Genomic DNA, 69515 nt, shown 5'->3' on the forward strand with positions numbered 1-69515 from the left:
ATTACATTGAATGATTTATTTATTTTATTTTTGAAAAAAATAAAAAATGCTGTGATGACAGTGTTTAGGTGTTGGGATAGAATATGCTGTTCCAGTACAAAAATCATTATGGCTATGGTTATATTGATGACATTTTTACTTTAGGTCACTGTTAAACAAAATCATTACAGTAATCTTCTAAAAGATAAATAGATTATACAAATGTATTAAAACTTTAAAGATTTAATCTTTTCATTTTAAAAGATCATATTTAATAGTTTACGATTATGCTTTGAAATAAATTTAGTACGAACAAAACTTTGGCTCTGGAAAGGTGTTAGCCTGTGACTAACATTACATGATGCACAGAGGCTCATCTGCTCTGTCACCCTATATCCTGAAGCTAACATTACTGTCCAGTAACGTATTTCTCTGAAGATGTGCGAGGGTTCGGAAGGACATTATAAGCAGCCTATCAATAGGGGATTGGTCTGAGGCATCACAAATTCTAAAATATCTTCATTGTTGCTCTCTCTCTCTCTCTCTCTCTAAAGCAACCCGATTTTCTCACAGACACTAGGAATTATTGAACATTTCAGACAATGTGTGAGATGACTTGTGAGACCCATACATTTCAAAGTTCTTTACATGCAACCTGATAAATAAAAAATATACTTTAAGTTCAAGTCAAGTTTTTCCATAGACCATAGATGTAGAATATTTGTTTTTATTATTTCATTGAACTGAAACAATCTTTTTTATTTTTTAAAAGAGATCATTTAAACTTTTTATACTTGTACAATAAATTTAGCACTAACAAAATATTTCAAAAATGCTGATTGAATATTTTCATATAAATGAGATTCAAGACGACAGTACAGTTTTTCAACAATCTAAAGTTTTTAAAACAGACATTGCTTAATAACAATCATAATTTAGGGTCACCGTTAAACAAAACCATTACAGTAATCTGCTAAAAGTTAAATAGATTATACGAATGTATTAACTTTAAATATTTAATTTAAATTATATTTTCATTTTTAAAAAGATCATATTTAAACTTTTTATACTTATACAATAAATTTTGCACTAACAAAATATTTGCAATGTCTCGTTCTGATCGTTGAACACACACAAACAAACACACACACACACACACACACACACACACACACACACACACACACACACACACACACGCACACACACACAAACACACACACTACCCCTCTGACTCAAAGGCTGCACATACTCCCTCAGAGGCTGGCGTGAGAGAGAAACACTTCAGAAAACATGAAATAGGGATGTATGGATGGCTATATGTTCAACTTTCTAAACATGTAAGAGGATTTTTATCTAAGCCGGTTCAGTAGATTTTTAGTAAGATGTTTATTTTATATTTCATTCATATCATTTAAATGAATGTTTTTTCAAATTTAGTAAGATTTTTATTTATAAGCATTTCATTTGTATAGCTTTTAAATATATATGTTTTTTTATTATTATTTTTATGTAGAAACTCTTTCACAGTGCTGGAATGCGCGCGGGCCCATTTAGTGCTTTGACACACACACACACACACACACACACACACACACACACACACACACACACACACACACACACACACACAGACGCGCGCGGCTCCTTTACTGCTTTGACACACAGACATACATAGAGGCGCGCTCCCTATGTTTTGAGACAGTGAAATGAGCTTCAGGAATGACTATATGGATCCCGTAAAACAAGTTGTCTAAACAATATTTTAACCCATTCATAAGCTTGATCAACTCTCTAAAAAAGTAAGATGATTTTATTTTTATCTAGGCTGGCTCAGTAGATGTTTATTTTATATTTCATTTAGAATGCTGTTTTTCAACTTTAGTAAGATGTTCATTTATATTTCATTTAAAAATTTAGCAAGTTATTTTATAATCATTTCAACTTTTTGTGTGAGGTTTTAGTAAGATATGTATATTATTTATTTTATAGACATTTATATTCTTTAAAAAAAAATGGTTGTTCCACTTTTGTGTGAGACAGACTTTTTCTCAGTTTCACAGTACAGCACACACTCACTTACAGTGTGGGAGGGAGGGGGCCTGTGACATACATATACCGTTTTCTTCAAACGATCAAAAACCATTCATCAAAAATAATTAAAAGACCTTATCTCAAAACCAAAAAACACATATATTATACCCTAATTCAAAAAAAACCTAAACCTTATCTCAAAACCATTCGTCACAAATAATTAAAAGACCTTATCTCAAAACCATTCGTCACAAATAATTAAAAGACCTTATCTCAAAACCATTCGTCAAAAATACTTTAAAAACCTTATCTCAAAACCATTAGTCAAAAATAATTAAAAGAACTTCTGTCAAAAACCATGATCTATATTAGACAGGGCCACAAGGTCAAACTACATATCACTTGATCGATGGCTAGCCAGGTCGCCGGGTCAAACCAACTGTCCTATTTACATGATGGATTGATAGCGGGGCAGAGGTCAACCCTTTGATCTCCTATTCCGGAGCAAGCGGAAACCCCCCAAGGTCAAAGGTCAGCCTTTGATCCCACATACCGGAAGGGGGCGGGGTGGGAAACCCCCGGCTAAGGTCAAAGGTCAAAGCCATTAATCACTTTGACATAAGGTCCATCATAACACTACTAGCGTCAAGTAAATGCCTCGTCCCTTTGGGGAGATCCGCGCGCAGTCAGCGGAGGCTCGCACTGCGGTGCCCATGGCAGACGTGGCGACCGGCGGCACTGATAATGCGGTGGCTCTGAATCCACTTGTTGACAAGTAGGAAACAGCCACATGTGGAGATATTTTGGATTAGGCTATCACGTTGCCAGAAAGGGCCGTTCATAATAGCGCGTTTTTTGGCCGTGCAAATTCCATAGACTAAAAAATAGGCAAATTTGCTTTCCAGTCGCGCCTCGGTTAATGGTTGCATAGCAACGACAGATGCAACGAGAAAGCGGTGCAAACTGCGCTTTCTATGATGATGAGGAAGTATCAGCAAATAATTAATTAATTTTTAGCCCTTGCATTGCTTTACTACTAGATATTCATGGATATGAGAAATAAAAAGCCACCCTGGCCTGTATATGATCGATGCGCTGGTCACTTTATATGCCGCGCGACTGCATTTGAAATAAGCACGCGCACAAATGCGATATGTGAACGACCCCTAAAGTGGTATCGTGTGCGGTTGTATCTGGGTAGTTTAAAAGACCGTTAAAAATGTAATATGAACGTAGTTTTGGATTAAATAAAAGTACAGTCAAGTCAAATAAAGCACGTTTTATCTCCTGTAGTTTGGCAACACTACAATAGGCTACCATTCATTAACTTTACTTAATGCCTTATCTAACATCAATTGAGTGAACAGTACTTTTTTACAACATGAATTAATGTTTGTGAATGTTAATACAAACACTTGATTGTTCATGTTTGTTCACTTCATCCATTGTGCATTGATAATGAACAGATAACACTTTTGATTTAAAAAATGTATTAGTAGGCCTACTTTTTTAATTTACCCCTAGGTAAATAATTGCTACACTATTGTTTGTTGTTAGGACATTTTAGCTAATGTTATCTAACAAATGAAATCTTATTGTAAAGTGTTTTTAATTCTACAGTTTCCATCTCTAACCGTGATATACACTTTAATATATGTAAATTTAATTAAGCTTTGGTACCGAAATTGGTACCGAGAACTGTGGATTTTCACCGGTATTGGTACCGAATACTGAAATTTTGGTCCCGTGACAACACTAGTTGCATGGGATGCATTTCTAACAACATAGGGCTATTTAGATAAACAATCTGGCGAGCGTGTTTTAGGGTAATACTCCTCATTATACAGTATATAGCACAGCTAGACTCATACACTATCAGTAGATAGGCCATGCCAAATTTACCTTATGTACAAAAGAGACATAAGGTACATGCCCCCCCCCCCCCCCCAAACCCCTAAAAATGAATAATAGTTTTATGTTTTCGTTATTTTTTTACCATTTCATTGCTAACATCAGCTATCAGGTAATTTTCATGATTCTTTGATGAATAAAAAATTTAAAAGAAAAGCATTTATTTAAAAACGAAATATTTTGTAACATTACACATGTTTTAATGTCACCTTTGATAACTTTAATGCATCCTTACCTTACTGAAAAAAAATTCTGACTAACCAACACATTTTTGAATGGCAGTGTACATGAAGTAGGTTAGGCTATTATTTATTGCAATATAAACACTGTCAGAGTGATCAACAAGGTATCTCTTCATTTACCAGTCGAAGACGGAGCAACTTTCTGCTCTGATGTTTACTCCGTGCACTGTCAAGGTCTTCATCATATTTGTCGTGGTACCGGTCTTTGCAGCAATTATTTTACCGCAAATACTGCATCGCGCGCTGTTGGAATCGAGCCTGGAAAATGTACCCACAGTTTTGATCGATTTTTCCACATCTTTAAGGTATTATGTGTGTGTGCTCGCGTCTCATATGAATATGTGCGCGGAGAGTTTGTGTGTGTGTGTGCTCGCGTCTCATTTGTCTTGTTGATTTGCCTGTTGCGTTGCCGTCTTAATTCTCTTTTTCGCTTCGTTCGCGACTCTGATACATGTCCTCGAGAATAAGAGTGATCCTCCATCAGCAACAGACTTTCAAAAAGGCTTTCAGGTTTTTATATAGCAATCCCCCTCTTCACATTCAACACGCACCGTGGCACCCATCGAAAACGCGAAAGGCGAAGCTTGAATTAACGGATATGTCCCTCTTTGGCTAATGTACTTTCAAGATGGAGGGGCAACATGGCGACCGGCATTCGAACCCCTCACCCGTATGCATTTTCAATGGCATATTATACACTCACGATAATACTTTATTACTTGAACGAAGTAAATATACATTAATGAGCACATATATTTTTGAAAAAACTAAGTGTTTTTAGCTAAGAATAAACTAAAAAAGTTACACAGTGTAGCTTTAAAGGAACACTCCACTTTTTTTGGAAATAGGCTCATTTTCCAACTCAAGTTTCAAGTTTATTATTATTAGCCATTTCAACAAAGTTTATAGGAATTTGTTTTGGAATGCTCACATACAGCTTAATTGACATAATACACTGACATTACAGCGCATTCCACCCATACTTCCCAACAACAACAAATACACGGACATAAAAGCCTCATATTGCACACGAGATGAATTAGCCGAATGACCAGATGAAGGGTGCTTGGATAAACATTCTGGGAGTAAGCTGATGAGAAAGCATTCAGTATCCTAGCCTCAGACCATGTTTAGGTGACGTATGGCCTGAGGATAGGTACTGTCTCTGAAGCGTGATGTTCTGCTGGTAATGCTTCTATACCTCTTGCCTGATGGCAAAATGTTAAATAAATGATTTGCTGGGTGGGAGTCATTGGTGATTTTTCTTGCCTTCTTAATGATTCTAGTGTTGAAGAGTGAAGCTATGGAGGGCATACTACAGCCAATGATCTTAGATGCTCTGCTCACTACTTTCTCAAGCTGTTGCTTGCCTTGACTGGTTGCATTACCGTACCAGGACAGGATAGAGAAAGTTAGCACGCCTTCTATGGCGGCTCGGTAGAAGTGAGTCATGCATTTTAGGCTGACCCCAAATTTCCGTAACTGACGGAGGAAATAAAGTCTCTGACGGCTTTGTTTACGATGAGACTGATGCTCCCCAAGAGTTAAACAGTTTTACCGTTTTCGAATCCATTCAGCCGATCTCCGGGTCTGGCGGTAGCATTTTAGCATAGCTTAGCATAAATCATTGATTCTGATTAGACCGTTAGCATCCCTCTAAAAAAAATGACCAAAGAGACCAAATTGTGTAGCCCTACAAGTAGCCACAACAAACCTGGTGTTCTTTATCATTTTTTGAGAATAATAAATAGAAAATTACAATGTTAATCAGAAATATTGTAATTATATTTTTCCACTAAGTTGTGCAGCCCTAGTTTCTCCTGATATCAGAATGTTCACAGTTGTTTTTTTACAGGGACCAGATTAGTCAATGTATAAACAACCCGCACCTGACCAATGTTCTCAACTAACCCGCCCGCAACTCGGACCGCAAAAAAAAAGGAAAGAAAATATTGTACCCGACTCGCTTCCTGACCCGCATTTTTTTAAAGTAGCTAGTAAATGCTCATCGTAGCGTCATTGGGCCATAGACGTAGGAACTAGGGGTGCACATTTTTCTGAATGCTGTATGATATAGCCTAGTGTTATGTAATAAAGGCTTGATTTATTCATTTATTTCGTTTCATTTTCTTAACAATTAAGATGCTGCATGTGTTTATCCAGTCTAATCGAAGTGTGTGTCTCTCCCCCGACTTTCCCAACAAAAATGGTGACCGCAGGCACCCGCTCATTTTGGATCAACCCGCGCATCACTGACAGGAACTGTTTCAGGAATGCAGACTGGAATAATAACCACACCATGTTTCTTCATTTAGCCAGACTGGCCTCCTGATCATTTTTTTGACATTGTGTTATTTCACAGCAAGACATAAGTTTATCTAATATTGTGATTTTGAGGTGTTAAACTGAATTAAATATAAGAGGTTCTTCTAAACAACCTTAGGCATTAGAGGATGTCTCCCACAACCGCTGGATATTTGAAACTTTAGCAAAGGAGATGGTCAGGTATGGCCATGGGCGCTCACATACATGACAAAAGCAAATAAAAGCCTCAAGGCAACGTGACAGATGCAAATAAATGACATGGTGGAGTGTAGGAGCATCAACGGTTCAGACGAGTATCTGACATGGGACACATTTAATAAGTCATGTTAACAGTCAAACCTTTAGTTTGATTATTTTTTTAGCAGAAAGTCAGATTTGGCCCACATTAAGCTCAGGTGTGAACATAACCTTTATTAGACTCATATATACAAACTGTCTTGTGCCATTTTAAATGGTCAAGCCATTTAAAACTCCACACAAACAAAAATGGCCTCACATCTGCATGGTTTTTCACTTATCTGTGAGTGTGATGGCACTTGTATGATGGTGTGATTTTGTTGTATGAATATCTGAACATGCAATATATCAAAAGAAAGAACAGAGCATGTGCTTTTAAACAAACACTTTTTTTGTTGTTCTGTGCATTGTTTTTTACTTCAATAAAGCGTTGATAAAATAAAGTCTCATAAAAAAAAAGCAACATTTTGAGCAAAAAGCTGAGAAAATCACGTTTTTGTCAAAGACTACATCCAGATTGGTTTCAAAACGATGATCAAGACACAGATGGAGCAGATCGAGTCCATCAACACCCCTAAAGCTTCACACTCCTGTAGCTCATTTCATTTCATTCAGTAACATTACACAGTTTTGATTTATATGCTGTTGATCGTGTCATTTTACATAAGCACCTGCTTACATTTACTATGGCTGCGTCCTAATTCGCATACTATACGTCCTAAATAGTATTTGTAAGTAAAATTAGTACGTCTCAAATCGTAGTATGTTGAAATGAGTGGTCCAAAGACACCCGGATGGTCTACTATTTCTGGGTCAGAATCCGAAGTGCAGATTGATGCGCACGCTAACGGCTGATATTGCCCATAACCCATCGCGCGCTGGACGAGGATTCGGTTAGAACTACAAACAAAAGTGAAAAGTGTTAAAAACTACAGACATGGAGGACCAGACCTGCAAACTCCTCAGAGAAAAGGGTCATGTACCTTATGTCTCTTTTGTACATAAGGTAAATTTGGCATGGCCTATCTACTGATAGTGTATGAGTCTAGCTGTGCTATATACTGTATAATGAGGAGTATTACCCTAAAACACGCTCGCCAGATTGTTTATCTAAATAGCCCTATGTTGTTAGAAATGCATCCCATGCAACTAGTGTTGTCACGGGACCAAAATTTCAGTATTCGGTACCAATACCGGTGAAAATCCACAGTTCTCGGTACCAATTTCGGTACCAAAGCTTAATTAAATTTACATATATTAAAGTGTATATCACGGTTAGAGATGGAAACTGTAGAATTAAAAACACTTTACAATAAGATTTCATTTGTTAGATAACATTAGCTAAAATGTCCTAACAACAAACAATAGTGTAGCAATTATTTACCTAGGGGTAAATTAAAAAAGTAGGCCTACTAATACATTTTTTTAATCAAAAGTGTTATCTGTTCATTATCAATGCACAATGGATGAAGTGAACAAACATGAACAATCAAGTGTTTGTATTAACATTCACAAACATTAATTCATGTTGTAAAAAAGTACTGTTCACTCAATTGATGTTAGATAAGGCATTAAGTAAAGTTAATGAATGGTAGCCTATTGTAGTGTTGCCAAACTACAGGAGATAAAACGTGCTTTATTTGACTTGACTGTACTTTTATTTAATCCAAAACTACGTTCATATTACATTTTTAACGGTCTTTTAAACTACCCAGATACAACCGCACACGATACCACTTTAGGGGTCGTTCACATATCGCATTTGTGCGCGTGCTTATTTCAAATGCAGTCGCGCGGCATATAAAGTGACCAGCGCATCGATCATATACAGGCCAGGGTGGCTTTTTATTTCTCATATCCATGAATATCTAGTAGTAAAGCAATGCAAGGGCTAAAAATAAATTAATTATTTGCTGATACTTCCTCATCATCATAGAAAGCGCAGTTTGCACCGCTTTCTCGTTGCATCTGTCGTTGCTATGCAACCATTAACCGAGGCGCGACTGGAAAGCAAATTTGCCTATTTTTTAGTCTATGGAATTTGCACGCCCAAAAAACGCGCTATTATGAACGGCCCTTTCTAGCAACGTGATAGCCTAATCCAAAATATCTCCACATGTGGCTGTTTCCTCCGTTCTAGTCAACAAGTGGATTCAGAGCCACCGCATTATCAGTGCCGCCGGTCGCCACGTCTGCCATGGGCACCGCAGTGCGAGCCTCCGCTGACTGCGCGCGGATCTCCCCAAAGGGACGAGGCATTTACTTGACGCTACTGTTTTAGACTGAAAACCAGATCATACCACCGATTTACACGCGCAAACTGGTTGCCTGTGTGATTAGATGTACTAATATCCATCTGCTCTGGCAGATTCGGCTCAAAGTCGTGCATCTTCGGATGCGGAGGCGCGCGATGTGATTCAAGATTCTGACGCAAGTGCTAAGATACCGATTGGCCCAGAGAAATGTCAATTATAAGAATTACCCAATAAAGTTTCGCAATTCTAGCCTGCATGGCATGCAGATGAATGACAGCCTACACCCCCCCCCCTCCCCCTCCCCCTCCAAAACAAAAAACTCTCCGGTTCTACGCGATTCACGTAAATGACCTAATTGAGCAAGAAAACGGCGATTGTCGCCGAAAAGCGACAAGTTTGCAGGTATGAGGACGCTCCGGCGGTTATGTAGAGAGGTTTAGATAAAGGGGTTTGAGTGAATAAATAACATTTTCGTCAGGTTAGATACTGATAATTAATCAATGTTGAAAATGTATTTATTCAATGTTGTCTACATTATATTGCATCTGGAGCAGCTTGTGAACTTTTGTAAAGACACGTCTAGCCATTAACTTTTAAATGCATCATTACATTCAAATTCCAAACACACGAGGAGTCTCCGCAAGAAAGACCCGCGGCTGGCAGATGAACGTGCGACTACATTTCTCTCCGAAACGGTAGGAAATTAAATTAGATTGAATGGAGGATTTTAACTGTGACAAGATGATTGACAGGGCAGTTTACAGTGACAGGATGCACACTACAGATCTGTCTGTTAAAGATGAGGAAGTAGTATGTCCCAAAGCTTGCCTACTCTTTTGCTACACAGTCAAAAGCATGTACTTTTTCTTCACAAAAAGAGTACATACTTTTAGGGCGTAGTATAAGTAGGCGAATTGGGATGCAGCCTATCGCTTGTTTCTGCTTCTGCTTCGCCTGTGTTTTGATCAGGAGATGCAGTACTTGTTCAGAAGATGTCATAGCGCCCCCTACAGTATAACAGTGAAAACACGGAAGCTGGAAATTTTTTGCCAATGGCGGAGGAGTTAAATTGAGGAACACTCAATTCCAGAATGAGTTTGCAAATGACGCTTCAGGTCCCTATGATATGTGAAACACACTTCACACTGAAGACACGTGTAAGGCCGCTCTCCGGTGTGAACTCTTATATGCGTCTGAAGGTTTCCTTTAAATCTGAAGCTCTTCCCACACTGAGGGCAGGTGTAAGGCTTCTCTCCGGTGTGAACTCTCATGTGGACCTCAAGGTTTGCTTTGTTTGAGAAAGTCTTCCCACAGTGATGGCACATGTAAGGCTTCTCTCCGGTGTGCGTTATTATGTGCGCCGTAAGAAGATTTCCATCTGTGAAACTCATTCCACACTGATGACATATACAACGGTCTTCTCTTGAGTGAGTCCTCAGGTGCCTTTTAAGAGTTACTTTGTGACTGAAACTCTTTGCACACTGTTCACATGTGAACGGCTTCTCTCCAGTGTGACTGTTCATGTGATACCTTAAGTTTAGTTCTGTTGTGTAACTCCTATCACACAGTTTGCAGATGTAAAGCTTGTCTCCAGTGTGAATCCTCATGTGTCTGTTAAAGCTTCCTTTTTGTGTGAAACAGTTTCCACACTGAGGACAGGTGAAAGGCTTCTCTTTGGTGTGAACCCTCATGTGGCCTTTAAGGATTCCTTTCGTAGTGAAACTCTTCCCACACTGTTGGCAGGAGTAGGGCTTCTCTCCCGTGTGAATGTTCATGTGGGCTTTAAGGCTTCCTTTTTTAGGGAAACTCTTTCCACAATGAGGGCAGATGAAATAACTTAAAGTTTCTGTCTGTTGAGCTCTTTTTTGTGAGGAGGATTTCTCAGTCTGTGAGCAACTAAACCGTTTTTGTCCAGTTGTGGAATCATGTTTCTCATATTGATCTCTCTCCTCCACTTCATTCAGCACTTCCCCATCCTCTTTCAGCGGCATCATGTCTAAGGAGAAAACAGACAAATACAAGTCAACACCAGTTTAATGACACAACGCAACAGACATCAAAACCTTTAGACATGCTGAATCCCACACCCACTAAGCAACTGAAAGAGTTGTTACCTGTAATCTCAGAACCTCTTGCCAATATTTCTTATTTTTGTATTTGTTTAGGACACATCCCAAATACTTTCAAGCTGGCAGACCCCTTACCAAAAACCCAGTTTTACCAAGAACTGTTTAATTATAGACAGGCCTCAAACCGACAATTATGTCTAAAATAGAAAAACAAATATTGGCTTCTCTGCCATGTTCAGTTTTGCAGAGAAAGGGTATTTCTTAACAAAATCAGAGATGCTTGCATAATACAATTGTGAACAATATCAGTCAGGATTTAAGACATTCTGTCTCATTGTTTGTTTCAAAGTTATAAACAAATAACCTGTTTTTGGCATCTAGTCATGGCTTCTAGTCATCTTCCTTCAATTGCTATTAGATCTTTCTGCAACAAAGACTACCACTTTCTTTTAGATTGCTTAATAATTATGTTGACATTTGTGGACAAGCATTAGCATGGTTTATGTCCTATCTATCTGACTACTATGCTTGTGTAAATGCAGACATCTCATCCAACACGAGTACGGTGTGCCACAGGGCTCAGTATCAGGTCCTCTGCTTTTCTCCTTGTACATGCTTCCTCTGGGAGTCATTATCATTAAATTTCACTGTTAAGTCAATGAAAGAGTTTTACATGTATTGTTTTCTACAATTATGAACCCTGGGTGTTGCGTTGACAGAAATTGTTTCTTTGATAATGACATTTCGGTAGCATTTTATTTTTATAGTCAATGTAAATATTATGAGATGTAAATATATAAGAATGAATTCACTGATGACTCTCATACTGCCACTCAAATGTCTTTCAATCTTATTTTTCTTTAAAAGCTAGTGAATGCGTTTTTAATCAGTCTGTCTTGAAAAAAATATAATATTGATCACTCAGATGTCACAGCTCGCTTTATGCTAAATTAATGTATTTGTTTTGTCTGGTCATGAGATCTCAACATTTCTGTCCACATGAGGCGGCCTGGCCCGCTCCATGTCAAATAAAAGCGCTTTGACAAGGACTCACTTCAAAAACATCATTAGCCGCGCGAAATCGATCCGATAAGAAAATTTGTCCGATATATTAAAGCCGATAGATGTGTTATTTCCTTCCACTGAGACACTTCGTTCAGATGCGCACTGTTCGTCATGATGGATTTGAATGATTGCAATTACTTAGAAAAGGAGAATACAGTTAAGTGCAGCGCAAGTCTGTCATATTTTTTTTTTTTTTTTTTTTTTCAAGTCTGTCATATACAAGGTTACATAACATTATAATGAGAACACGACTGTAAAAGAGCTCCTCAAGGTCGTATTTTTGTATTAGTAGAAATTATTTTTCTTTCTAAATGTGAGAGAAATACTGCCCTGTGACTACAAATAAACAGACGCGACTGAATAAGTACGCGTGTCCCCTTTCTTTTGTTAAATAATAGTAAATACCCCTTTATTTCTCTTCCGTGAGCACTTGACATTTTTTTTTAAATAAAAGTACCTTTTCCTTTAATCCTCCCTTGTTTGGCTTATGCTACTCTGAGCAATGCCTGAACTTTGTATTTTGAGCACTTCTTGCGTTATTTTTGCCTCTTCACGATGACTCGCTTGCTGTAGTCCTCAGTTGTAAGTCGCTTTGGATAAAAGCGTCTGCTAAATGACTAAATGTAAATTTCTGACTAAATTCTTTGTTCGCCCGTGTTTCAGCGCATTGTTGTGGAAAGAGCGCGTCTACAGAGTTACACAGTCAAGTTCGCTTGGGCATTCACAGCCTTTGTGCCATTTTTAGTTGTAATATGTTTAATTTGTGTATTTATATCTGATTAATCTCATATAGGATGTGTTTGGTTGAGTTAATTAACGATGCAGCAAAGCGCTACATTGTCTTTAGCTTCAGTGCCCTTAGCTCAAACAGCAATGCACAACATTAATAACTACTGGGACTGTCATAACATTATAATGAGAACACTATTGTAATAAAACCTTGTGAATTATCCGGGTGTAGTTGCCGTTTCAGCGCGTTATTGTGGGAACAAACGCATCCACAACAGGAGTTACACATTCTGACCAGCACAGGCAAGTTCGCTTGTGGATTCGCGTCATTTTGTAACTCATAATAATAAGTCTATGTAGTGTAAATATCTGATTTATCTTATATAGGATGTGTTTTGTTGAGTTAACAACAACTTTGTATACAAAGGGAGGCCCACTGTTTTAGACTTTGAAAACCCCTGTAATAATGGATCAATGTTTAAAAATATATATATATTTTTTAATATTACAGTAATTGGTAAACCTCTTTAATATTACCGTTTCAAATAACATTATTGCCGTTTTAGCATCGCAAGCAGGAGATAATGAACACTCGAGCGCTTTGCTAGAAGCTTGCGATGCTAAAACAGCAATAATGTTATTTGAAACGGTAATATTAAAGAGGTTTACCAATTACTGTAATATTAAAAAAAATATATATATTTTTAAACATTGATCCATTATTACAGGGGTTTTCAAAGTCTAAGACAGTGGGCCTCCCTTTTGACACAACTTACCACAAATAGCAATGTCAGACTCTTAACTCCTCACTTTTATCATTGTTTGTGTTAACATAAAAAGTGCTGAAAAGTGCAGCTAGGCCTCGTTTACACGGTCTGACAGTGAAATGATAATAAATAAATAAAAATGATGTTATATCAGCCAGCGCACATACCTGTATTTAGTTCCTGTTTTCGGTCGAAGTCCAAAGTAGTCGATTGTCGAGTTCATGCGCATATGTTTAGTTACCAATGATCACGCGCGTGAACTCGACAATCGACTACTTTGGACTTCGACCGAAAACAGGAACTAAATACAGGTATGTGCGCTGGCTGATATAACATCATTTTTATTAATATATCTTTCACATCTACTGCAGTCAGATTCACTCGTGTTCACTCTGAAGGAATTACTCAACATGGCTGGGCACTTGTAATGACACATCAAGGATGATAAGAGAAATAAAAGCAGGTTTAAAATTAGACCCCATTCAAGTCAATAGGGTGCAAATTTTAAAAAGAGGATAACACGGTGTAGGCAACACCGATTTTTGTCGTTGTTCTCTGTATTGACAGCACTCCAAATTTACTAAAAATTGAGCTCAATGTTAAAATTGACCGGAGTTCTCCTTTAATCTGGAGGGTTCCAGCCTGTTCACAAATTTACAAAGTGGCTCAGGTGCAAGTCCAGTCAGACATTTAAAAAACAACTTTATGTGTCTAAGATTAACAAAATTAACAAAGTTTAAGATTTTATGTTTACTTAAAATGTAACAGTGATGGAATCGAATAGGCTTTTTATCTAAAATTTTTAGGGCACGGTTATAAAGCCTCTCAATAGGCTTTAGGGTAGTTTGGCTAGTCTGGGACCAAACAGTGGTGCAGTACGACAGGTACGTTTATGGGACTTGACCCGTACGTTTATGGGACTTGACCCGTACGTTTATGGGACTTGACCCGTACGTTTATGGGACTTGACCCGTACGTTTATGGGACTTGACCCGTACGTTTATGGGACTTGACCCGTACGTTTATGGGACTTGACCCGTACGTTTATGGGACTTGTCTTTGTCGACAGAACCAGAAGCAATCAGTAAAGAATAATTGTGCTCCATAACAACGGCGCGAAACAAGCTAACGTTTGTTGCTTGATAGACGCTACAACTTCCGCATTTGTCCAGGACTCCGCATACGAGCGGAAACCGAGGGTAACGCGGATATGACGCACTGACTGGCGACTCCAGCTCACCCGCTCACACGCCCCGCTTCCTCGGTTAAAAATCACAATTTTCTCATGATTTAAAAATAGTTGGAAACATTTGGGATATTGTAAGTAATCAACTTAACAACATATATAACACTGGCCTTGTGATTTTGGGATATTTTAATGCACAAATATTACATATTGTACCTTTAACTAATGCTAACAGATACAACAAATGTCATGTTGAGATTAACATTAGATTAGTAAATCCTGTAGAAGAATTGTTCATTCATTGTTAGTTCATATTAACAAATTAATTCTAACTAATTAAACCTTATTGTAAAGTGTTAGCAATTTCTTTTTAATAAAGAAAGTCAGTCATAGGAGTGTAAAATTAATTATAAAAGTCAAGGATTCTTACACTGGTTTAAACTAGGTGTAAAACTACTGTAACTCTATATGTTTGATTTATATTTAAGTTTTGGGACATGGCTTTTAATAGTGAGCCTTTTGTTTCTGTAATCAGGCTCTGAAAGTATAACACACTTTTGGATTTAGATTTATCGGCCAATATATCGGTTATCAGCTTTCAAATATAAAGAATTATTGATATCAGGCAAAATGAATATCGGTGCATCCCTAATATTTATATGCGATGTAACCATTAGTAAACATGGTAAATACGACCGCTTGAAGAAATCAGACCAATCATATAGTCGATCACAATCGTGATTTTATTTGATCTGTCAGTCGTCTGTCTGATATCCATATTTAGCTCTGCATGTGATCATCATAAAATAAAGCTACTCTGGATTTTCGAGAGCTTCTGTTCTCTGACTGAAAGTATAACTGTATGGGGAGAGAGAGTGTTAAAACTCCTCAGGTCGTATTTTGGTGGAAAATGTGTGGAAATTATTATTCCTTCTAAATGTGAGAGAAATACTGCCCTGTGACTACAAATAAACAGACACAGACACGACTGAATAAGTACGCGTGTCCTCTTTCTTTTGTTAAATAATGGTAAATACAAAGTGCAATCTTGACATAAATAAATGTATTATGGTCAATGTATCACGTATTAGTGTAAAACTGTGTTAAAGCATCGATGCTTGGGCTTTAAATCTTTAAGTAAACAACAAAAATGCCAACAAACGGTCACTTTTGTCATGTTCGTTTTGCGATCTCACTAGTTTCCAGTGATTTCTTTGCGATTCATTTTCTGATAAAACTTAATTTGTTGGTGAATTGATGGGTTTGTGTGACGCTGTTCCAGAGAGGTGTGTTTTAGTGAAGCGCTGTGGAGCTTCAGGCCCGACGGTGGAAACACAGTGTGGTTTTGGGCTCGGTGCTGCAGCCCGGAGGCTTTTAGCCCAGACCGGCCCGTTTAAAGCCCTGGCTCGCACTGGCCCGACAGTGGAAACACGGCTATTAATTTCTATAGAGCTGGACATTTTAATGAGGATCAAATGACTGAGATCAGCTTTGAGAATGAAACCAACCTGTTTGTTCCTCAGTTTCTTCTTGTTTTACACTGAATGTTTCTTCGAACTTCACGTCTTCAGTCTCCTCTTTAATAAACGCCATCTTTAAGATAAGAATAACAGAAAGTAAAACACTCAAAACGAAATCTCTGAGAGCGTCTCAATCAGATCTAGTTCAGTAGTTCAGTTCACTGGTGAGAGAGTCAGTCAGAGAGAGTTAATGGACTTAAATCACCGGATTAAACTAAAGCATTATAAAAGACAATTCATATTTAGTTGGTATTTAATAACTTTTAAATTACATTTAATAGATTACACTTAGCAAAAGTTACACCTGTTTGTGTTTGTTGTCCTCGTTGTATTTACACGGTTTGGCCAGCAGGAGTTGTCCGTGCTTGAGGTGATTCGAGCACCTTGAAAATGAATCATTTTGCAAAACATTTGGTTTAATTAACTCGGAGTTTCAAAAATCTCAGTTTCTCTCAAAACTACTTATCAGGGATCAACTCGTGTTTATAATGAACTGATTCACTAAGTAGGGACTGAAATGAGACGCATCTTTTCTGTTAACGTTACTCGTGTGTGGATGCGCTTTACCCACACAACATAACGTTCATTAATGATAGATAAAGCATTACAATGTTACATTCAATAATACATCATTGTTATGTTTTACATCGCTTATAAACACTAAAAAACGGATTGAACCATTTAAAACTCTTTAAATGCTTAAAACACAAACCTTTCTTCAGCAGAATCACAACAGATGCAGGAGCGCGGCGCAGCCTTATGACGTCACATCACCACACCAAAATAAAAGTCCAGTTCAAACGCTAAAATCACAGAAGTCAATAGAAATCCACATACAAATTATAAAAACTATAATATAATCATAAAACATATATAAGTGTCGTTCAAAGTTGAATTCCACTGCTGGGTAAGAAAAAAACAGAGTTTGTCAAAATAATAGGCTTTATCAAATAGCATTTTGCTACTATATAATAAACTAAGTTTGTCAATAAAATTAAACCTTCATAAGGGCAACAAACTCAAAAACACTCAAAAAAGCAACAATCAGTAACGTGTAGTATATAGTTTGTTACATTTGTAACACACACACACACACACACACACTTTAGGAGGGTTATCACTGTTCTCTGATATATCCATTTTACTTATATGATTATTTTGGCCATTCATGTTATTTGTAGAAATATATTGCTGTTAAAGATGTTTACTAATGTATATGTGTGATTATTTTTGATTTCGTATTTGTAATATTATTTGGTATTTTGTAAATTCCAAGTGGTGGGGTATATTTTCCTGTATATTGTATTGTGTTTGAGGGTTATCTGGGTATTTTGGGGGTTTATTGTTTGTATTTTGGATGCATCTGACATTTAACTTTATTTGTCCTGCAAGTTATTTTTTTTATTTTTTTTATTATAGCAAACAACACAGATAAGTACATAAACAAAAGAAGCAACAACAAAAAACAACAACAAATATAAACAAATAAATGTGAAAAAAGCAAGTATCGGACAAGTAAACTAGTTAATGACAAACAAGAGTCATAATACAAGAAAAAAACAAATGAGCCAACAAATAAACAAATATCTAAACAACATAAAACAGAGGGCAATATGGGTGAACCTGTCTCTATTACATACACATATACTCACATACACATACATATAGACACATATCTCCCCAACCGGAATGTATAGTATTGTAATTTAAGGAGTGAATGTGTGATGGTATTGTTATCATTTATTACTCACTGTTTGAGAGGAAGAAAAGACAAAAAAGAAAAAAATATATATATACATATACACACATACAAATATACACACATACACATACATATATACATACATACATATTCACACACACACACATACATACACACATACACACACACACACAAAAAAAAAAGGCTAGTAATAACTAAAATAAAATAAAATAAAAATACAAGGCATATACCGAGTAAAAGGGATATAGATGGGGATAGATAAAAAAGAAAAACAGAGGAAAAACTAGAGATTAAAAATGGGGAGGGTGGAGAGATAAAATGGCTATTGCATGTTTGATTGATTTCCTGCTGTTTATGCACATTCCAGTGGAACGTGGACATGCACCTCCCACTCCAAGATGTCTTGTAAGGACTCACATATATAAATATATATAAACATACATACATTCACACAGTGGTGGGCCGTCAGGGCCAGCAAGGCCTTCTCTGCTGGCCTAAACACTATGAGAATCACTGACTTGCACTTTAATATTTTTTTTTTATGAATGAGTATTAAATTATTCCCAATAGTCCGTTCTCATAATTTCATAGCTTTTCTCTTGGTTGCGCTGCTTCCAGTAGTGTATGTTTATTTTAGTGCTTTTATCCAATCATTTTTCAGCCATCATGTGTTGCCAGGGTCAAATATATCTGCCTCGAGGCCTTCAGAATCGATCGTGCGGGCGCCTGTAGCTTAAATGAATGGCAATGAAACTGTTGCTTTAACCAATCAGATAATCGGTCAGATTAAATCAGCCAATCAGATATCGAGTTGATTGCACCGGGGCCATCTAGCCATAGACATGTATAAAGGCTAGATGGCTTACCGGCGCTGAGAGCCAATGGGACCCGACGACGTCACACGGCGGCCATCTTAGGACAGGACCGCTCGTCCAGTTATAACATTAAAGTCTATTGTGCATGTAGTGCTGAAATAACTATATTTTGCTCAATTTTCAACCGATTTTCAAACGGCTTGGTGTGTCATAAACGTCAGGGATGCCATGAAACACACAGCTACGCTGCAATGTTAAGCGTTTCTCAAAACGTGAAGCTACAATTTAAACATCGGCATCAGCACAAATCATAGCCACGTTAATAAGGTTTGTAATAAACCAAACCGTTTGTAAATCCGTCAAGAATTCAGCAAGTTACGAGCATTTGTCACTCACCTTCCGTCCACAGCAGCAGGGAGCAGCAGCGCAGTCTCCTGACCTAAGATGGCCGCCAAGTTGACGACACAGCTGACTCCGCCTTGAGCCATCTAGCCTTTATACATGTCTATGCATCTAGCAGGCATATAATAACGTAGGCATTTCCACGCCCTTTGATTGGATGGTCAGAGCGTGTACTATTATTACTGGTAGTCAGAGCTAGATAACCGCATCTGTTGCGAACTGTGTAAACTAAAATACCTGTAGATTTAATAGTTTTTCAACCCACAAATTCATGTTTATTTCCTTCCTCGACCACCAGCAGGTTCAAACCTACCGGAAAAAATCCCTTATTCAGCTTACGCAGAGTCACGGATCGCTATCGATCTGTCCGGGTAAAAATAGAACTGACTGTAATGTTGCCAGGACTGATTTTGAAGGCAAAAGTCCCGCTGATCTCAATGATATCGTTCAAAAATCTGTGTGAGAGCTTGTGTCGGCTGTAACGTTACACATCGTCATGTTTTGCGGTGTTTTCCCGGTTTAACGTTTCTGCTTCTGTCGAGCGGACACTCTCAGCACTAAAGCGAATTAAAACTTATGACAGAAATACAACGGGACAGACTCGACTTTCAGCACATTAACCTCGATGGCGATAGAAAAGGTTGTTGGGACTGAAAAGCACAGACAACCTGTACAACCAAGTAATTCAAGTCTTTTTGAGGAAAGAAATTAGGAGTTTTGGAGAGTAGCTATAATGCATTTTTCCCCCGTTTTTGTCCGTGCTGAATATGATTTTCTTCCTAATTTTTCTTGTAAATTTAGGATCGAAACAACTTCTTTTTTTCAAACATTAATACTATAGCCATTGAAGGATAAGACAGGGTGTCAGGATACACACTCGGAGACCAGGTAAGTGAATCCAAACACAGTGTTTATTTACAAAAGGTGCAAGTGGAGTATTCAGGTGAAACAGTGGCAAAGTTGATGACGATCACTCGGTGCGTTGGAGGTGAGCAGGTGAGAATGTCAGCGACACAATAAGTTGTCACGCAGTGGACAAATGTGATTAATTCAAAGTCTCCTTCTTCACAGAAATGGGCAGATCGGATGGGCACCGGATCACATTGGAATACACGGCAGTCAGGAGATCACACAGAGGATCCTTTAGCGAATCTGGAAGAGTTTTAACAGAGACACAGAGGTTAACAATCTTCAGATATACTTCTCTTCGTGAACTTGGAACAGTCTGTAACAACAAGGAGACAGGCAGGTAAGTGGTCTTTCCTATTCGAGGCTTGACGCTGGAGTGCTGTTGTGAGATGGGTTTTATAGTGTTGGATAATGAATGTGCTGATTTGGAACAGGTGCTTGTGATCAGTACTCAGGTGAGAGTGAACGCTGAGTGGTGGATGGGAACAAGCTTGATTGATCCCTGACATTACCCTCCCCTCCAGGGTCCGTGCCAACGGACCTAGGACCCCGATGTCGTGGGGGTCTGCCTCGGGGTCGAGGAGCCGGTCTTTGAGGGTGTTGCCTGTGAAACTCAGTCAGTAGATTAGGATCCAGAATATCATTACGAAGTACCCAACACCTTTCCTCTGGTCCGTAATCCTCCCAATCCACTAGGTATTCGAGGCGACCACCCCGACGTCGGGAGTCCAATATCTCCTTGACGGCATAGATGGGGTCAGCTTCGATGGACGGTAGTGAGGGGTTGTCGTCAGAGACCGAATCTGTGGAGGGAACAGGCACAGGTGCGTGGTATGATTTCAAGAGAGATACATGAAATGTGGGGTGTATCCGGTACTGGGCAGGGAGTTGGAGCTTGTAGGTGACTGGATTGATTTGTTCTTGTATCGGAAACGGCCCGATATATCTTTGGCTCAGTTTTCTACAGGGTTGACGCAGGCGAATATCTCGTGTTGAGAGCCATACCAGTTGACCAGGCTGGTAGTCTGGATTCTGTTGTCTGTGGATATCTGCGAACCGTCTTTGTCGATTCCTGGCTTGTTGAAGGTGTTGGTGGGCTTGGTTCCAAACCTCCTCACTTTGCTGAAACCATTGATTTACTGCAGGTACTTCAGAAGGTTCTCCTGACCATGGAAATAATGGGGGTTGGAAGCCTAGAATGCATTGGAATGGTGTGAGGTTAGTGGATACCTGACGGAGCGAATTTTGGGCATATTCTGCCCAGACCAGATATTTGCTCCATGTGCTTTGGTTGCTGTGGCAGAATGTACGTAAGAAACGACTGACTTCTTGGATCTTGCGTTCCGTCTGTCCATTTGTCTGTGGATGGTAACCGGATGTCAGACTCACGGTTACATTCAGGAGTGCGAAGAAAGCTCTCCAGACCCTAGAGATGAACTGTGGTCCTCTGTCAGACACGATGTCCTCCGGGATCCCAAAGTTTCGGAATACGTGTTCGAAGAGTAATTCTGCAGTGTGAAAGGCTGTGGGAAGGCCTTTGAGGGGAATTAGTTTGCAGGCTTTAGAGAATCTATCGATGGTAACGAGGATACACGTATTCCCTTCAGAGGGTGGTAGATCGGTGACGAAGTCTACTCCAAGGTGTGACCAGGGGCGTTGTGGAATGGGTAGTGGTAGCAGTTTTCCTGAGGGTAAATGTCGAGGAACCTTGGTCATGGCGCAGAGTTGGCAACCTTGGATGAACTCTTTAACCTTTTGGTGCATATTTGGCCACCAATACTTCTGCTGAATCGCTGCGCATGTCTTGGTAGTCCCTGGATGGCCAGTCCCTACTGAGGAATGAGCAGAGGAGATTAGAGCCGTGCGGAAGGCTTCGGGAACATACGTCTTCCCCGGAGGACATTCAGGCGGAATAGGTTGGTGTTGTGATGCTTCCTGGAGCTGGTCGTCTAGGTTCCATTGGATGGGATTGACGAATATCTTGGTAGGAAGAATGGTTTCAGGTTTGTCAGTGATTTCTTCTGGGGAATGGAGACGTGACAGAGCATCCGCTCTAGTGTTCTTTGACCCGGGACGATAAGAAATCGTAAAATGGAAGCGGGTAAAAAACAAGGCCCATCTGGCCTGACGGGGATTTAGTCTCTTTGCTTCCTTCAGATACTGCAAGTTCTTATGGTCTGTTAACACTACGAATGGGTGTCTGGCCCCCTCCAACCAATGTCTCCACTCTTCAAGTGCAAGTTTGACTGCTAAAAGTTCTCGATTTCCAATGTCGTAATTGCTCTCTGCAGAGGACAATTTCTTCGAAAAGAAAGCACAAGGCATGGGTTTGGTTGAGGTTTCTTGATGTTGTGAGAGAATGGCTCCGACTCCTGTAGTGGACGCATCGACTTCTAGAATAAATCTTCTATCGGGGTTTGGATGACAAAGCAACGGGGCAGTTGTAAAGGCTGTCTTCAAGGCTTGGAATGATTCTTGGGCCTCTGGAGTCCAACTGAGGACCTTAGGTTTTCCTTTTAGGAGAGAGGTCAATGGAGCTGTCATCATACTATACTTATCAATGAATCGACGATAGAAGTTCGCAAAGCCAAGAAACCTCTGTAACTCCTTCACGGATTTGGGAACGGGCCATGTGGTGATTGCATTGATCTTACTATCATTCATTTCCACACCTCTCTTGCTCAGATGATATCCCAGGAAGTCGACAGACTCTTGATGAAAGGTGCACTTCTCCGCCTTGAGGAACAGTGAGAATTCCCGAAGTCGTTGGAGCACCAGGGAGACGTGGTGTTGATGTTCGGAGGGGCTCTTGGAAAAGATGAGTATGTCGTCGATATAGACTAATACGAAATGATTCAAGAAGTCTCGAAGTACCTCATCCATGAAACTCTGGAAGACAGAGGGAGCATTCACCAACCCATAAGGCATAACAAGATATTCGTAGTGCCCTGCTGGTGTTATGAACGCTGTTTTCCACTCATCACCTTCTCGAATTCTGATCAGGTTGTAGGCACTTCTCAAGTCCAGTTTGGTGAACATGGTAGCCTCTCTGAGCTGTTCTAGAGCGGAGGGTACAAGCGGGAGTGGATAGCTGAACTTAACCGTGATCTTATTTAAGGCTCGGTAATCTATACAGGGCCTTAACCCTCCATCTTTCTTAGGGACAAAAAAGAAACTGGCAGCTGCAGGAGAGGTAGAAGGTCGAATGTACCCCTGTTGTAGGGCCTCTTGGACATATTTCTGCATGGCCTCTTGCTCTGGAATGGATAAAGAGTATATTCGGCCTTTGGGAACAGATTCACCCGGCATTAACTCAATGGCACAGTCCCAGGGTCTATGTGGAGGTAGTTTGGAGGCCTCCACAGGGCTAAATACGTCGGCAAAGGAAGAATAACAGGGAGGTGTGGTCACTGAGAGTTTCTCATTGGGACTTTCAATGGAGGTAGAATTCACCTGGACTGGTTTAGAGAATTCGTCTACGATTTGAGGATCGTTGATCTACCCGTAGAGAGTGTTGCATGAATTTTTCTAACCCCATGTTGTCATCATAAATGGCCAGCTGAAGGCGGAGTTTGGGATTAAGTCCCTTTCGATACACTGAGATAAGTGCTTTCTCGTTCCACCCACTAGCTGAAGCAAGGGTTCTGAATTTCAATGAATACTCAGACATTGAATCTTTACCCTGTCGAAGTTGCAGGAGCTGATCGCTGACGGAGGAATCTCCTACTGGTCGGCCGAACACTTCTTTAAAATGTGTTATAAAATTCTGTAAAGATGCCGTAACTGGAGTTTCCTGGAACCAGATGGTTTCTGCCCATCTTAGAGCTGGCCCGGATAATTGTTGAATGATAAAAGATATTTTGGATCTTTCTGTGGGATATTGGTGTATTTGTTGTTCCAGAGCCAGCGAACATTGCAGCAGAAACCCATTGCAATCCTCCGCCCTGCCAGAGAAGGGCGCTGGTCTAGAGGCTGGGTTAGCAACGTACATCAGCGAAGGAGTGGATGATGCGGAAGCGCTGGAGTGGCTCGTTGTGTCCAGCGTTGGAGCGGTTTCTGGTTGTGTTGGATCCATGACGGTATAGGTCAAGCCTTCTGTCAGGATACACACTCGGAGACCAGGTAAGTGAATCCAAACACAGTGTTTATTTACAAAAGGTGCAAGTGGAGTATTCAGGTGAAACAGTGGCAAAGTTGATGACGATCACTCGGTGCGTTGGAGGTGAGCAGGTGAGAATGTCAGCGACACAATAAGTTGTCACGCAGTGGACAAATGTGATTAATTCAAAGTCTCCTTCTTCACAGAAATGGGCAGATCGGATGGGCACCGGATCACATTGGAATACACGGCAGTCAGGAGATCACACAGAGGATCCTTTAGCGAATCTGGAAGAGTTTTAACAGAGACACAGAGGTTAACAATCTTCAGATATACTTCTCTTCGTGAACTTGGAACAGTCTGTAACAACAAGGAGACAGGCAGGTAAGTGGTCTTTCCTATTCGAGGCTTGACGCTGGAGTGCTGTTGTGAGATGGGTTTTATAGTGTTGGATAATGAATGTGCTGATTTGGAACAGGTGCTTGTGATCAGTACTCAGGTGAGAGTGAACGCTGAGTGGTGGATGGGAACAAGCTTGATTGATCCCTGACACAGGGATGATCCGTTTCTGAATTTATAATCGGAACGCAAGAACCACTGCACACAAAAGCCGAACTCACTCGCTCGTTTCTCTCTGCCCGGCCTTTCGCGAACTCACCGCATTAACCCTATAACTGCCGGTGCAAAATTAAAACAGGAATTTCACAACAATTATAGAGAGTATGTGCGTGCGCTGCTACACTATTAAAGGTTATTAATTCAGGGTGGACATCACTGAAGGCCTAGGTGTGAAATGCACGGCCCGCCACTGCATTCACACATATACAATAATAATAATTGATGATATACTTATAAACTAGATATGTGTAGTTCATGCCTTTCAAGCCCCTCACACAAATCATATAGCGACAGTTAAAGGTAATTCAAAGTAATTGCGATATATATAGGCCCATATACATATATAAACCTACAAACATACACAAACATTCATGCACATACACACCATCACTTACACACACCTACATAGTTATATATACTCATATACATAATAATACAAATATTGGTAACACTAATAATGTATTAGGCATACGCACATGCCCTACCCATACATAATGTACTAACTACTAAAATGCAGGATTAAAATGCAAAACAATACCAACAATATATCAGATGTCTTTATCCATCTATCCAAATACATTTCCTGATATATCAATACAAGTTGTAAGTATATTCACGGTATTCAATAGCATTAGTATGCATGGTGTCACGATGCGCTCCACAACGCCTCCTCCTGGCTTCACCAGATCACTCTCTCCTGAGTTCTAGGACTCCACTTCCCATCACCCCCGTCACTCATCACATCCTTCCATCCCTGTCTCATTCCCATTATCTCTGCCACCTGTTCCCACTTAGCTCCTCTTTATCAGGACCTCGCTTCCCTTTGTTCCCTGTGAGGTCTTGATACTGCCACGACGTGCTACTCTGAGCTATTCTCCATATCCCCGTGTATTCCTGGTTCCTCGATTCAAGCCTGTATCCCCTTCGACTCTGTGAACGTTTGCTGCCTGCCCACGACCCTTGCCTGGTAGCCACTCTGAGTTTGGACTGCCCCTGTATATTCAACAGCCCTGTGCTGCCTTTGTTTCTGTCTGTGTGTGTTATCATTAAAGTTATTGCACATGGATCCGAACGCCTCTGAGTCTTCATCACACATGGCATGCGTCTTTGACATAACATAAATAATTGGTGAGGCACCAATTCACCTCTCAGGGCACATTAATGTTTAGCGATTCTGTAATGGTACCAAATATTTGTATAAAATCAGTTAATTTGTGTTTGAGGGTAGCCGTCTGTTTTTCTTTGATAATATGATCTATTAATAGCTATTGCCATTGTGTAATACTCATTTTATTTTTATTTTTCCAATTAATTAAAATTATTTTCTTGGCGATAACTAGAGACAGAAGTAAGGGTTCCAGTGGAGGGTTTATTTTTAATGTATCTCCTAGAAGACATAATGACGGATTTGCTGGGATATTACGTTTAAGATAAATTGATAATTTCCCTGTAATCTCTTTCCAAAATTTGGTAACTGGGGGGCATGACCAGATGGCATGAAAGTAATCATCTTGTACATTAAGATTGCAATGTTTACATTTGTTTGCTTTTGATAATCCCATTTTAAACAGTTTATGTTGGGTTAAGTGTGTTCTGTGTATTGCTTTAAATTGAATTAATTGTACATTGGTATTTCTGCTCAAACTAAATGTATTTAAGCAGACTTGTTTCCAGAAATTGGCGTCTGTGATTATGTTAAGATCATTTTCCCATTGTTTAATAGGTATTGAATATGTTGTATTTATTAGTATAGTGTATAATTTGGATAATATTTTTTTTGTGTTGCTGATTTGTTTTATTTTTTCAATAAGAGGTGGAGTTTTAGGAAGAGAGTTGCCAATCTTAGTTCTAATAGCATGATTAATTTGTATGTAAAAAAAATACTGATATTTCCCTAAGTTATATTTTTCTATTAATTCTGAGAAATGTTTGATATTATTATCTAAGAACAGATTATGCAAATGTGTGATGCCTGCAGTTTTCCATTTTTCATTGATAAGTGTAGATTTATTAATAGTAAAATCTGGGTTATGCCATATAGGAGAAAAGGAGTGTGGTGTTATTGGATTATGAGTTAGTTGATTACTTTTCCACCATGCTAATAATGTTGTACGAATTGTCATATTATTGTATAGATCATGAGCCTTAATAACACCAGTAATATATGGCAAATCGGATAATGAAATCTTTTTACAATCTGCCTGTTCTAAATCTAACCATGAGTTGTGAGTATGATTGCCATTTATCCATTTGCAGAGGTACTGTAATTGCAAGTTATTTTTCCAGTGTTTTAGTAAGTTTGAGATCCCTCTGATTTAAGGTTAATTTAACTGCAGCCACAACTATACTATTTAGTTTTATAATTTTGTATGCATTGTTATTGTGATGTTGACTGGTACCTAACACAGTTCTGTTTCCTTGTGGAAAGCTGTTGCAGTTTTGTGGTGTTTGTGGAGATGTTGCTGTTTGCAGATAAAGAGGTTAATAAAAGCGAAAGTTTCATTTGAGACATTTGGGGGAGCACACCAACGTAGAGGGTTACATATATATATTATATATTCATGTACACATGTTGATTTCTGAAAATATACAAGCAGTTTATCAATGTGTCTCATTTCAACACTGTCAGTTCTTACTGGTCTATTCCAGACATCCCACCTCTCCCTTAAATTCAGGGATTCTCACTCTTCCTTAATTCCTCCCTAGTCTATCTTGAACGATGGCTGAAACTCTGTATTAATAGCACTTCTCCTGTTTATTGCCTCTTTGGACGACTTCACTTGAATTCCTCAGTCGCTTTGAATATAAGCATCTGCTAAATTAAAAATGTAAACGTTAAAAAAAAGAGAATTGAAACAAGGAGCATTGTGATATTTCAGAGTCTTTTATTTTATGAGTTGACAGATTAAAACAGCATTTGTTGTCTCTTTCTCAGCATAATATAAATCCAAAATCCCTTTCAATATTTCACTCTCATCAAACAGGGGAAATACATTCAAATACAACAGGATCTGTAGTAGATCCGTAACAGATCCAAAACTGTATTTCATTGCATGTTTACTGATACTGATCGCTACTGGTGAAAAGACAAACAACCAGCAGCTTAAAACTTTTTCTAATAAAATTCATCCTTGTTATATAACATTTGCCAAATTAACATGTACAGTATGTCTTTACACAGATATCATAAAATGATGACGTTGAGTCTAATTGCGTGAAGTTTCTTCAGACTTCTTGGAGTCTCAGTCATCGCGTCTGGTCCAGATCAGTCTTTCCCCGCCACCTGCCTCGCTCTTTCCAGAAGGGATCCGGCTCATATTCGGCTGCAGAAAGCGGACTTTGAATGATGCTGTCTATGGCCTCTGCAGCAAGGGACGCACACAGCTGGCCTTATCGTTGAAGGAGAGTGGCACATAGTTGGAAACTTGGTCGCCAGGGAAAGCAATAAGCTGGGAACCCCGACGATTGATGTCCTCATACAGCACCCAGACTCCCCTTCTCACTCTGTGGGACGAAGCTTTGTCATTGAAATCAATTTCGGTCAGGTTAGTTTCATTGCGTATGATCACGCTTCTTCCTTGATAGTTAATGTGTTCAAACATCTGGATTTCAGGGTTGGTCAGGTCAGCTGTGACCTTCTTGAAAGAGGAAAACCTGCCTTTGTCATCAAGGGTGGCGTACTCTCCTTGCTCAAACACTCGCTGCTTTCCAGCAAAACTCTTGTCATAATACGCCACCCATGGTTCGCCAATGACTTTTATGGAGGCGATAGCATTGTTGAAGCCCTTCTCTTCTAAGTCGCTGACATCTTGCTGGAATTCAGCTGATCTGCCCCCGAAGCCCTCTTGGCTATAAACGGTGATCTTGCTCATTTTGAATGATGACTCGAGGAGAGAGAGGCTGGAGAAGTGTTTCTGAAGCAGATTCCTGTGCTTCTGCTGGGAACAGTAACTTACTTGGTGTGCAGAGCTGCCTTTTAAAGCACAAATACACCAAAGTGGGCGTTGACTCTGTCATGACAGGACATGTAGCTGTGGAAGCTGAGAAACATGCCAAATCTCAAACTTCTGCTCAGACATATAACCTAATAATAACCTAATATCCCACATGGCCGGTAACCAATTGCTTTCAAGTGAGAAACCTTTAGTCAACCGTGTCGTAATGTCAACCGATAACTGGAAGGCCTTCCTTTTTTTGGATGGCCATTGATATTTTTAAGATCTGAAGTGAGTTTCTTAAAATACCTTTATAACTAATATATATATATATATATATATATATGGCGATTTGTGAATGTGTGCAAGATTGGAGCGTTACGGTGGATGGAGACTGTGATCAGTTTCGGGTTTGTTGCTTAAAGCAATCATCTGGCTGACTAAATATTTGTGTTTGTTTATCAATTAATGTGACTTATCTGCCTCTTATGTTTTTGATATTAAAAAACGGTTATGTTTAGGGGTCGGATTAGGTGTTTAAAAACATCTACACAACTGTCATAACCCAGAATTTCATGTCATGGTGTTAAAATTATACCCCCCAATATATAATTTAGACGATAAAGACGATAAAGTTCCCATGCCCATTGACGCCAAATGTTTCTCAATGAAAGCAATGAGCTACCGGCCGTGGCACAACAAAGACACAATAAAGGGGCGTTTTTGGCATATGTTTAGTGTCGCATTGTAGCTTGGCCACATAAGGGGAAGCTTTTATATAATATTAGCAGTGTTTGGAATAACGGCGTTTAAAATAACGGCGTTAGGTAACGACGTTATTTTTTCAGTAACAGGGTAATCTAACTAATTACTTTTCCCGTCGTTACAACGCCGTTAACGTTACTAGATGTTAAATGCGGTGTGTTATATGCATTGATTGAATAAACTGAGTAATCGGATTGCGAACGCACCCCTGGCTCACAGCTAGTGAGGAGGTGGGTTAATAACGATGAAAGCGATTATGATTGGCTAAGGCAGAGTCATGTTTCATGGTAGCCAATCAGAGTCAGTGTTTTTACACACATGCCAGCACACGCGCCAGGCACCACACACACACACGCAACCGCTAAACAGATTTGACGGAGCAGCAGAGATGGCGAGTCAGGAGCAATCCGATGAAAAGTTGGTGGAGATATAAGCACTACTTCAAATTCATTGTGGTCAAAGGCAAGAACGTGCATGTAATGTGTACATTATGTCCAGGAGCGAAGACTTGTCGACATCCGTTGTAAGCAACTCTAATTTAATGAAGCATCTCACATTGACACGCATCTACAAAGCTAGTGGCAAAAAACACCGATACCTCCACCACAGATGCTAGTTCGCCAGGTTGTTTTCTTGACCAGTTGTCTCAGGTTGAGAGAGTTTGATTTAATTTGCTAGAGTTAAATGCACTTTATATGGTGTAACTGTTTACTTTTCTTACAAATATAATACTTGAAGTGCAGGATAAACCTCTTGCTATCTGTCGACGTGCAATACATATCGAAAGTTATGTACAAACACCCGTCTGTTCTACTCATTTCAACTGACTTGTGAAAACTGCTCACAAAAATCCAAATTCTTTGGATTATAGCAACTTTTTTTTTAACAGTAACGCAAATAGTTACTTTCCCTGGTAACAAGTTACTTTTATTATAGAGTAATTCAGTTACTAACTCAGTTACTTTTTGGAACAAGTAGTGAGTAACTATAACTAATTACTTTTTTAAAGTAACGTTCCCAACACTGAATATTAGTGACTAATAAAATTGTATGTTTAGTCATTTGGTTTAATTGTTTTCTTCTGAATGCTGTATTTCGCCCTTCTGTATGTGTCCTTGACCTCAAACCCCATCATCGCGTGAGCTTTCTAGTGACCTCGCAGCACGTGGGACCACATCACCAAACTGGACGGTGGTGTTTTACCATATCAGGAACCGGCTTACCGGTGTTCGAGAGATTTGTAATCTCAATCATAAAAAAAAGAACTGATCGATTGGGGATTACCTGTTTTTGCTGGCTGAGTGTATGTTGCCGTCCCTTTGAGGAGTACATCTGTATCTTGAATTGCTGGATTACTTTCCTAGAGGACTTTAAACAGTCAGAAACTGTCCAGATACTGCTCACGGATTCTCCATACCACTGGCGAGACTGATCTGGACTGAAGGATTTATCACACACCACACACACACTATTGTAACGCTGTGAAAATGTTAATTGTATACATTTTATTATTTGTGTTTGTTATGTATAATACAATTGGGTGCTGAATTTGGGTGCACATTTCTGCTGAATTATGTCTTTTGACATTTGTTATTTCTCCTTCATACTGTTACTTTCTGAAAAGGGACAATTGTTCTCTTCATATAGTGTAAACTCCACAAAATATTATAGTGGAGTGTTACAACATGCATTTGTCTTGGAAATGTGGTGATATTAGACACTTTGGGAATGAGAAGCTGTTGTCTCACACCCTTTTTGTGGGAATACTTTTATGTGGCAGTTATAGCTGGAGGGGTACTGACATGTTGATTAAATTCTTAATCTTCACACACACGTTAGCATGGATAAATAGACTTCAGAATAAGGTAGGCTGCTTCCCAGTTACGGATTACATGACCCCAGGGCCGCTTTCCTGGCAAACACCCTTCACATTAGAGCAAGGCTCACCGGTTTGTTAAGTCAGGTATGAGACATAGGTTAACCCTTAATCACTGTTTGGGGTCAGGCTGACCCCAATGGACATTTCCTTCATTTTTTAAAAGTGTTACCTTCATCTCAGGGGCATGAAGTCACTCTGTGACTTTTCCTAAATTATCTAAACATGCACAAAAAAACTGCTCTTGATTTGGTTGTTCTAAAGGTGTGTACATTTTTTTTTACCGTTTAAGGTGTTTGGGGTCAAAATGACCCCGCATTGAAAATGAATGGGAAAATAAAAAAAATGACTTTTTTTTATTTTGTTTGTCAAAAAAATAAAAGTAAATCCATTATAAATCTGAAAATTTCTACAAATAAACCAAGGTCTGGTCCTAGAGCATAAATAAAAAGTAGAACGAACTTATTATCTTATACACACACAAATGTATGTGACTGCAACAGAGCATTTTTACAGAAATTGGCCAATAAAATAAACAAACCTAGCATAAAAAAATAAAAAAATAACATTTAAATCAAGGTCTGGTCCTAGAGCATAAACCCAAAGTGGAACAAACTTTCTATCTCATACACACACACTGCATAATAATAATAACACACACACTGATAATAATGCAAAAGCAGATAATTCAAAATATATATCAGAAAACAATAACAAATTCTAACTCTGACAAAACTACAGATTTTTTATGTGTTTCAAAATGTTTAAATAAATATTCACAATTTGTGAGAAGAAGTTGAAGCATCAAGAAAAATAAAGTGAAAATGAATGAGTCTCTATGGCCCTCTCTGGATACATGTGGTCATTGCACTTTCATTCCGTAAATAGGTTAAAAAAAACATTAAAAATTTCCACAAAAACACAGATATAAAAAAATATCTATGTATAGTTTTACATATAAAAAAATGTATATTTCCTTATGCAATCGCTGTTTAAAAGCTTGGGGTCAGTCTGACCCCAAACATCTTAAGTGTTATCCTTTTTTAACAGTGATTAAGGGTTAAGTAAAACAATAGAAAACTTTGTTTGAAAACAATAAAAATATCCAACTTTATTTAACACACAAAAACACCAACAAATCAAAGAAACAAGATAAAATTCACACTAATGACACATGGATGGTACCACTTCAGAATTGGGTACTGGCACTCCTAAACAGGAAGGACACAGCAGTCATACGTGCACACTCACACCACAGCACACCTCACTGTGAGCACAGCATTCAGGCCAAGCACCCACCACCACAACACAGGGAGACGCTGGTCCTCTGCAGCTGGCCACCTTTATTCTGAAGAGAGAAAAAAAACACAGAATGAAACAAACACACGTATACACTAAACCAGTTATAAAAAAATAAAATAAAAAAACCACATCAATCGGTCCGGCATTTGTTTCCCACAACAGTTTTAAAAAGAGTTCACCACGTCAGTTCAGCCCATCTGATCGAAGTGCCGTGTCCGGCCACCATGGCAACCAATTTGCTGACGGACTGAAACAGGCAAAAGCAGCCAACGATATTACAAATAGAGACATACAATAGAACAACCTCAAGTCAAGACAATAAAATAAACAAACAAGGACATGCCGCTTTAGACTTTGAATCAAGTTGGTTACTCACATTTCCAATCGATTGGTGAAGGCACCACGCCACAGGCCCAAACCAACGGTCCAGCTGTTCATGTGTGTTAAACGCTGGGAATGTAAACAAACGAGTTCATAGCGCTGGTCTGCTGGTCCAATCCAGCAGTGAAATAGTGCAATCCCGTCTCCCTCAATTCCCGGGAACAGGATAACAGTCACAGTAGCAAGTTCAAAGCAGACAGTAAAACAGGCATCCAACAAGTTAAGATGAGACCCAAAGCCCACTGTAACATTCCTTGCATGTTGGCCCGCACCTTAAATGTCAAGTACAGCACGCATGCACACACACACACACACACACACACACACACACACACACACACACACACACACACACACACACACATAAATTTAACCAGCCAGGCTTCCAACCATCATACGGTTATAAGCACAGTCAAAATAACATACCTGTAATGAGAATCACAAGGCACCGAAACTGTTACGTATTAAACATAACATTACAACTGTTCAGAGTATGGAAGGAAGAAGACAGGGTTTGCTTGCTGAATGTAGTAACCCATTACATGTGATACCAATTTTGTGTCAAACTTTACTAACGGACCAGTGGGCTCAAAATATTAGGTTTGTCCGGGGAGAGGGATGATGCAGCAGCAGTGAACACTCAGACAAGGCAAGATGAGGTGAGAAGTTTTAACCCTTTCTTCCTTTCGAGGTTTTATGGCTGTTTCTCCTTGTTTGGGTAAGTTGATATTTCTCTATGATTGGATGAGTCACTAATTTGACTCAATCCAATCTGATTTATTGAAAAGAGATGGTATTCATCCCTCCTGGGATGGTGCTGCTCTTCTCTCTAGTAATTTGGCTCATAGATAAAACATGACAATCTGGGGCTCAGGTCAGGAAGCAGACAGACTGGCTTAACCGACCGCCTGCTAGCGGCCTCACGTCACCCAGGTCAGATAAATCGTCTCAGGTTAAGTATGTAACCCTGATTCCCTAAAAGGGAACGAGACGCTGCGTCGAGACGCGGTGGGAACGCCCTGCATGATTGCGTCGTGAAGCAAGTGTATAATCAGTCCAATGGAAAGACGAGACGTCATAGGCGGGTGACGTCATCGACCAGGAAGCTATAAAGCACCCTTGAGATCAGACCGCGCTAGCTTCTGAAAAGCCTGAAGCAAGTCGATCACAGGCATGCAGGGAGTATGGCAAGGCGACGCAGCGGCTCGTTCCCTCTCAGGGAACCAGGGTAACATACGTAACCTGAGATGTTCCCTTTCAAGGGAAACTCCACTTTTAAGTTTGACTGTATTTTCGTTTTTGATCAAAATGCCTTTTGAATGGGGCACTACAATGAGAGAATCAAGATCACTATTTTTAAAACACTAAAGGCTGATTTATACTTCTGCGTCGGACCTATGCCGGAGCTGTAGGCAACGCGTTGGTTTTCGTTTATACTTCTGCGTCGTTGTCCGCGTTGACGCGCAATTACACATGCAGAGGGAGCGTGTGAAACCCGAGGGAGGGGTTCTAGCAGACCAATCACAGCGCTTGCGTCCGCATAGAATTGATCTACAGTCTCAATCAGCTTCTTATCTCTTGTAAACACATTTCGCGCAACAGTTTGAGTTCGACCAATGAGAATCTTTTCCTTCCTTTTGTAGTCGTATAATAAAATGTTTCATGCAAAATGTTCTACTTTTGTTAAAAAGTTAATTGACAGGAATGAAAACATTTGATCATCTCAGGACTCAATAATATCCTTAACAAATATTACGAAAGTTGATTTGATAATGTTCCTCTTCTATTATTATGAAACATTGTGCCATTGTTTTTTGAGAACATTATATATCTGTTCCTCAAAACATCCTCAAAATTTGTTAACACGTCACATTACAAGAAAGTTTTATAAAAAACACTCATCATCTTAGGCCTCAATAATATCCTCGAAACATTTTGCGAACGTTGATTTGATAATGTTTCTCCTCTGTTATTATGAAACATTGTGCCAATGTTTTATTCAGATCATTATATCATCTGTTATCTCAACAACATCCTCAAAATGTTACAATTAAAATGGTCTAGCTTTGTTAACACGTCACATTACCAGAACGGTTTATAAAAAACACTCATCATCTCAGGCCTCAATAATATCCAACGTATAGCCAACGTGCAAACTATCGCAAATCAAAGTGAAAGTCGGTCGCAGACGCTTAACACACAATCATCTTCATTAAAAGTAAAGAACCGAAATGATCTTACCAGGGCTGTTGCCGCTCTCTTATTGCGGTCTTTGATTTAGAAATTTTAGCTGATGATCAATAAATGCAGCTCAGTTGCTTTCGGTGACGTGGACATTAAATCTGCATATAGCGCGGGAACTGAAAATCGGATAAATTACCATTTTTGCAAAACCACATTTATGTCACCAGGTGTCAGTGTTTGGAATAACGGCGTTTAAAATAACGGCGTTAGGTAACGACGTTATTTTTTCAGTAACGGGGTAATCTAACTAATTACTTTTCCCGTCGTTACAACGCCGTTAACGTTACTGGATGTTAAATGCGGTGCGTTATATGCATTGATTGAATAAACTGTGTAATCCGATTCCGAACGCACCCCTGGCTCACAGCTAGTGAGGAGGTGGGTTAATAACGATGCAAGCGATTATGATTGGCTAAGGCAGAGTCATGTTTCATGGTAGCCAATCAGAGCCAATGTTTTTACACACATGCCAGCACACGCGCCAGGCGCCACACACACACACACACACACACACACACACACAACCGCTAAACAGATTTCACGGAGCAGAGATGGCGAGTCAGGAGCAATCCGATGAAAAGTTGGTGGAGATATAAGCACTACTTCAAATTCATTGTGGTCAAAGGCAAGAACGTGCATGTAATGTGTACATTATGTCCAGGAGCGAAGACTTTGTCGACATCCGTTGTAAGCAACTCTAATTTAATGAAGCATCTCACATTGACACGCATCTACAAAGCTAGTGGCAAAAAACACCGATACCTCCACCACAGATGCTAGTTCTCCAGGTTGTTTTCTTAAACAGTTGTCTCAGGTTGAGAGAGTTTGATTTAATTTGCTAGAGTTAAATGCACTTTATATGGTGTAACTGTTTACTTTTCTTACAAAGATAATACTTGAAGTGCAGGATAAACCTCTTGCTGTCTGTCGACGTGCAATAAATATCGAAAGTTATGTACAAACACCCGTCTGTTCTACTCATTTCAACTGACTTGTGAAAACTGCTCACAAAAATCCAAATTCTTTGGATTATAGCAACTTTTTTTTTTAACAGTAACGCAAATAGTTACTTTCCCCGGTAACAAGTTACTTTTATTATAGAGTAATTCAGTTACTAACTCAGTTACTTTTTGGAACAAGTAGTGAGTAACTATAACTAATTACTTTTTTAAAGTAACGTTCCCAACACTGCCAGGTGTACATGGAATCGTTTTGATAAATCAGATAGCTATCCGATCTGAGAAAACGCATGAAGTGATCAGGTGTAAACAGCCCCTTAGACTCATCTTTGAGCAATTGATGTCATGTATTTATTATTTCTTAATTGGCTTTTAATCATTTACTTGTGTAATTGGCATGATGCAGTTTTATCTGACAAATAAAATGTTATATTTGATTAATTCTCTAGGATCCTGAAATCATTATTTCTAGTATGGATTAATGTGTAGTCTTGTGTTTCCGCAAATCTCTTCCAGGATAGATCACACTGAAGGCACTAATGAATGGAGCAAAGAGCACATCATTAAGGAGACCTTCTGATTTCCGTCTATCACTGACACGTTGCAGCTCGTGACTATAAAAAAATCACACCTTTTGTTATGAGTCAGCATTGAGCGGCCTTTACACACTTAAGTACAATACTTATACTTATTGCAGAACTTGGTGGGTTATTAGATTGCCTAAAAATTTTAAAATTGTACATTGTAAGCCATTGTGTTGATATTTTCTTGTTTTGCCCTTAAAACCGGTGTATCTTAAAGAGGCATACTTTGTAAGAGAATAGTTTGTATTCATGCAGAACCCATGTGAGAACCAAATATTTATGTTCATAATTATAATTGGCAAGTACAGGCTGTTCTATACCTTTATGTAACATTTTAAGTATATTTAGTTGCAGGTTATTTAATAAAGTGTTACCATGAAAGGATTTAGACAGCTTTTCTATCTTAATATCCAATGACTGAGAATTATTTTAATACCAAACACCGAACACGTGTTCAGTATGACACTATACCAGTGAATAAATGTGCTATAGTCACCCATCATTGTTCTGGTAAACTGTGTTAAAATCATCTGCATAAGTGAGCTTATTCATTATCAGAACGAATCAAGAATATATTTTGTAATGTGACAACTTCAGTACTACAATAATGTGTAGTGTAGTGACATCAAAAGTAGTTTGAGATGACAAAATATTTGCTGCTGAAACTTAAAGTGTGTATGTGAGGTTAAATTTTTTTTTTAGATATATTAAATAAGGTTTAGATGTCTGAGTGAAAATGTAATTATCATTAAAATTATTACTGTAACTGCCCTACAATAAGCTTTATAGCCATTTCTGTCAAGATCATATTTTTAAAACGCAGCTGAGCTGTGACGTCATACAAGGGAGACGTGCCAACAAAGTTCTATTCAAGTATGGAGAGTGTTGAGTCTGAGGAGATGCAAAATCCCCCTCAAACCTATACGATGGCCCACAGCCATACAATTTTGAGCCTCCCAGGCGGGAGACAGATGAGGAGCCAAACAGAAATGTAAATAATTCATATCGAAGAAACATAAATATCTGGTGTGAAGAAGAACCAGTGGAGAGTTGGTCAGGTGTCTGGTAAGTATAGGCGTAACGGTATGTATTCGTATTGAACCGAAACGGTACGGGTGTCACGGTTCAGTGCATGAATATACACGGAGAATACACAGTATATATATAAAAAAAAATTTTTTTACTCGCGTGCAAATTAATTAATGCGGAACTACTGTTAGATACGCGGGTTATTTAGGGACACCTAATCTGTAGCTCCGCCTTAGCTCTGAAGCTCCGTGGCTATAATGAACAGGCTGCGATCGATGTCAATATTGCAATGCTGGAATATGTTGGTTGGTTGGTGTGTGTGTGTGTGTGTGTGTGTGTGTGTGTGTGTGTGTGTGTGTGTGTGTGTGTGTGTGAGAGAGAGAGGGAGAGGGAGAGAGAGGGGCGCGATCGACGTGCTTCTACTACAGTAGCATGTACACCGTAGGCACCGCATCAGCTGCCAGTCTCACTCGGGTTTTAAATCCCATTTTATAACTCATGAGATCTCCAACCGCGTAGTCCTTCTCAGTGAAATGGGCGCTGCAAATGACCGAAGTCTTGGATACCGAAGCAGCACTGAAGTCAGCGCGTTTGCTCCGAATAAAGTTGACCCAGGCATGGAACACAGTGGACTCTGAGACCGGTTTTAACGGTGTTTTTGCACCCAGCACAAACGCAGTAATTCACCATCGTGAAAATACGCCTGCGTATACTAACGACCTAACTTAAATAACTAACTAAATAACTAAATAAATGTCCTAATCACTAATTCTCTCACTCTATCACTCGTGCAATTATCAACACAGCTCAGCGACCTGAGGAGATGTCTCCCTGTTATGACGTCAAACGATTCGTTTGGAAGGAGGAGCAGTTTTAAGTGAGGACTGAAAATAACGAACTTTTTCATCTTATATTCTGCCTTTAGGAATCGAAAAACATACAAAACAATACATCAACTTGTCAAACGTGTATTTCCCCTCACTATTTTGTGTTAATCAAAATTAAAAATTTAACCTGACATACACACTTTAAATCTATGACTTCACACATACAAATAATTAAAACATGTGAGATTATTTAAAACAAAAACAAAAAGTCATTAATGATGTTATCAAACTTTATTGATCCATTTTTATCTCTTTCTTTATCCATTCAACTAGAGTATTTTTGCAAGATCTCATAAAGAGATGACACATATGGACAGGAGTATATATAAAGAGTGTTTTAGGCGTTAAGTAGAAGGTATTACAGAACTGCAGTTTACAAGTACAGTATTTAAGAAGGCTAAACATCATCATCCCAGGTTACCAGCATCATGAGGCAGAAAACTAATAGGATGACGCACTTGTGTGTGTCACGACCTGTAGATCATTAAGAAATGGCAGGTGTAGCAGAGGATGCCACACTTTGTGCTTGGCCTATTTTCTCCAGTCGTTTCTTTACACTTTCGTACTCCTTTTCCCACTTCTCCTTGGAGAGAGAGGAAGGACTGACCTCCAGAAACCTGTAGGCATCTTTGGTTTGGAGCTTAAAGATGACAGATGCTTTTTTACAGCCTGCACCAAAACTGCTCCAGGCCTGTGGAATTAAAACATTTACAAGTCACGTTAGACTTATAGATGAACCCTAGTAATGGCTGGACAAAATGAGGGAACCCTCAAGCCTTCCCTTTCGGACGTTTTATATCTTACTGAAAATGTTTTGAATCATGTAAACATTACTTTTACCTCTTCAGCTGTTTTGATTGATTCTAGAAATTCTTCTTTTAGTTCGGCAAGGTCTTCAACAAGATCTTCTCCAACAAAGGTCTTCTGCTCCAGGTAGTCCAGCATTTGAGCAACACTCTCCCAGAAGTTTTTGAGCTGAATCATAATTGCCTGAATTTTTGTCAAGCTGCTCTGAACGTCCTGTAGATGGATGGGGTCGGGAATGGAGTCTGCAGAGGGGAAATAAAGGTTTCAACAAGCCACACGTTTGGTCCCTGTCTTAAACTAGACTTGATTCTTGGCACAGTCTTAAAGGGATAGTTCACTTTAAAATTAAAATTCTGTCATCATTTACTCACCCTCAAGTTGTTTCAAACCTGTATTAATTTATTTCTTCTGCTGAACACAAAGAAAGATATTTTGAAGAATGTCGATAACCAAACAGTAGTCTGTACCCATTGACTTCCATAGTATTTTTTTTTCCTACTATGGAAGAATGATGACAGAATTTTAATTTTAAAGTGAACTATCCCTTTAAGCATGACTTGTCATATTGGTATACCATAAACATGACAGAAAACAGACTCACTCCGGTCAAAACTGGCTTTGACAGCATTCATCTGCCAATCAATGACCTTTAGTTGGACCTGCCACTGCTTCTGCTTCAGAGCAGTCTTTTCAGCGATGAGGCGATTCAGTTCAGCTTCGAGAGCCTTCATTCGTGCAACATTTTTAGGATCACGCACAGCATCATAAATGCTTTTAACAACTAGCCTGATGAATGGAACGATTGCAGCGAAGATGCCGAGGCGTCTACTTGTTTTGGTTATGGATCTGGCAAATACTTGAATCTCTTGGCTCTTGCTGTTTATCTTTTTCTCAGTTTCATCGAGCTCTTGTGTGGTTTTTTGGAGTTCAGATTTCAGATCATTCAGGGTTTTTTCAGTTTGCTTCAACTTTTGGTCTTGGTCAGTAATCTTCTTATCTGTATCTTTTTTTTCCTTGACAACATCACTGGTGGTCGATGCTACATCTTTGTTGTGTAAATTATACCTATACGATGTTGAAGAAATGATGCAGTGAAATTAGCATTTTATATCAATGGGCTGGTGTAACTAGCTTTAAAGTTTAACTTAAAACATGTTCATACTTCTGCCTGATTTTAGCAGGTGCATGTAGAAGAATAATTCAACTGCTCAAGGTATTTTTGAAATATGTTTTAATGAGGAAACCGTTCTTACTTTTCCACTATCCTGTCCACATCAGTGATAATGTCTTTGATCCAGACTCGTGCTTTCCCTAGGAATTTGACCGCCAAAACCGGCTTATTTTTCTCCACAGCTGTCACCAACATGGGAAACAGCGACTGAACCAGGTTCTCACTGGTCAAAATACACTGTGCGAAGGAAGAGACAGAAGATCAAGTTTTTTTAGACTTAAAAAAAACATACAAAACTCTTATTGCCTGTATTCGTCCTGTATATCTTTCTGAAATGCTGCTGCATTACGCATATCAAACGAAGTTGATATGTGTACAAACTCTATCACATTATGATATTATGACACATTATATATTTATTTCCAGTTAAGTGAGAGATCATTTAATCTGTAGCTAACAGACAGACTATATGATGTTCTATTTACTACAAACCCCTTATGTTTGGTGCATTGACACAAATTTCACAGAGATGAAAATATTGAAGTCAAGAGAAAGTCTGAAACAGTACTTTCAACATAGTTGCATCAGAGGAGCCGAACAGAAGCTGGGTTTCCACAGCGCGACTCCGGATGATTCTCTCCAGGTTGGGGAAGTTGGCCAGGCACAGGTAAGAGAGATGGTAGAGAAGCGCTGTCTTTTCGGCAGCAGGGAGAAGATATTGCACAAACGTGGGGCTCCACTGGGACACAGCCACTGGTGAAAAAACATTGCATATTTGTAAAGGCTGAAAACATCACATTGATGGCTGGTATTGTTTTCTGTTTGATAAAATATGCTAATACTTGCTTTTGCTATCAGCCATCCTTAGTAGGTTTACACAAAAACGTGTGCAATGAGTTCTCCTATAATGTACTGAGAGCAGAACAGTTATGTTTGATTTAAAGAAAATTAAAATTTTATCTCAGAAAATACAAAATGGAAATGGAAGGATATCAGAAAATTATTATAAAAATGTTAAATGAAACTGACTTACCTTTGTTTTAGAAAGTGAAGTGGAGAACAAGGTATCTGCTGCTTTTATACTAAAGGTATGACCCCCCCGTCTCCGCCCCCAGAGAGAATGACCTCAAAAGAAACATGAGATTAATTGTTTCTTTGTCTTTTAAAAAAATACAGGTGACACTTCACATGTGTTGAAACTTTAATCCACACATGAATTATGCATTACTATCTCTTGAATCATCAGGAACTAACACAACTTCAAAGTTTTTCATTCATGACTTCCTGGATGAACAACACCTTAATACAAACATTAAGTAAGTTTTCTTTGTTCACAAAAAAAAAAAAAAAGGTCTTTACTATCCATTTTGGATAAAGCTACGGTTATGGTACATCAATCATCAGGAATTCATGCATATAAGACTACTTCAATTATTAAAGGAATAAACAAAAAACCACATTACCGCATGCATGCATACAGGCTAGAACGGTATATCTATTAATGTGATAACTAATGTTTTTTCATTAATTATGATCTGAGTTATCAAGCATGTTCATGTCTTCTTCATAGAAGCCTGCAGGTAAATGGACAGACCCCAAAATCGGCCAATCACAGCACATGATCTGTTGACATCCAAATACAGTAGCCATCATTAACTAAGCATCAGCATCTCATGACTTCATCATGTATGTAGCCCCTCAACTAAAGTGGTGACTTGGTCCTTTGAAACTACTTGATGAACAATCTGTTATTAATGATGGCATAATTGTGAAATGACATGAATATGAACATGAAAGATTCATGAGGAAAATGTTTGGTTTAAACAAGTTTTGGTTTTTACAACTAACAGTTAACAGATATATACAGACTATATGCCCTTTCGGGGGGAGCTTAATAAACTGGTAAACTTTATATCCATAAAACAACTCCCTTTCATTACTGTGGTGAACAGTATCGCTCTAGAAACTAAGCTGGATCACGAACAGTTGGTACTAATCCATCCTTGAGTAACAATGTTTTGTATTGTCCCTTTTAGTAGTGGGAAGTGCAGATCATTTTACTGACTCGGATCTTTGGATCTCCATCCATCCATCTTCTTCTGCTTATCCGGGGCCGGGTCGCGGGGGCAGCCGTATAAGCAGAGACGCCCAGACTTCCCTCTCCCTAGACACTTCCTCCAGCTCTTCCGGGGGGACACCGAGGCGTTTCCAGGCCAGCCTGGAGACATAATCCCTCCAGCGTGTCCTAGGTCTTCCCCGGGGTCTCCTCCCGGTGGGGCGGGCCCGGAACACCTTCCCAGGAAGGCGTTCAGGAGGCATCCGGAATAGATGCCCGAACCACCTCAGCTGACCCCTCTCGATGTGGAGGAGCAGCGGCTCTACTCTGAGCTCCTCCTGAGTGGCCGAGCTCCTCACCCTATCTCTAAGGGATTGCCCAGCCACCCTGCTGTGAAAGCTCATTTCGGCCGCCTGTATCCGGGATCTTGTCCTTTCGGTCATGACCCAAAGCTCATGACCATAGGTGAGAGTAGGAACGTAGATTGACCGGTAAATCAAGAGCTTCGCCTTACAGCTCAGCTCCTTCTTCACCACGACAGACCGGTACATCGACCGCATTACTGTGGAAGCTGCACCGATCCGTCTGTCAATCTCCCTTTCCATCCTTCCCTCACTCGTGAACAAGACCCCAAGATACTTGAACTCCTCCACTTGAAGCAGGAACTCTTCACCAACCTGAAATGGGCAAACCACCCTTTTCCGACTGAGGACCATGGCCTCGGACTTGGAGGTGCTGATTCTCATCTCAGCCGCTTGCATGCTGAAGGTCCTGGTCTGAAGGGGCCAACACAACAACATCATCCGCAAAAAGCAGAGACGAAATTGTGTGGTCCCCAAACTGGACACTCTCCGGCCCCTGGCTGCGCCTAGAAATTCTGTCCATAAAAATTATGAACAGAACCGGCGACAAGTCTGACTTACTGCCGGCAATGCGAACCAAGCTCCTGCTCCGGTCATACAGGGACCAGACAGTCCATAGCAAAGGGCCCCGGACCCCATACTCCTGGAGCACCCTCCACAGGACGTCGCGAGGGACACAGTCGAATGCCTTCTCCAAATCCACAAAGCACATGTGGACTGGTTGGGCAAACTCCCACGAACCCTCCAGCACCCTGGATAGTGTATAGAGCTGGTCCAGTGTTCCACGACTGGGACGAAAACTGCACTGTTCCTCCTGAATCCGAGGTTCTACTATCGGCCGTAATCTCCTCTCCAGTACCCTGACATAGACTTTCCCAGGGAGGCTGAGAAGTGTGATCCCCCTGTAGTTGGAACACACCCTCCGGTCCCCCTTCTTAAAAAGAGCTTTTTTTTTTGCTCTTCAAAACAAAATACGTACCGATCTGGAGACCACAAGTGACTTTTAGTTGAGTGTCATTGTATAGTAGTTCACACAAAAATAAAATTGATTTACTGACCACCATGTCATTCCAAATTTGTAACATGTGCAAACCATCGTCCCATACATGAAATGAGAAACTCTTATCAACAAAAGCTCCCTGCGGTTTTCCGTCAAAATAAAAGTTTAACGGTTTACGCGATTAAAATGAAAGAATATGCCTCATTCACAGCAGCCCCATCGTTGATTTTTAAGGGGAATAAAAGTGAGACTGTTAGATATACAGTACATCTCTTCAGTGGGTTGTACTGTTATTTAATGTAATGTATATAAAAAAAACAGACATTATGAGCAGTGGAAAATTCCAACGTATCTAGGGGATTTATACAGCTTTTTACAGCGGATGCCATTGAAAACACGGTAAGTCTATCGGTAAGTCTATCGTTCCCTCGTTTTATATATAAATCGGATATTTTTTTGACAAATTCTACAGCCCTACAAACAAGCACGGCAAACCCGGCATTTTTTCTAGCGCAATTTTTATCAGAACTACGATATGGTGGGGAGGGGGCTGTCAAATTTGAGCTGTCAAATTTAAAGCTAATGGGAGTGCAAATGTGTTTTCAATCCTAAGGGTTATGGACAGTTTGTGTGTGTGCCTGTGTGCATAGCAATGGCTGTTTATGTTTAAAGGGAAAGTACATAAAAAAATGAAAACTGTCATTGTTGACTCACCCTCGTGTTGTTACAAACCTGATTGGATGCAATGGAGTTTGTGATCTGGGGAAAGAAAAGCGGTATATGTTAGGACTTCATGATTTGAGAAAAAGAAATCGAATTACGAGCCCTATCTGTTAAAAAATTGTTCTCATGACGAACTAATATATCAACCCATTTACTCACGTTTTAAGTAAATCATGCGCATGATATAATAATTTGTTCCCTCGTTTTACTAAATCATGGTCACTCTGTAATAACTTGCTCACTTGTTTAGTTAAAACAAAACGAGGGAACGAATTAGTTCGACGTGGCCTTGATTTACTAAAACAAGGGAAATAATTCGTAAATTGTGGCGACCATTTACTAAAATGACTGAATTAATTCTTAATTCAGGGCCACAATATATACATTTCTTTCTTCATGTCATGCGGGGCTTCGTAGTTCTTCGTCTTTTTATCAGAACTACTCCACCCCCGGTGCCTTGCCACCGAGGAGTTTCTTGATTACCTGGGTGATGGACGAGTCCACCTCCGAGCCCTCAGCCTCTGCTTCCTCAATGGAAGACGTGACGGCGGGATTGAGGAGATCCTCGAAGTATTCCTTCCAACGTCCGACGACATCCCCAGTTGAGGTCAACAGCTGCCCACCTCCACTGTAGACAGCGTTGGTAAGGCACTGCTTCCCCCTCCTGAGGCGCCGGACGGTTTGCCAGAATCTCTTCGAGGCCAACCGATAGTCCTTCTCCATGGCCTCACCGAAACTCTTCCCAGGCCCGAGTTTTTGCCTCCACAACCAGCCGTGCTGCAGTTTGCTTGGCCTGCCGGTACCCGTCAGCTGCCTCAGGAGTCCCACAAGCCAACCAGGCCCGATAGGACTCCGCTTGACGGCATCCTTTACTTCCGGTGTCCACCACCGGGTTTGGGGATTGCCACCTCGACAGGCACCGGAGACCTTATGGCCCCAGCTCCGAGCGGCCGCGTCGACAATGGAGGTCGAGAACATGGTCCACTCGGACTCAATATCTCCAGACTCCCTCGGGATCCAGTCGAAGCTCTGCCGGAGGTGGGAGTTGAAGATCAGGGGACTCGGCCAAACGTTCCCAACAGACACTCACAAATATCACAGAATCAATGTTCTGAAAAAATTATAATAAATTCTGCACAAATCATGCAAAATAATCTGCCAACCGACACGGCCGGCAACCCATTGCTTTCGGTCAGAAACTTTTAAAGTTAACTGTGTCGTAACGTCAACCGATAACTGACGCGAAGGCCATTGATATTTTTTTTTATCATAAAGTGAGTTTCTTAAAATACTTTTATAACTTTGCTGGCTAAAATGTGTCCACACTTGTGTTTATTTGTATTGGAAAGGTGTTTTGTATATTGATCTCTGTAGCCATACGATAACATTGTGTGAGGAACCGAGTGATAAGATTTCCGCTCCGTGAACACGGCCTCACCAAACTCAAAGATTAATCCCAATATTAGCATGTGGCAATCGGCCACAAGAGCCAATGGCTTTTTAATGATGAAAGTGACGATACGCTTCTTCAGCTGGCGAGTTGTGAATGTTATAATTTTCGGGTTTTTCGGAAGACTTGAAATATTTGATATTTTTTAATAAATTATCGTGACCATACTTTTATCTGCCTGTTATGTGTTTCATATTAAGAAATGGTTATGTTTAGGGGTTGGGGTCGGGTTAGGTGCTCAAAAAAACATCTACACAATAGTCATATTCCAGAATATCATGTCATGGTGACAGAATTATAACCCAAAATATAATTTAATGATGATAAATTCCCATGCCAATTGTGTCTGTGTATTGATGGCAAAGGTTTCTCAATGAAAGCAATGAGCTACCGGCGTTTTTGGCATATGTGTAGTGTCACACTCATTTGTCTTGGACACGTGGCCATATCGGACACCTTGGGAATGAGAAGCCGATGTCTTCTAACCTTATTACAGTTAAACAGGTGCGATTTCTCAAGAATATACGTTACCTATCAATTCTGACTCTCATCAGTATTTCGTCAGCCAAGATAAATAAGAAAACGGTGTTGCAATGGCAAAAATATCCTTATTTCCTGAAATCCTTATTACAATAAATCCTTATTTCAAATGCAATGCTATTACTCAATCACAGAAGTGGGCGTTTACATTGAAGTCTTAAAGAGACACAAGTCTTAAAGTGAGTAAAATCAGAGTGCTAAAATCAGGGTAGACAATTACCTTTGTATAAATGATGTGTCAGGATTCCTCCTTCACATCACTCTCCATTACCTCCCAGACCATCACTGACTCCTCCCACTCCTTCAATCACCCGTTCACAGTCCCCTGATTACTGATTCCCATCACCTGTGACTCATCACCAGTTCCCCTTTTAACCCAGCATTCACCTCACCTCCGTTGTCTGATCTCGTCATTTCCTGACCACAGACCCACCGTGAACACTCTCCTATGCTAACCCGCTACTTACCCGAGCTTACCTGCATTCCTCCTCGGATCCCATCGTCTCGTCTCAGTCCAGTCTCCAAGGCTCCTTCTCTTCAACTCCCTCTCCTGGATCCGCACCTGAATACACATCACGGAATCAATCATTCAGCTAAGACTCTCCATATTTGCCATAGACTGTCTCACTTACCATTCCACTGTGTGTCCGCAACTGCATTGTTCAATAAAAGTGTGTTTACAACTTACGTCATCTCTCTCCGTGTTTCAAACCCTGACATGATGACAGTTTTGATGTAATTCTACTAACATTATGAGAACAACACGGGAAATAAATATTGATGCATGATCTTTTTACGCTGAAATCAGTGAGTGAACTGAGAAAATGTACAGGACAGAAATATTTATTACCAGCCATTAAACAGAATTAGCAGAATGTTTTATTATCCTGTTAGTAGTCGGGTGTGTTTTTCTTTTCTTTTTTTCTTTTACATATGACTGACTTGCTTGAATCAATACTGCTATTTACACTATTTATGTTCAGGGATGTTAATATTTTGCTTAACGAAGTGAGTTTTATGAGGCTTAAGTCACTCATGGCACTCACAGGGCTGTCTGGTGCCGATCCCCCTCCATATCGCTCCTAAATAAGCCAAGATAATACAGATTCCTGTCTCACACGGGCTTTTGGCTGATCAAGCCAGAGTCCGGTGTTAGTTTTAGTCTACTCAGTAGATTTAGTCGACTAAAATCTAATGGGTTTAGTTAAATTGTAATGCATTTATTTAGAATTGCTCTAAAATGTGCAAACCCATTATATACTCCCGGAGGAAACATCTCATAACTTGTTAAAATGAATGATTTTAAAGTTACAGAATTTAAAATACAGAAACAGATTTAACTGCTGTGACATAAAAAAATATCTTAAAATTATAATAATAATTGTAATAGCACACAGATGAAAGTGGTAGTTCACTATATTAACTAATCAATAACTACTACTTGTTTATGCTTCCCAGAGAACTACTGAAAGAGTATAATAATTCATGCAAAACTAATCAATAACTAATGCAGGACAAATGACTAGCACTACATTAACATTTTAACTGCTACTGTAAACTAATACACAAGGTTGTTTACATTATCAATATGTAATAGCATAGCAGACTTATGATTTGGGGAAACTTTTAATAATTAGCATATGCTGTCTCCTAGAGAACAACTGAACAATTTTTAAGAAATGGATTTTTAAATGCAGTTGTCGGGACCTTACTTGTCCTGTGGACTTACTTGTGGACTGGCATTGGATCACTGGAGTCATGGTGACCACTGCGACATATTGAGTCATCAGCCATCCAAATACCATATACAGTCATTTTATTATTCAACCTACATTATGTATGTCTCCTAGCTCATATAAGTGTGTGTGTGTGTGTGTGTGTGTGTGTGAATATCTTGTGAATGATCAGAAGTTTCTACAGTTTATGATTGGCTTTTCATTAGTAACTACTGTAAGAATCATGGTAACTAGCTAGTAATGACTCAAGTGTTACTGCATACTTCTATAGGAATTACTTGTTATTTCGAGTCGTATTATAAAGTGAAGATCATGGTAACTAGCTAGTAAAGTATGTAGTAACACTTAAGTCCCATGTCTAGTCATTTGTCCTGCATTAGTTTTGCATGAATTATGAAACTTTTTCAATATTTCTCTGGGAAGCATAAAAAAGTAGTAGTTATTGATTAGTTAATATAGTGAACTACCACTTTCATCTGTGTGCTATTACTTACTAATTCGTTAATCAGAGTGTCTTGTTAGTTAATAGTAGTTACTAGATTGTTAATATTGTGTTACTCATTATTCATTAGCGAAGGAACCGTATTCTGTTACCACACGGTCTTCTTTTTAATGAATGATATATGCTAAATACACCTATAAATATAATAATATAGACTCTTTATAACACTTGCACACATTATTCTTTCAAGCAGACATACGTATGTGTATAAATAAAATATAACTAATCCTTATTAGAGAGCAATGAATAGTTTTCTCTTTTTCTGTTGATTAATATTAAGTGCACAGACGGCATTAGGTTTATCACTTTAAGACCGGATGCTCGGATCCAATTGCAGTACTACACACACACACACACACACACACACACACACACCCTAAACCTACAGGAAACGTTATGCATTTTTAATAAAAAACTGTTATGTTTTTAAAGCCATTTGAATTATGAGGAAATATAGGAAATGTTCTCATAAATCACTTTGACATTGTAATACCAGTGTAATGCCCATGTCATTATACCCATTTCTGTCATTAATCACAAACACACACACACACACACAAGCTCTCATTCACTCACGCACGCACACACACTCCTGAGTTTAGGGTTTATTATCATGGATCATCAGTGAAATTGTGTTGATGAATGAGAACAGACTGATGAGAGATTACCCATAATGCTTTGCGCTGAGTGATAACAGTGACAGTGAGATGTTATAGAGTCTCTTATTGTCTCTTCATTACATTAATACTACAGTAAAATATCATGTCAGAATAAGTGTGTGTAATGGATCCTCATATAGACAGTCAGATCTGTGTGTGTGTTTTTCTCAAACTATATTTGTGTTGATGTAAATCAGCCATTCAGCTCTTATTCTCGTGTCACATAAATCATCATTACTATCAATATCACCTCGAGTTGCAATGATCACAAACAGGCTTCACTAAAAGTGCAGTTCCTCACAAGACCTTCGTGACCGTTTCTGGACATACGAGCAAAAACATCTGATCAAAATAAGGAGAAAGATAGTTATATATGGATTTAATGTGTAATTACTTCTGTTAAATGTCTTGCATATTTCATCAGGTTTGAAGTTTTGTTCTTAGATGAACTATAATCTCATTGTACCTGTGATGCAGTTGCATGATGGGATAAATGAAATCTCTGAATCTCTGAATCATGATGAATGTGTTTAATGTCATGTGTCTAACGGCCCGCAGAGTAAAGAGTAAAGAGTACAGAGTAAAGAGTACAGAGTACAGAGTACAGGATGGTGTGTAATGTTTTAATGGAGGATGTCAGACACTCTTCTGCACGTCCAGAGACGGCCGCCCCGCGTGATCTACGCGGCGAGCTGTGGCGCTCCGGCGAGAGGGGCCAACCCCACCCGACTGTGACCCCGGTCGTACACGCTGTAGAACTGGGAGAGGAACACGTCCCCCAGGATCCACACGGCTCCCGCGGGAGAGGGCACGTCTGTGGACTGGAAGCCACTGAAGCAGATCTCCTTATTGTTCAGCGTCTCCTACACAGAAAACATTTGAATCATTCATTTTAATCGCTGGAATAGCCAGCAAAGCTAGCTTTAGTCTTCATTTTCCTGTCATTTAAACCGTTACTTCTGATGTCATTGCATTAATACGGTAGAGCAGGGGTTCTCAAACGTTTACAGCAAGTGCCGCCTCAGGAAATATGTGGCTCTGCAAGTACCATCATGACCAATATTAAAGTGCAGTAGTGTATAGGCCTAACTATTCAGATGTAGCTATACACAGCTCAAAAACAGGCAGTGTTAGTCCTCAGAAGAATATTTATTACTGTCAGCCACTTCAAACATGGTTTGAACATTAACTCTACATTGTGCTGCTTACATACAGGTAAATATAGACCTTAAATATTGATGAAATTAACATGTACTGTATCTAAAAGTGTTTTCATGCACTCATTGCACACAGACACACACACTGCGGCCTGGGCTCGTCCTCCCCCACTCCAGATAAACCTGATGGAGTTCGTTCAGGTCATAATTAGCAATAGCTTTTAACGCTCGATGCTGTGCTGTAAACTACAGACATGGCATCTGAGGACTACTTCTCAGTTATCTTGCTTTATTTCCAGATTCAATCATAAGCTTGTTCGCATGCGCACTCTTCAAAAACGACGCTTTAAATCTCTTGACAAACTAAAAGATATAAATTACATTTGTATGTAAATTAAATAAAATAAATAAATTTACTGAGTCCACATGTCATGCCAACTAGAAACTCTGCTTCTACCCACCGGTCGAGATCTGTCGCTCACACACACAACTCTGCGATGCTGTTCGCAAATGTTCGTAGGAACGATGTTTTCGGGAAACACGACTCGCTGATCTGCTGATAACGACAGAACTTGCAACCACAGTTGGCTAACGATGGTTTCGGGAAACACGACTCGCTGATCTGCGGATAACGACAGAACTTGCGACCACAGTTGGCTAACGATGGTTTCGGGAAACACGACTCGTTGAACTGCTGATAACGACAGAACTTGCGACCACAGTTGGCTAACGATGGTTTTGGGAAACACACCCCTGATCCGCACTCCTCTTGCCTTGAAGATTGAAGCCACAATTGCAGTTTCGTTGAACTTTTCATCCTCCACCAGTAAAATTAATAATTAATTCAGTGATTCCTCTGCGTACCACTAGAGGGAGCCTGCATTTGAGAATCAGTGCTGTAGAGACTATAGAACAAGTCTACAATAAAACATCTTAAAAAACATCTAATAAAGTGAGGAGGTTACATTACTCTTGAACTGACCAAGACATTAAACCTACATGTACTTGGTCTCTTCAAGAATAATGTATGCAATTGTGCATTATTTATTTAATTGTGCACTGTTGGATTTCTGTGTACAGCCTTTATGGTGCGGGTCAAATTGACCCTAATTGGATTCAATACAATTCCTCTAAAATGACAATATGAAAAACAACAAAGATTCAGGTACAAATTGTAAACTTTTAATATCAAAGTTTGTCAAACATTGAAAAAAATGAACATGATTTATGAAAATGTTTTTTAACCATTTTTTAAAACAGTTTTGTTTTGACAAAATTTTATTATTATTGATTAACAGTATACTGTTTATTTTTTATTTTTACGTTTTCATTTTTTACATTTTATGCTTAGAACATCATAACTGAACAATTAAATTTAGCTGTATAATGAATACAATGTTTACTTTTCCTAAGTTGGCTCAACTTTTGTTTTGTAGACTCATTTCATAAAGTCAAGAAGTTACTTCTGACATGATGAGCACACAACAAGTGTGTGTTGTCTGAAAATGAATGTCTTGCACTTCACACACGCTGCTGTTTGGTTACGGTTAGAGCACTTTTAGATACACTTGCACTTTAGAACTGGAGTTGAGGTGCCCTGACATACATACAATAAATGTTATTATTTTGTGTCTGTACAGTTTCTTTTGAATAGCTGCCTATGAGGGTCAAACTGACACGAACGTAATAGTAATTTTGTTTGTAACACATCAGCATGTTGAAACTTTGCATGCATGTTCATGATGATAAATGAGAAAAAGTCACAAAATATCAAGAAAAAAAACCCAAAGGTTAACCAGTATTGCCAATAACTAGAAAATCTAAACGGGTCAAATTGACCCGCAACATAACACAAGGGTTAAAAGAACCATTTCCATCTTTGTATTGTTCAACTGGTTGAGGTTGATATGGGGTTTAGGAAGTAGTTAGTAATGCTTTTAAAAGAGCATAATTACACTAAACACACTGCTGAAGTTGTAATTAGTAGCTGATAATTCATTACTTTTTGAGAATAACTTCCCCAACACTGAAGCTGAGGTGGAGTTTGAACATGTGAATGTAAGAGCACCAATTCATCTCAAGAGATTATGACGGCAAGCAGAACAGAGGTCAACCCATGAACATTTCATAGGACTGAGTGTCCCAAGAAACCCAAAAAGACTACACCAGATCATTTGAGTATTCAGCAAAGCCTCTCAGGTAGGGCTGCACGATTAATTGTATTTTAATCATCATAACGATATCTGCTGCTCTCAATTCATTAAAAAGAAGTGTCACAATATTGGCTATTTATCCTGAAAACGTTTATTTTCGTTTTGTGATTTGCATTATCTTGCATCGTTGACACTACGTTCATGTTTGAGCTTGCCAGATGTCAAGAGTTAAAATCCCCCAAACAGAGCTTTTCTCTTAAGATGATAACAGAATATTGGTGTTATTTTTACAGTTTTATTTTTTGAAGCTTCTTAAGTTTTTTTTTAACTTAATGTTTCAATGTTTAGAAGAAGAAGAAGAAAAAAACAAGTATCTCTATTTGTAGTCCGTCTGTATGAATTGCATTTGTTCAGCGATGTGGATCTGTGTTTATCTCATTTGCAACCGAATTGTGTTGCTTAGAAAATCCAGTGTGAAGACAGATTATAAAGTGAACAACCGCATTATCAAGAATGCCATAACCAGCATGATCTAATGATGATCTGAGGAGGAGTCTGGAAAATACGTCTTTTGTAATGACACACCAATACTTTGAAAAATACAGGATTTTATAGCAAACAGTCAATGCTAAAGGAAACCTGGGTAATTGATTTGTCACACTGAAACATTTCTCCTGAAATTACTGCTCACTTTAGATTCAGTTTCAGGAGACCCGTAGGTGGCGCTGTGATGAAACTGCTCAGGTACCCTCAGCTCATGGTTGTCATTACACACACCAAGTTTGGTCTCAATACGCTAAGGCGTTGTGAAGATACAGCCTTGTGTCCATTTAGGCGTGCTGGTCATCACATTAATTTGCACATCATCCATGATATTGTATCAAATTATTTAAGTTAAAGACACCTAATATTAAACGGGACCAAATTATGTCATTACGTACTTTGCATGGGAAACCATTTTGGTTTTTAGGCCTCAAGTTTGGGCTTTAGGTGGTACTATAAATTTAAGATTGAGACCCCAAATTTGCTGTAGTTAATCTTCAAACTGCGTGGCAAATTTCATCATTTTCTTATTCACTGTTCTTTGGGCTGCCATAGAAGAAGAACGGTTAGTCCATTAGTCAAAGTCCAAAGTAAAGCTTGAGTTCGTGTTGTGTTGTGCTCACCCTCCTGACATACTGCTCTCCAGTGAGGGAAAACTCCACACCGCCGATCAGGAAGGACACTACAGGAAGACTCCGGATCCTGGCACAGTCTAGGAGATACTAAACCCACAAACAAACAATCCTTCAGCGTTCATCCACATCAGAGAAGTCAGCTGATAGTCTTGTGTTGTACTCGCCTCTCCGCCCGCGGTCGGTGTTGCTCCGAGGAACTGCTGGAGGATCATGATGTCTCTGGCTGGGCCGCCGATCAGAGACGTTCCTGTGTCCACTACAGCTTGACAGCCATGATTACTGCGATAGCAGAAGCTCAGAGCTCCCTGGACCTTCACCCTAGACACAACAAACACACTGATTTCTGCCGTCTTCGTGAAATGAGTGTCTTTAGTGGCGGTGAACTCACTCACCCATCTAATCGGATCTGCCAGTAGCCCTTCTGAGTGACCGGAGCCCAGATGATGGGAGGAACGAACCGTGTTTCGTCCACGCCTCCGAACAGCAGCTCCCCTCCAAAGCCCGAGTCGCCGTTCCTGTAGGCGTAATCAGGACATACGGTCAACTCCAAGTCTTAAAGGGATAGTTCACCCCAAAATTATAACTAGCCTATGATTTACTCACCCTCAAGACATCCTAGGTGTATATGACATTCTACTTTCAGACGAATACAATCAGAGTTATATGAAAACATGTTCTGGATCTTCCAAGCTTTATAATGGCAGTGAATGGCTGTTTCTGATTTGAAGATAAAAGTGTATCTATCCATGATTAAAGTGCATCTATCCATCATAAAAGTGCATCTATCCATGATAAAAGTGCATCTATCCATGATTAAAGTGCATCTATCCATCATAAAAGTGCATCTATCCATGATAAAAGTGCATCTATCCATGATAAAAGTGCTCCACGTAAGGGTTAATGCCCTTCGAGGTGTCCATTGTCAGGTTTTAATGGACGACAGCGATGTCTGATGTCTGCCTCTGCCGAAGTCCATTAAAACCTGACAATGGACACCTCGAAGGGCATTAACCCGCTTATACCATGGTCACTTGCCAAATAACACATTTTTAAAACATTAGTTTATATTTTAATTAGTTTTACAATCGAAATCTAAAGTTACAAGTTACAAACAATAACTTGGTTTCCTTGGTTACGCCTGACAGTTTATTTAGGTGTCCTCTATCACTTTTTAACGGACACCCTGCAGCCAATCAGAATCGAGTATTCACCCAGACCATGGTATAAACGTTAATAAAGGCCTTCTGAAGTGAAACAATATGTTTGTGTAGGAAAAATATATTTATAATTAAAACTATCGACTAAAATAACTAGCTTCCGGCCAAACGAACATACAGATTTCTAAAGTGCAACTTATGCGAGTGATAACGCTACGCCAAGACGCACTACGCTACTTCTGACGGCACAGGCTGCATAAGTTGGTCTTTACACTTAAGTCAGATCTGTATGTTCGTTTGGCCGGAAGCTAGTTAATTTAGTCAATGAAGTTAATTATGAATATTTTTCTTACACAAACGCAAAGGTGGCCTTTATTACCCAGCTTTATATATTTAAAACCCAGCTAAGAACTTAGGACAAATGAACCTAGGGGTAATTAACACATGGTTACCGCGTCGATCGTTCTCTGCCATGTGTTTTCATGATAATCGAATGTAAAGAGTTTTATCTCTAAAAACTGATTATCTTATAACGCTAGTATATGGGGCATAGAATAAGTACAAAGGATTCGCCAGTTAATACTGCTAACACGGCTCAGAATAGCCTCGCACTAACACGGCAGCATAATGAGGGTCCCTACATGCAAACCGAAGCATTGAGAACTGTGTAAGTGTACAAACAGTTTAATAAGAAGATACTTTATAAAGACAGTACACGTCGCGTATACAGGCAGGAGCCATCTTTGGAAAACAGTCTCGACTGGTCGAGACAGTTTATACTGTCTTAGAGAAACTGAGTTTTAGGCAGCGACGTCACAGTATGTGACTATTTTCTGGATTCTGATTGGCTAATGTGGGCTTGAGCTTCTCGTCACACTGCCACCTACAGGTTTGGCATGCTCTGGGTCTGTATTTGTGAAGTTTAGAGTTTATTTAATAAAAGACTACTGCACTTGGATCCTGCTTCAACCCAAACGTAACAAGTTTTATGTCTTGGAATAATCATTAAAGTCTTGTTTGTATTCTTAAAGGATTAGTTCACTTTAAAAAAAACTTTTGCTGATAATTTACTCCAACGACATGCGTATTACGTGACGTCACGAACGCGCATCACAGAACAGAGCAAGGCGAGCGCTTGTGCTTATAAAACTTAAACTTTTTTTATTTATTTGTGAAATGACGATGGTTTCGCTAGATAAGACCCTTATTCATCGTCTGGTGTCGTTTAAAGCCCGTTGAAGCGGCGCTGACACTGTCATCTGGACCTTGACCCGTTTGGGGCCCATTGACGTCCATTATATGGAGAAATGTGTTCATCAAAAACCTTCATTTCTTTTCCACTGAAGAAAGAAAGACATGTACATCTTGGAGGACATCGGGGTGAGTAAATTATCAACAAAAGTTTTTTTAAAGTGAACTAATCCTTTAAGTGAAGTGTTCTTGTGTTATGTGCTTACGGATTTAATGTCTTAAACTGCTGATCTAAGTTACCTTGCTAATAAAGAGTGTTTTCACTAGTTTGGATACGTATATCCGCTGTAGAGCTGATAGTTACGGACCGCTCAAGTGAACGCTGGACGAGTCATTTGCTCGGCCAGTCTGACCCTTACATGGGCATGGGGTAATTTCCATTTTTGGGTGAACTATCCCTTTAAAAGTACTATCATTTTTGCACATTATAGTATTTTTCAAACTGATAAATGAACATGAGTGTGAGAATGTTAATCCTGGGTGTTCAGTTTCTTATTGGCATATTTGCAGAGACAAATGAAGCACAAAACCCCTTTAAAGCCTCAAGCACAGTGCAAACCTTCATAAATCCCCATTACATGCTTCACTTATATACCTTCCCCCCATACATTTTGTGTCCGAAAGTAAGACTCCTACAACTGCAAACGCAATAAGGTCCAAGCCTATTTTTTCACTGCATGTCTTCAGTAAATCCTGGGTTTACGCTTGCTCAGGTAAATCTGGCCCTTAATCCATACAGGCTTCAGGCATTCCCATCATTTCTAAAAGTGTGTATGTTGTGGTGATTTCTTACTTGAGATAGAAGGAGAAGACGGGCTCGTCCAGCAGGTGCTGCGCCATCATGCTGTCGAACACAGGAGAGCCCAGCTCCTCGGCCAGCTGAGGGAAACCCAGACCCAGAACCCCGTCGAAGTGAGCCAGGACGAAAGAGAAGCTGGGCTCGTACACAGCCTCGCCGATCACCTGGTTCTGGACCCTCACCGAGCCCACCTGAACCCAAACCACATGCACGTTCTTGACAAAGCGTGGTCACGACTGAATCTACACCATGAAGGCCAGAGCTTCTCAGAAATGTTGAACGGATACCTTCAGCTCTTCTCTGGCCATGACTCCCAGGAGGTGACCGGAGCCGTAATGGATGCCGAAGACTCGGCCGTCGTGTGCGTACGTGCTCGACTCAAAGGCCTTGAACTTGTGGTGCGCCGCTGTGCCAAGAGAAGAACACGCCGACCCGACAGCGCAAACAACAGCCAGGTCACTTCATCAGCTTATGGCAGTTCACACACACATGAAGCCTGGGTGAGTGTGTGTGTGTGTGTTAGTTACCGCACGCCTGGCTCACGCAGTAGGACGACGGGACCCAGAGGTCAGAGGATCCCGTGTCAAACACCACCGTGAAGTTCTGCTCCGGTTTACCCAGACTGATCTGACCGAAGAACTGCGCCTTTAACACACGATCCAAAGCTTAACCTTCGGCCTTTTTAGAAGACTTTTATTCTACAAAGATGCTTTAAATGGATCACATGTATAATGATTTCTGCTTCAGACAAATACTGTTCTTTTGAACTTTCTATTCAACAAATAATCCTGAAAAAAGTATCAGTTTCAACACTGATAATAATCATGTTTCTTGAGCATCAGATCGTCTTATTATCCTGATTTCTGAAGGATCATGTGACACTGAACATTCAGCTTTGATCACAGGAATACATTGCACTTAACTATATAACCACACAGAACTACAGCTGATTTACATTAGGATAATATTTCACTTTTTTACAGTATGTTTTACCGATCAAATAAATGCATTTGAACATAAATCTGATTAATATACATCTTACCGACCCCAAAGTTTTGAATTTTAAAAAAAGAAATGCATTTATTCCATACATCTCTATAAATACAGTAGGCCTATATCAATTTTAGTTGATAGTGTATTTAAAATATTTAAATGCTGCCATTGTATTTTAAATATATTGTATATTCAATATTAATAAAAAAATCATAATGTCATGATCCTTTTAAGACGTCAATGTTTCAAAGATAATTTAACATATTTGCTGTTTTTTACCAGGTAAGATCGGGATGAAGACAATCTTAAAATGTCAATCCTCATGATTTAAATAAACAGCTGATAATTGTAGAAACATCCGCACTAAACATCTTTCCTGACATTATTAAACTGAAGCGGTCATCCCCGGAGTCGGACCGGTACCCCAGACAGCAGCGGTGTCGGCCCAGATCCGGCATCCAGAAGTGTGCCGCCGACACCGCTGCTGTCTGGGACCCTCCGGACACTTCATCGGTCTAAGCCGGTGTGAGGAGTGTGTGACCGCAGATGAGCACGGGTCTCGGCTCACGTCCATGTAGTTGTAGAGCCTCTCCGTGGCTCTGCCGCCCGTGTGCAGGTAGTGTTGCGCGGCGGGGAAGCACTGCGCGTAGCGTCGGGAGAAGGCGTCGGGCTGGTGCTCGCGCAGGAACTCCTCCAGCTGGTTAGTGGCGCGCAGGCGACCGCGCACCGCGGCCACGCGCCTCAGCGGCACCCTGCGACGGCACAACAGCGCGTCACTCACACATCTCTCACACACATCACTCCTGTACTGAGGAGCACTTTCTATGGCCTAATGTGCGCACATTAAACACACAATTACTCTGATTTCAGAAGTGACTATCAAAGCCTTTTTAAATTTGGGGAGAAACAATGATTTGGCAACACTTTACAACAAGGTTCATTAGTTAACATGTATTAACTAACTATGAGCACGTTTGTTACAGTATTTTTTAAATCTTTGCTAATATTAGTGAGGCGTAATAAAAATACAGCTGTTCATGGTTTGTTCACAATGCAATAATGTTAACAAACACAACCTTTGATTTTAATAACGTATAAAAATATTGAAATAAAAAAATAACTAAGATTATTAAGTATTGATCATTCTTAGCTCATGCTAACTAAGATAGTTAACTAATGACCCTTGTAGGCAATGTTTTCTTTATGAAACATGATGATTTCTCCCACAGCATCATAATATAGTAAAACCATATTTAGTTTTGTGTTTTACTAAAAAAAAACAAGTTGAGCTGCTCTAGTGAAACCATTGCTAATCTTCTATGGTTGTAATATAAAATGTACTGTTAAAACAATGGTTATTTTATAGTTACTTTTGCAAACTGAAATAGATGATTAGTAAAGAGCAGAGCAGGGTTTGCATCACTGAAGGTGTTGCTCTCACCTGACCAGACTGTGAACGCAGGCCAGCAGGCCCAGCAGGATCAGCCTCGTCCTCATGGTGCTGTGATCCGCTCACTCGGGGCTCGGGACTCCAGCTGCTGTTTAAATGCAGAGGTCAGGTCACCGCGGCCCTGCACGTGTTGATTTAACACCAGGCAAACAGACCCGAGGTGGAACTCAGGACGTGTGTGTGCACGAGTAAAACTACTGAGCGGTCTCCATATCTCTGAAACATCAACATTACTCCTGACGCTTATTCCCCAAAACTAAGCAGGAATCCAGCAGTGTGTGTTTGCACAGGACACGACCATCGCAATGTTGGCTCACAGTTCATGGTGTTTAGTAGAAATATGTAATCGGTTTATTATATGTATGCAGGACCTACAAATGACTCGTTTAAACCAGTTATACTCAGCAAAAACAAACGTCCTCTCATTTTCAACTGATTCCCCCCCAGCAAATCTGTAAACCCTCATGTGGAGTTCAAAACCCTGTAACACCCGTGTTCTTCCCGGGTCAAAGTGACCAGCCTATAAAACATAGCTTATAAATCACTCATTATACTGTATTTTCACCCAATCTTGAATTAAATCTTTTTGTCAACTTTGTCAACAAATTTTGGAAATATTAAATTAAATATGAAGAAAATTGCCACTGTTGATCACACTAGTCTACTTTAATTTTTCACTATACATTTTGTTTTGGAAAAACTTTATTTTGTACAAAATGGCGCAGAGTTACACTTGTGGTGTCCAATGGGCCTTTGAAAGTGAATGGGAGAAACTGAAAATAAGAGAAATGTAGTTTTCAGGAGCATGTTGTGTGCTTGCAAACATCGAGCCCTTGGACTTGTGCATGTGTGGAATGTGGAAACATGCATACACACACTACCAAACACACACACACACGTTAAAAGACACAAACTGTTTTGAGTATTCTTTTCCTTTATCAAGAAACTTGATCCTACCCGGAACTGCATCTAATATCCATTCATCCATCTGACATTCATACACACACACACACACGCGTTATGTTCTTCATCAGACCATTGATCAAGATACTAGTGAGGCGGCGGCGATGCAGGATGGATCTCAGAAGAAAAACTACCTTGCCTCATCAAGACCAGGACAGTGACATCTTTCGTCCATCAGCGGCGCCCTCATCACCAGAAGATGCGGATCTTCAGCGGTCTCCGGCATCTGGTCACTTCTAATACTTCTAATGCTCCTTCACTGCCAGATTCATCCTGCATCGCCTCCTCACTCGCGTCTCCATCAATGGTCTGATGAAGGACATCATGCACAGAGAGCTTCTTCGCCATCGTGCTGCTACACAACTAATGTCATAATATTTTGTCTGAAAACTGTGATGAAAGAAAGATTCTGTGGACTAAATCCAGTGTGTGTGTGGATGAATGTCAGATGGATGAATGGATATTAGATGCAGTTCAGGGTAGGATCAAGTTTCTTGATAAAGAAAAAGAATACTCAAAACAGTACGTGTGTGTGTTTGGTAATGTGTGTATGCATGTTTCCACATGTCCAAGGGCTCGATGTTTGCAAGCACACATGCACATTCACGAACATAATGAACATGCTCCTGAAAACTACATTTCTCTTATTTTCAGTTTCTCCCATTCACTTTCAATGGCCCATTGGACACCACAAGTGTAACTCTGCGCCATTTTGTACAAAATAAAAGTTTTTCAAAAGTTTTTTCCTGGTGAAAAATTAAAGTAGACTAGTGTGATCAACAGTGACAATTTTCTTCATATTTAATTTAATATTTCCAAAAATATTCAAAAATAATGTTTTTAACTAAAAAATGAGATGCCTACTCTCAGATAAATGAGGCCTACGATTAATCAGATGCAAATAGAAATATAAAGCCAGTCCTAATTGAAAGAACAAGCTGACAAAAAGATTGAATCCAGTATTGGGTGATAATATGGTATAATGAGTGATTTATAAGCTATTTTTGTAAGCCGGTCATTTTGACCCGGGAAGACCACAAGTGTGACTAGGTGACAAAACCCCCCCTAAAAAAGTAAGAAAATTGTCAAAAAACATTTGAGAAGTAGTTATACCCTTTGCGGACAAAGTCACTAAGTTTCAGTACAATGCGATGACATTAATGCGATAACATTAACTAGTGTTTTCGGGAAAAAGAAAATCTTCTCCGGGTCAAAATGACACGAAGACCACATGAGGAGTAAATATGAGTATGGACATAAGCTTCAGAAACCCAGACGCACTGAACACGTTTCACAGACGAACTGGGACTTCTGTACAGCAGAACCTGGATCCGTCTCGTGTCACTGCTGTGAAACACTCGGCCCTGTCTGCAGGACTTGGCACGACACACACACACACACACAGAACGCTTGCTTTGATCATGACAGTTTTATTGAGTAAACAAAAGGTCAAAAGCCACCGTGCTGACGTTCAGACATGCTGGAGAAGTGCAGCGGCACAACAACTACAGAACAGAGAGAATCCACTTCCTGTCAATAAATACACCGTGTGTTCAGCAGGGGTGATGATCCGGCACACGCTTCCTGAAACACAACAACACACACACACACACACGTTAAACACACACTTATACCTCAACAACCTGTCAGCTGAGTCTCCTGAACTCAACACACACACACAAACACACACACTCACTGTTAGCTGAGTCTCCTGAACTCAACACACACACACACACTGTTAGCGGAGTCTCCTGAACTCAACACTAAACTGACGTCGATGAACAATCACACTATTGTCTGTTTAGAGCGGCTCCTCATATTTCATTAGTTTGCATCATTTATCCAGATTTCCACCCAGTTGAGAGCAACATTAGATCATGGCACATCACACACATGGTCACTTCCTGTCAGTCAGGGACGAAAGCTCCATCACAGCGAGTTGAGCGTCAGACGAAACACACTAAGCTTCAGTCTTCAGAGACTCTGCTCAGGCAGAGCGGCCACACCTACATCGGAGACGCGATTGGTCCGCTGGTTAGTCCAGTCATCCAATCACAGCCCAGACATATGTGCCTCTATGTTTTATGTGCATTTGTAGAATATAAGCACATAATGTAACGTTTTAACATTTCTTTATCATACTTTCTCAAGTCAATGTAAACCAGTCGGGTATGGGATGTTTATTATTATCGTTGTGTATTGGTGGAGACACATCTGATAGATTGTGGATTGTGTGTGTGTGTGTGTGTGAAGCGGTGCGCACTGACCTGGGAGCCGCTTTGATGATGTTGTCGACGCGCAGGATCATCTCGGCCGCCTCGGCTGCGCTCAGCAACACCTGCCTCTTCACCTGGAAGCTCTCGGTGATGCCCAGATCCGCCATGTCTCCCACACAGCCCTGGGTCATGTCTGAGAGACGGCACGGGTCAGAGGTCAGAGCAGAGGCGCGGGCTACCTCACATCAGCCGCGCGTGTGTGTGTGTGTGTGTCTTACCCAGGCCGAAGGTGATCTTGTTGTCCTGGTGGGCGGCTCTCAGCTGGGACACCAGCTCTGCGCTGTCATATCCTGCGTTATCAGCGATGATGGTGGGCAGCTGCAACACAAGCCGTTCAGGTGAATGCTAATAGTGCTAATACTCAATGCTAATGCTAATAGTGACTGACTTGCTTCTTTTCAGAATGAACCTGTGTTTTGAAACCAATCGGCCGAGTGAATGATTTCATGACCCATTCATTTGTTTGTAGGACAAGTGGAAGTGAAAATGAGTTGTCCCACCGGACGGACAAGTTACATTTCAAACTAAATAAAATGCCACGTTACTTCACGTTATGTGCCACTCATTACGTCTATTTTACAGATTTAATTTTACCGATTTGAAACGAACACATTTTTTCCCCCACAATCCGTCAAACCAGCGTCCAACTCAGAATGCTTTGATTGGCCAATCAGGAGTCGGTCCAAGTTGAAACATTTTGACCTGCCTCAAAGCTCCAGAAACAAGTCACCGTACAGTCACACCGACAGCACCACACGAAGTAAAACGGGAACGAACATTTGTCACCAAATGGAAATGAACTCGAATGGGTTATTTATGAAGACGGAGTAATGTGGCGTCTGTCGGGCGCAACCCAACCCGGCTGACAAGTAAGTGACGTTAGCTAGCTAGCGGCGGCAGCCGTGTACCGTAAACAAGCATTAACAGCATTTGTATTGGTTAAATCAGGGGTCGGCAGCCCGCGGCTCTATAGCCGCATGCGGCTCTTAAGCGCCGCCCTAGTGGCTCCCTGGAGCTTTTTAAAAAATATGAAAATGGAAACAATATTTTTTGTTTTAACCCTTTCGCACGTGTACGATCACACTGATGTGATCAGTCTTGGCTGGTCCCTGGAGCGTACGATCACTCCGGTTTAAGACATTTAAGAATCACATAAGTACTAAAAAAACAATGAATTTGATGTTGTAAAATATACACTGATGTCTATGGAAGCGGCAATAACAATCCTTTATATCCAGGTGGAGCTGCACATTGGTGGTGGTTGAGGAGATTCCCCCCTCCTATGTAAAGCGCTTTGAGTGTCCAGAAAAGCGCTATCTAAATGTAATGAATTATTTATAATATAAAAAGACGACACGTTTTATTCATATCAGATACACGGTGTGTAAGTAGCTTTACATTTGACCCTATTCTTCTCCCAGTTCACCAGCCACTTACTTTCATGTATTTCGGGAGAAGTGGAGGAAATTACGTGTTGTAAATCCAACAGATAAGTTACAGCTCAACTAACGCGATCGTTATAAAGGTGTTTATACAACAAAACACATCCACATGCACATATTTGACAATCGGAATATCGGTTTCATACTATAGATAATAAATGTGTGAATATTTTTAATAAAAAAGGAAAAATTACATGAAAGCAGATCATCATTCATTCAGCGCTGTGTTGTGATTGCGCTGTGTCACGTGACAAGCAATGACGCGTAACCATGGAAACGATAAAGTGACAGATTCGAAACAAAGGTCGCCTTGCTCATTACCGGTATGTATTTGTAGCATACTTATCATGTTGATACTAGGGGGCTAATAAAGCTAATATAGACACTAACAGCACGTGTTGCCTTCATTATAAGGCTTTTAATTTTTTGCGGCTCCAGACAGATTAGATTTATTTTTTTGGTCCAATATGGCTCGTTCAACATTTTGGGTTGCCGACCCCTGGGTTAAATGTACATAGTTAAATATTAGCTGATGTTCAGATGTGAAGTAGCTACACGGTTTAAAGTATCCCTTGGTAAATCAGTCTCTGCCGGGTAGAAACTGGCTTTTATCAAAAATAAATGATACAATTATAAATGTCAAGCCCTGCTGATTTTTTCGCATCCGATCTGAGCCACTTGCAAATGTGGTTTTAAATCAGACACATCCGATATCTGGACATCAGGCGACGACGACACGTTCATTCACAAAGATAGCTTTTTGATGTTGTATTAAGGCGTGTTCACACTACAAGGGACTTGGCGCTGCAGGCTGGCGGTTAGGACGCTAGTGGGCGTAACCACTGGTAGCCTGTGAGTGATTAGCTGTGAGTGATTAGCTGTGATTCACGATGTTACTCCGTTTTCATGCTGCTACAAACTAATATTTTGGAAGGAAAAGTCTAAATATAAATGCAATCAGTTCATATAACTCATAATATTAAAGATGAACGAGAAACAGGTACGGGTAAACACCCGTTCGTGAGTCTATCTGGGCTCGGAGTCAGCACGGTGAATACCACTGTATGCACACGGAGATATATCATAAATATAGGACAGTTTCTGACTGCTAAAATTAGCTTCCCGTTCAACTTGCCTCTGTCAGACTCCGCACTGAGGAGTGACGGATGATCACGCGCGCTCCACTGACTTCACTCCTATTGGTTGTCGCTCTTCATTTGCATAAAGTTAAACCAATCTGAACTGTCGCGTCGCCAGACACGCCCCATGCGGTCGCCGGAAATCGCGCGCTCCCCATTGAAACGAATGGCATCGTGTGAGCGCACCTTTATGCGGCAGATGTGCCCGTGTGCGCTCGCTCACAGCTTATTATTGAGGTGGGAACTTTATCTTTGTAAAGAAAAGAAATTGCGTGAACAAAAACATTCAGGAGCTGGTCTGCCTTTTCAAAAGATACACAATCTGCCTGGACACAATCGAGCCGAGATCCGTCTTATAGTCACAGCAGACAGATGTGCATTTGTATGCACTAGATTTGGTATTTGTTCAAAGGTCACATGAAGGACGGTTTGTATTTATTTGTGAAATATGATGTAGGCTCATTTATTTATATTAGTAAAGCACAATATTGGTTACGCCACTACGTTTTCGCTCAAATTGCCCTTGGTTTTTGCACATTGCTCTGTTTGTTTGCGAGTCGAGTTTTCCTTTGCAAAGCAGATCGAGTTTGTTTGCAAAATGCTGGATTTGTTTTGTTTAATTATGGCACATAATTCGCTCCATCAATATATCCTTTAGGAGAAGTAACTTCGCATCCCTGATCCCACATAAACAGCCAGACATCAGCTGACGAGACGCACCATCCTCAGGGCTTTGGCGAAGGACTCCATGGCAACGGCCTCTTTGCCTGGCGTCCGGTTGGCCAGATCCGACACCACTCTCGCCATCAGCATCTCGGAGCATCCTGAAACACACACACACACACACACAGCGGCGTGAGAGCGAGTCGCGGCACACACTGGGCAGAGAGCCGCTGGCGTCCGGCACTGACCTCCGCCGAACACGGTGCGCGTCTCCTTGACGGTCTGCGACAGCACACACAGCGCGTCGTGCAGCGAGCGCTCGGCCTCGTCCAGGATCTGCTGCGTCGCCCCGCGCAGGACGATGGTGCACGCCTCTCCTGCACACGGGACACATCAGCGACACACCAGCAACAACACCTCACACACACACATATCAATGCAGACGCCTACCCATGTCCACGCCGGAGAAGTGGATGAGCATGTCCTCTCCGATCATCACCTCCTCGATCAGCTTGCAGTGGCCGATCTTCACCAGCTCAGGGTGGTCAAAGGTGGACGTGATCTCGCCGCCTGCACACACAAACCAGCTCCGTGAGTACTAGCACACCGCACAGGACAGGAACAGGGCAGTGCACACTGGGATAGTTTTCACAGCGGTGTGTGTACCTGTGACGAGGGCCAAGCGCTCCACTCCTGTGAAGTCAGCGTGTTCGATGGCCATCACGCCAGCGGCGGCAAACAGCTGCTCAGGGTAGTTATAGATCAGCTGCCTGAGGATCCACAACATGTCAGATATGCACACACACACTCATCCACAATTCTGGTCTACTTGGCCAATCATACTAAAGATTCATTTGAGTGTGTTTAAAGTTGTGTTGTACTCTGTGTGTAGCTGCTAAGCTAGATCAATATTACAATTTCATATAGCAATAAAAGCGGGATGACTTGTGCTGCTAAAGGGCATTATACATTTTAAAACTTTGTATATAGGAGTATAACTGTTACTACCAATGAAGCTCTTTCTTCTTATGCTACGTTAGCCAATAGACAAAAGTGTTGTCTAAGCAGTTGCTCATCCGTCTAACAAAACAATAAATTAAAGCGTCTGTTTTCTAGAGGTAAAACCAGAAACTGGATATTTATCCAAAAATCCTACATACTGTGCCTTTAATTACTCCATCAGTAGTAACTACTCAAGCATGTGACTTTAGAGGACGCCCCCCCCACTTGCGCTTGAACCGGGCGTCCTGCTGACGGCTACTGGGAGCTAGCATCTATAGCGGTTAGCATCTATAGCGGTTAAAGCGTCCTCAAGGCACCTGTTGATGAAGCAGTTGATGCCGTGCTTGAGGATGCGCTCCACCTTCTCCTTCATCTTCTCCTTCTCGGCCATCTCGATCTCGGCCACTTTGGCTGTGGAGTCCACGCGCACCCTGGAGCCGAAGATCTGCGGGACACACACACACACACACACACTCAGGTGACTGGTGTTACTGGTGTGGGTCAGGCCGGGCGCTCGGAGCCTGAACGAGGCCGTACCTTGATCTTGTCCGTGTCCATGCCGGTGTTGGCGATGAGGATGTTGGCGTTCTCGATCCTCTTGGGCTGGTTCACTCCGATCCTCTTGTCCAGCAGGAAGCCTGTGAGGAACAAGAAGAGCGGTCACATGACCATTACACTACTCCTGTGCCGCCTTCTGATTGGCTCACACCGTTAACCAAGCGCACCGCTTTCACAGACCAATTAAACACCTGTTGTTGCTGATACTTTACAAACATTATTATTATTAAGATACCAAATATCAAAATGTGAATTAAAAACCAGTTACTCCAAAAACTAATTCAAAATATACAGGCTATTAATAGAATAATAAAAGTAATGCATAAAAAAAACCTAAAAAATCTTTTTAAATTTTAAAAGAGTGAGACGGATAATCTTTAAATTATGATTTCAAGTTAATGTTTGAAAAAAAATTTGATAAAATAAAAATTACTTTTTATATACAATTTGTATTATAGGAATAAAAGTATCAGTGTGATTATTAAGTAATTGATGTTTTTTTTTATTACATTATCAAGTATATTATTTTAATCACTCATTACATATAAATGTCCTTTTCTGTCATGGTCAGTTAATATTCAAACAAATTTGTTAAAATATTCCAAATATATATATATATATTAGTATTATTGTAGGAATAATAGTATCAGTGCGATTAAGCATTTAATTAAAACATTTAAATGTCAAGTATCGCATAATTACTCTAATTGCTCATTTTAATGTTCCATACTCATCCAACACTCACTTAAATGTAATCTTTGAAAACATGAATATTTGATAGAACATTACTCCTAATAACAGTTTTATTCTCTCCTTTTTAATTCGATTCGTTTCTGTATTCATAAAACCAAAAGTGTTTAAAAAAAAAACGTCAAAACTGACTGAATTGATTTCAGAAGTATCAACAGGATAAAGCAAGTTGAAGTATTACAGACAAGACAATCAAGTTTACTAGTTTGCTTGTCAACTAATGCTCACTTAAAGATGAACGTGTAAGAGCAGATAAATTAACAGTTATTTTAAATGATGTGTTGTAAAGTTAACTCTAAGCGAGCTGGATGACAGAACCGGGGATAAATGAGCACCTGATGCTGTGATGAATCGTGAGGATGAAGTGATGCATGTAAAGAGATGGTTCACCCAAAAGTGAAAACTAGCCCATGATGCACCCGCCCTCAAGCCACTGTATACGACATATCTCAGACAAACACAGTCACATGTCCTAGCTAATCCAACATTTATAATGCCAGTGAAGTGAAGCTCAAAAAGTGCATCAATCCATCATAAAAGTGCCCGGATAAAGGCGCTCTGACGGGCTGAACTCTATTAGCGATACTGGCTAGCTTTCGTCTGATATGATCATATTCAGCTGGGGTGGCTTGAGGTCATCCTCAGTTTTGGGTGAACTGTCGCTTCAGGGTCAGCGGTCGGCCACACACACCCTCGTCCAGGTACGAGTCGGTGAGGCTGCCGCCCAGCTT

The 69515-nt window shown here is 40.1% G+C and overlaps 5 protein-coding genes across 5 annotated transcripts in view; all 5 read right to left on the minus strand.

The window, feature by feature from the left end:
- Nucleotides 1–9903: 9903 nt before the first annotated feature.
- LOC307004578 (uncharacterized protein) lies at nucleotides 9904–16715 on the minus strand. The gene is made up of 3 exons (XM_079623895.1): nucleotides 16624–16715; nucleotides 16308–16392; nucleotides 9904–10979 (listed from the first exon to the last, which is right to left on the minus strand). The coding sequence occupies exons 2-3, from the start codon at nucleotides 16390–16392 to the stop codon at nucleotides 10048–10050; spliced, it is 1017 nt and encodes a 338-aa protein (XP_079480021.1). The 5' UTR covers nucleotides 16624–16715; the 3' UTR covers nucleotides 9904–10047.
- Nucleotides 16716–27753: 11038 nt separating this feature from the next.
- LOC307004210 (epidermal differentiation-specific protein-like) lies at nucleotides 27754–28855 on the minus strand. Its single transcript, XM_079623315.1, has one exon. The coding sequence runs from the start codon at nucleotides 28755–28757 to the stop codon at nucleotides 28239–28241; it is 519 nt and encodes a 172-aa protein (XP_079479441.1). The 5' UTR covers nucleotides 28758–28855; the 3' UTR covers nucleotides 27754–28238.
- Nucleotides 28856–39063: 10208 nt separating this feature from the next.
- On the minus strand, nucleotides 39064–41997 carry LOC307004397 (uncharacterized protein). The gene is made up of 7 exons (XM_079623547.1): nucleotides 41859–41997; nucleotides 41672–41737; nucleotides 41394–41578; nucleotides 40908–41062; nucleotides 40256–40719; nucleotides 39688–39896; nucleotides 39064–39538 (listed from the first exon to the last, which is right to left on the minus strand). Exons 2-7 carry the CDS (start codon nucleotides 41685–41687, stop codon nucleotides 39332–39334), a joined length of 1236 nt encoding a protein of 411 aa, XP_079479673.1. The 5' UTR covers nucleotides 41688–41737; nucleotides 41859–41997; the 3' UTR covers nucleotides 39064–39331.
- An 8372-nt stretch (nucleotides 41998–50369) lies between these two features.
- On the minus strand, nucleotides 50370–60175 carry nots (nothepsin). Its single transcript, XM_079622306.1, has 9 exons — nucleotides 59983–60175; nucleotides 59110–59293; nucleotides 58076–58193; nucleotides 57836–57954; nucleotides 57543–57739; nucleotides 54734–54856; nucleotides 54506–54659; nucleotides 54330–54428; nucleotides 50370–50716 (listed from the first exon to the last, which is right to left on the minus strand). The coding sequence occupies exons 1-9, from the start codon at nucleotides 60036–60038 to the stop codon at nucleotides 50534–50536; spliced, it is 1233 nt and encodes a 410-aa protein (XP_079478432.1). The 5' UTR covers nucleotides 60039–60175; the 3' UTR covers nucleotides 50370–50533.
- A 2193-nt stretch (nucleotides 60176–62368) lies between these two features.
- The window catches only part of cct2 (chaperonin containing TCP1, subunit 2 (beta)), a 12026-nt gene continuing 4879 nt past the window's right edge, over nucleotides 62369–69515 (minus strand). Inside the window, exons 7-16 of the mRNA XM_079622906.1 lie at nucleotides 69476–69515; nucleotides 68014–68114; nucleotides 67794–67921; nucleotides 67141–67244; nucleotides 66925–67044; nucleotides 66723–66851; nucleotides 66532–66635; nucleotides 63449–63548; nucleotides 63222–63363; nucleotides 62369–62538 (exon numbers count right to left, since the gene is read on the minus strand). The exon at nucleotides 69476–69515 is cut by the window's right edge and continues 163 nt beyond it. Coding sequence (XP_079479032.1) covers nucleotides 62508–62538; nucleotides 63222–63363; nucleotides 63449–63548; nucleotides 66532–66635; nucleotides 66723–66851; nucleotides 66925–67044; nucleotides 67141–67244; nucleotides 67794–67921; nucleotides 68014–68114; nucleotides 69476–69515 — 999 coding nt within the window. The 3' untranslated portion in view covers nucleotides 62369–62507. The remainder of the gene's footprint in view (nucleotides 62539–63221; nucleotides 63364–63448; nucleotides 63549–66531; nucleotides 66636–66722; nucleotides 66852–66924; nucleotides 67045–67140; nucleotides 67245–67793; nucleotides 67922–68013; nucleotides 68115–69475) is intronic.

This window comes from Phoxinus phoxinus (genome assembly GCF_949152265.1).
Source record: "Phoxinus phoxinus genome assembly, chromosome: 9".
NCBI classification, from domain to species: Eukaryota; Metazoa; Chordata; class Actinopteri; order Cypriniformes; family Leuciscidae; genus Phoxinus; species Phoxinus phoxinus.

What these genes read in the sequence shown, in the direction of transcription:
- LOC307004578 (XM_079623895.1), bottom strand. Translation starts at nt 16,392, where the DNA reads ATGGCGTTTATTAAAGAGGAGACTGAAGACGTGAAGTTCGAAGAAACA. An exon ending in AGAAACTGAGGAACAAACAG is followed by an intron (nt 10,980 to 16,307) that starts GTTGGTTTCATT and finishes TTTTCTCCTTAG; the next exon opens with ACATGATGCCGCTGAAAGAG.
- LOC307004210 (XM_079623315.1), bottom strand. Translation starts at nt 28,757, where the DNA reads ATGAGCAAGATCACCGTTTATAGCCAAGAGGGCTTCGGGGGCAGATCA.
- LOC307004397 (XM_079623547.1), bottom strand. An exon ending in CTGATGCAACTATGTTGAAA is followed by an intron (nt 41,063 to 41,393) that starts GTACTGTTTCAG and finishes TCCTTCGCACAG; the next exon opens with TGTATTTTGACCAGTGAGAA. An exon ending in GTGGACAGGATAGTGGAAAA is followed by an intron (nt 40,720 to 40,907) that starts GTAAGAACGGTT and finishes AACATCGTATAG; the next exon opens with GTATAATTTACACAACAAAG.
- nots (XM_079622306.1), bottom strand. Translation starts at nt 60,038, where the DNA reads ATGAGGACGAGGCTGATCCTGCTGGGCCTGCTGGCCTGCGTTCACAGT. An exon ending in GGCTCTACAACTACATGGAC is followed by an intron (nt 58,194 to 59,109) that starts GTGAGCCGAGAC and finishes CGTGTGTTAAAG; the next exon opens with GCGCAGTTCTTCGGTCAGAT. An exon ending in CTGCGTGAGCCAGGCGTGCG is followed by an intron (nt 57,955 to 58,075) that starts GTAACTAACACA and finishes CTCTTGGCACAG; the next exon opens with CGGCGCACCACAAGTTCAAG.